Genomic DNA, 72,089 nt, shown 5'->3' on the forward strand with positions numbered 1-72,089 from the left:
TTGAATCCTCATAGTGTCAAAACATATGGTATCATATCACAAGAAGGGGTAGAAGAATAATAATAATGCTCGACCGAAACTTTCGAAAATTGAAACCATTCATATACAAATTATTCTAAAACATAAGCCCACTTACCTCAAACTTGATTAAAAACGTGAAGATGGATGGCTTGGTCGAAATCCTTGAATAATCATTGTATGTATTCATACAACATCTGGGCAGCACTTCGATACTTGTTAGAACTTTGGCTCGAAAATTTGACAGCACTTGGGAGAGAATTTCGAAAATAAAGAGTGATGGGCTGGTGTAAATTTTGAATGACATAGTTATGATATTTATAGGTGTTGAGGTGTAAATTTTACCATAATATTCGGTTGATATTTCTTCTATAATTTCGAGATGTTTCATATATATATATATATAATGTGGACTGTTTTCTTGTGCAGATTCATGACGTACCTAGATTGTATTGAACTTACTAACTTTCTTGTTGGGCAAAAGCTATCTTTCATGCAATATTTTCTTCCAAATTCGTTTGACATCTTAGCCTGAATTTCGAAATTATTGATTATTATGTACTGCATTTTTGAATTTAATGCATTTATTGGCTTGGAAATTTTGAATATCGTGTATTACTTAATATTTTTGAATTTATTATTATTTACAATAATACTGAAATTTGGAAAATACAATCATATACATGTCTATAATTAAATAAATAATTACATGTCCAAAAATCGTGGTTCTCATATCCCTCCCTCTTTATTGAAAGTTTCTTCCTTGAAACTTGAGTTGGCTTGATCTTCGAAAAGGTAGGGATATTTCATGCACATTTTCTCTTCCAGATCCCAAGTAGCTTATCGTTCTGTGTGGTTGGAGCATTGTACCTTGACGTAGGGAAAGATGGAAGAGAAAATGTGCATGAAATATTTGGTCCTTGGTATCCACAATCCCAATAGAGACCTCTTCATATTTTAGCTCTTCTCCCAAGTTACCTTCGATCATGAGCGGTTCAATTTCCAGAACATGGTTTGGGTCCGGGATGTATTTTCTTAGCTGGGACACGTGGAAGGCATTGTGAATCCTTGACATATCTGGTGGCAATGCTACTTCGTAAGCCAATGTATCCACTCTCTCCAGAATTTTGAATGGTCCTACATACTGAAGATTCAATTTCCAAATTTACTTAATCGAATGACTCCTTTCATGGGCAAGACCTTTATATAAGTTTTTCATTAACTGTGAATTTCATTAGGCTCCTTTTAAAATCGGACCAATTGTCGGTCTTGAGCACCCTTGAGTATGTCTTTGATGATGGCCATCTTGTCCACTATTGCTTGGATTAGTTCTGGCGTAGTTATGTTTTTCTCTCTTACTTTGTCCCAATATAGTGGTGATCGAAGCTTTCGTCAATACAGAGTTTCATATGGAGTCATTCTAGTACTGTTGTGATAATTGTTATTGTAAACGAACTCTATCAAGGGTTGATGTTAGCTTCGATTACTACTGAATTCTAGGGCACATGCCCTCACCATATCTTTAGGGTTTCAAGAGTTCTCTCTATTTGGCCCTCAGTTTGAGGGTGATAAGTCGTACTAAGAGTAATTTTTCATTTCCATGGCTTCTTGAATTCTCGTCAAAAAGCGTGAGACAAATCTTGGATCTCTGTCGGACAAGATGCTTGTTGGAACTCTGTGTAGCCGCATAACGTTATTCTTGTATAGAGTAGCAAACTTTTTAAGATTGTAATTCATGCGGACTACTAGGAACTGCACAGATTTTTTGAATCTATCTACGATTACTCATATCATGTCTTGAATTTGGAAAATCTATTACGAAATCCATGGAAATATGTTTTCATTTCCATTATGGGATTTATAACTGATGCATCAATCCTCATACTTAGGGATAAATTTTGTTACATCACTTTTCATTCTGTTCCATCAGAAACTTTCTTTCAAGTCCCTAAACATCTTTGTACTTCTGGTATGTACCGATAATTTGACTTATGCTCCTCTAACATCATTTCTTTTTGAAGATTGTCGATGTCTGTCATAAACAGTCGCCCTCTCATCCATAGGAATCTGGCTGGGTCTACTTTAAAATGTGTTGTCTTTCCGTCCTTTGCTTATTCTTTGAATTTTTCTAGTGTCATATCTCGGCTATAATTTAACTTGATTGCTTTTCGAAGGCATGGTTGCGAGGATAATGATTTTAGGGTTATCTGACCGATGTTTTTCCTACAATCAAGGTAGTTGATGCACAAAAAATGATGTTATGGGTTATCTTACATTTGTTTTTCTAACTTAAAGCATTAACTACATTGTTTTCATTTTCTGGATGATAGCTTATTGTTAATTCGTAATCTTATAATAGTTTAATCAATCGTCTCTACCTCATGTTCAACTATTTTTTTTTGTGAACAAATACTTTAGGCTTTGGTAGTCTGTGAATATTTCACAATTGGTACTGTAGAGGTAGTGTCTCCAAATTTTCAAAGTAAAGACCACTGCTGAAAACTCGAGATCATGAGTATTGTAGTTTTGCTCATGCGGCTTCAGTTGTCTTGATGCATAAGAAATTACTCTTCTTTCTTGCATGAGTACACATCGAATACCTTCCTTTGATGTGTCGTTTTAGATGTTAAAATCCTTGTTCTCAGTAGGCAATGCCAATACTGGTGTGATGCAAGCTTTTCCTTTAATATTTGAAAGCTCTTTTCAAATCCTTTGTTCCAGTTGAATTAGAGTTATTTTGTATGTGTTTCGTCAGTGGTATGGTTATTGAAGAAAAGACCTCGAGAAAATTTCGGTAATAACTTTCTAATCCAAGGAAGCTTTTAATTTTGATTGCATTCTTAGGTCTCGGCCAATCTATAATTGCCTATAATTTCTTTGAATCTACTGATACTCATGATTCCGATATCACATGACCTAAGAAAGTCACATTTCATAGCCATCATTCACATTTCTTGAATCTGGCATAAAGTTCTTTCTCCCTTAATATTTGTAGAGCTACACGGAGGTGCTTGTTGTGATCTTTATCACTAGGAGAATAGACAATGATATCATCAATGAATACCCCTATAAATTTGTCAATTAATTGTTCGAAAATTATATTCATGAGTTCCATGAAGAATTTAGAGCATTTACCAATCCAAATGGCATTACCGTGAACTCGTAATTTCCGTACCTTTTTTTGAAGGTTGTCTTCGGTGTGTCTTCTGCTCTGGCTTTTTGCTGATGATAGCATGTTCTCAGGTCGAGTTGGAGAAGACTATAGCTCCTTTAAGTTAATTAAAAAGATTTTCTATCATCGGAAGAAGCTATTTATTCTTAATTGTGATCTTATTGAGTTATCTATAATTTATACACAATCTCATACTTCCATCATTCTTCTTTACAAATAGGATTGGAGCTCCCCAAGAGGATGTAATTGTCTTAATCTTATTTTTGTCTAACAACTCTTGGAGTTGTTCTTTTAGCTCATTGAGTTTAGCTGGAGCCATTCGGTATGGCACCTTGGAGATTGGTGCAGCACCAGGTACCAAATTTATCTCGAACTCTACTTCATGGTCTGGGACCATTCCAGGTAGTCTTTGTGGAAAAGGCGTCCAAAAATTCTTGTTTACTGGAATATCTTCCAACTTCAGCCCAAATATTTCCTACACTTCGTTTGCCATTGCAAGGTAAATTTATTCGCCAGATTTTATGGTTTTTCAAGTTTGGAAGCAAAAAAAATGTATCATGTTTCTTGTCATTGCCATAGTACATTGGTTCGGGGGTTCGGAGTTTGACATTCTTACTTCACCAATCTACTATTGCATGACTCTTAGATAACCAATCCATCCATAAGATGTGCACTGAATCTATGTGAATTGATACTAATTTTATTCTAACTTGAAATTATCACGACTAGTATCTAAAAACTTAAAACACATATAGAATCTTGGAACTAACCTAATATAAATTTAGATAATATTGAAAAGTGAAAGAGTTGCATTTAATTTATATGAGAATCCATTTGAATTATGTTAGTTTCGAACAGAATTACGATTGATATTTGTTATTTTTGTTTCGTATAAGAGATGAACAACTATTGGATGATTGATGACAATTAGAGGTGTTTTTTTATCATGAACGGTTGGTGAACAAGAGCCGCAGTGCCAAGGATCAACCGCTGCAGCATTAAGGCTTCAAAGACCAAAACTAGCACCTAGACGCTACAGTACAAGCGCCGCGGCGCCGAGATCACCAAGCATCAAGCGCCTAGGCACTAGACCACCAGCGCCGCGGCGCTAACCCTCAACCCTACGGGCGCCTAGGCGCTGGACCACCAGCGCCGCGGCGCTAGTACTTGCAAAGACTCGACAAATGGGCTTTCGTTTACGGCCTATACGAAACATAAAAAGAAGAAAAGGGTTGCATATGAAGACACAGCCGTTTGGGGAGGAAAAACTTGAGAAGACGTAGAGAACATGTGGAGATGATCTGGAGCGCAAAGATCGATCACAAAGACAATGAACGAAGAATCTGGGGACAGAGACGCCACTTCTGATTTGTTATCAATCTTTCGCCCTTTTTTATTTATTTTGTTGAGATGTCTAGACTTTCGAACATGCGTTGTTTGTGTTTAGATTTCATTATGCACTAACTTTTCCATTCTAGATGATGACGTTGCTTTGTTGGCACGATGATTCTGACTCAGTTGTTTATATGATTGAATTTCCTTTGATTTAATTGTGCTTTTTAATTTTTATTCGACGTCTAAAACTTCGAACATGTTTTGCTTTTGTTTAGATTTCATTATTCACTAACTTTTCCATTCTAGATGATGATGTAGCTTTGTTGATATTATAATTTTGACTCAGTTGTTTATATGATTGAATTCCTTTCGGTTTGATTGTGTTCTCTGGTTTTTATTCGATTTCAATTTAGTGGCCTTGATTCTTATCTGATTAATTCTACAACTCGGGAGATGGACTAGGATTATAGATCATTAGAAACACATCGTTGAATGTTTATATCATTCGGAAGGCGTACAACTTTCACGAGGCCTAGGTAAGATCATCGCTGAATATATCATTTCAACTTAGATTTTTATTAGGAATGTTTGAATCGAAGTTTGAATGATATGATTTATTCGTCACTTGGGAAAGAGAGAATAAAAATATTAAGTGTTATTGGCTATTAAATGTTTGGAATTCATGAATATAAATGCAATCGAGAATGGTTATCATGGAAACTAAGTGAAATCACTCCTTTCAAATATTTTCTCTCATTGATATTTCTCAATTCGGTTATTAGATTAATATTTATTTGCAGTTAATTCGTTTTAAGCAGAGCAAATCATTAATTGATTCTTCTAGATAAAGTCGTGACTATTTTAATTACAAGCATTGGTATACTTTTATAAATACACTCCTCGTGGGAACGAGACTTTACTCTCTTATATTAAAACTTGACAACCGTGCACATGAGAGCAGAAAAATACCAAACACCTATTGACTTAAATCCTGAAAATTATAACATAGTTGTTATGAAGCAAAAATTTTATTCAACATTGTACAAAAGAAACTAACCCTCAAATAATTATCATTTTATTAAATCTTGCTTTCATCAAGACCATGAGCCTAACTCACTCTAACACAAAGGAGTTCATTGAATGTCTTTCTTCTTTAATCAATCTTAATTGCATAAAAAGGGTCAAAATTTATTGTGTTACACTTTCCTTGATATCCACAAATATCTCATAACTTACTTTATTTATATAAGGTCATATCCTGTTTTTTATCCTAAAATAATATTAATTTATTAACCTTGGGATATTATTTCTCACATTCATTTTAAAAAAGATATTCCAAGATCCTACATGTTTAAAGTTAGCACTTATCATTCTTAAGAACCCAAAATTAATGTTCACGCGGTTTACTATTGACACAAAAATCAACTTCTATATCGGAATGCCCAAAACTTATTATATAATTCTTATATTAGATTTTATCATATTAGGTTTTCCTAAAGAATTGCCATCCGCGAGTCAAATCTTTTATCTTAATTCGGAAGCTTAAGTCAACTTATCTTTGATAAGTATATTCCCAACAATGTAAACAAACGCTAATTGTCTCCGTAATACAATTCCATAAAAAATTCGACAAGCAGTACAAGAAAGGCGTTGGACGAGATTTTTCGAGAAATTTTACAAAAATATAAAGTTCAGAGATTGACATACGGATTGAAATAATATGTTGAAAGGATTCCAGAACAATTGACGGAATTTAATTCTGAGTTGTCTACCAAAAATTATGAGTTATACGAAACTTTTCTAAAACAACAAAAACGAATTCAAACTTGATTAAAACGTGAAGATGGGTGGCTTCGTTCGAAATCCTTGAAGAATTTCCGCCGGTATTCGGACATCGTCTCGGCAGCACTTCAATACTTGACAAAACTTTGGATCAAAAGTTTGACAGCACTTGAGAGATAATTTCAAAAATATTGAGTGATGGAATGATGAAAGTTTCGAATGGCATAAGTGTGGTATTTATAGGTGGTGATGTACAAATCTTACCATAATTTGATTGATATTTCTTCTATAATTTCGATATATTTCTTCCATACGTATTTCCTTCACAATTTTGAAAAATTGCTCCCCAATTATATACAATTTTCTAAATTATGTATTGGCTTTGATGGTTGAACATGTAGTGCTTTCTTATTCAGATTCACGACGTATATAGACTGTATTGAATTTACTAACTTTCTTGTTGAGCAAAAGCTACTTTGCATGTAATATTTTCTTCAAAATTTTATTGACATCTTAGCCTAAATTTTGAAATTATTGATTATCTTTTACTGAATTTTCAAATTTAATGCATTTATTGGCTTGATAATTTCGAATATCATGTATTATTTAATATTTTTGAATTTATTAGTATTTACAATAATACCGAAATTTCAAAAAATACAATTTTATATGTGTCTGATCAAGTAAATAGTTATATGCCCAAAAATCATGATTCGATTATGTAAATTGGTTTCAGCCAATTAACAAGATGATTTTTAGAAATTTTTTGAGAATAATAATGTCATGATAATGTTTGAATATATATGGTAGTGTAAATAATCTATATAATTCTTATTACTAAAAATATAAAGTTTGATAGGCCAAAATTTTCCAAATTTATTAAAGATTTCTTTTATGGGGAACTTTTTAAAAATATTCTACTATGTGCGCATTTTTTTTTATAAATAGTCATTTCCCATGTATGTCAATACACAGGGAAGTAGGGCTATTTTTTAAAAATATATACATAGTTTTGATATGATGTACATTCACATGTACACATATATGAGTATTGTTAAAGTGTTATTCGCCTATTGGATGTGATGAAACATATCAAAATTGTACATTCAATAGGTGAGTGTCACATCAAACGTACCTACATAAATATACACGATGGATGTACAATACAATTTCTTCTTCTTTATTTTATTTATGGTTGTAGCTTGTCTTATCATACTTTTCTCCACTTATTCGTTGTTCAACTAAGAACACTATATTCATTTGAAAAGTCTCGAGTTATACATGTTAATTATGGGGAGAAAAGAAAATTTCTTCATATAAATTCGCTAATTTTAATTTGGAAAAATTATTTTTTTTGTCTATTACTTTGCCCCATTTTTTGTTTTGACAAATGAACTCGTCAAAATATATGTTTGGTACACAAACTTTTAAATTTTGGATGTTTGTTTCAATTGCTAACGTTGCACCAGATATATCATCATTTTTCAATGTCTCATTAATATTTTTCAGTATCACGTCAATACTCAGATTAATAAGACAAAAAATTATCACTAACTTAATATATTTAAACAAAAAATAAAACAAGTTAATTGACCAAAAGGGTTATTTTACTTATTAATTCGTGTCCTCTAAATTTGGAAAAGTTCACTCCTGATGCAACAAATTTACTTATTTTACAATTTTAGTTGTTTTCATGAAGAAGTGTTGTCGTCATAGAGTCAAACACATCAACAATAACTAGTATCATGTCAGCAATATGTAACGTCATATCGTCATGGCGTCGAACACATCAACAATAACTAGTATCACGTCAGCAATATGTAACGTCATATAATTAGCACTTCGATCGAAAAAACAATAAGATTGCATAAGAAAAAATTATTGCACTAACTTAAACGTGACAAATTAGATGTGTAAAATCAAAATTGGCTTAACTTACTGAATCGTTTATATAATATATTCGACTTGGTCAGCCATCGTACACAATTAATTTATTCATTTCGAACCACTAGTCAAGTCAAGTTATATATTTTGTTATGGGCAACTTATCGTGCTCGTCTCAACTGCTCTTCTGGTTTGAAGAAAAATTTTGACTTGTGTGAAACAGTTAGTGTTTTGAATTATTGGGGTACTGTAATTAATGGCTCATCTCGAAACGTGGTGTTTAGATTGTTGTGTCATTTAAAATATTCAAGTTATACTGTTATCACATGTTATATTTTTTAATTAAGTACTAACAAGTGTTCGGTCTTACAATTGACATAAAAAGAGACAATATCATGCGTTTGATTCACATGGATTGAAAATACTATATTTATTGGGAAGAAGATTGTTGAGTGCAATAATTATCACTGCTAACAAAACAATCAAAATATATTGTTTGACTTGTCGTACGACTCAAAATATGCACATTTATTTCTATTTTTTTGTTTAAATATATAAATATGGATTTTTGAGATGGTGAGCACCCACCATATATATCTATGTGAGCACCACTGAAGATATGTCATATACACCAAGGCTGCGTTTGATACGTGTGATAGGATAAGTAAATGATTAATAATTAGAGTGATTAAAAAATGAGATAAGAGGATAAAAATGTAATTTGTGGTGTGTTGATAACTTATCCCACTTAATTTGTTAGATTAATAATCAAATAATTAATCATAAAATTAGGTCTTAAACCGGGTCAAAATGATTATTAATATATCTTAAAATTTTAACTAAACATTACATAAGTATGTGATTATTCATCTATCCTTATTTAATCACATCAACCAAACACACCCCAAGAGATGGATGTCACCTCAGTCGGTGCTCACATGAGTGTCCATATTGGGTTATCACAATATCAAAACTCTATAAATATGCTCGATAATAATATATGCATATTTGAATTGTGGAATTATATATGACCTTAAATCACGTGGGCATTTATGTGAGCATTATTATTGATTACAGAGGATGTGTTATGTACACCAATAAACAGACGTCACATCAGCCGATGCTCACATAAGTGCTCACATTGGGTGATCACAATATCAAAACTCTATAAGTATGATCGTTAACAATATATGCGAATTTGAATTGTGGAACTATAGATGACCTTAAATTATGTTTCCAAAAACATGACTCCATAGACTCACCTTCTCATCCTTGTTAGGAAACAAAGCAACAAAGCATCCCAAACTTTATTTAAAGTGTCGATTTGAGTCCATTTTTGAATGTCATTTTAGATAGAATTTGAAATTATCTAATTAGATAGTCAAAAGTCATACAATAATAGCTAGATGAATAGTCACTTGATAAAATAGAATTATAATATACATTCTAATCTATATTCCGTAATCGAATAATGATGAAAAACATTGGAACGATTAAAAATTGAAACGAAAAAGAAAGTGCTGTGATTTTTCACGGAATTAATAGTTCATGACACACGCGATGCTTGTTTCGAAAAAAATAGAAAACAAAGTATTTTTTTTTAAAAAAAAAGAAAATTAAAACGAAAGCTATCGATTTTGAAAATTATATGATTGGAGAGAAAACTGTATGAAAAAAAAAGAAAGAAGAAGAATACAAAGTTGGGTTCAATAAATTTAAAAAAAAAAAACGAAGTTAGCAAAAGAAAGAGTATTTTTGGAATGATAAAAAAACTTCACTGTTATATCAAAGCTAATGACTGCAAGGAGTTTAAATTTAATAATTTAAATATAATATATACGAGAATTTAAATTCGATCTGACCAAAGTTAAATAACAGTCTATAATTTTAATTTTTTACGAAAATTATATATAATAAAATAGAATAGTTGATTATGTTACCGACTTAGAGGCGCCACACGAACGCTAGTCAGAAAATGGGTCCTCAAATTCTGAAAATCATTACGCCCTATTTTTCAAAAAAACAAAACAAAACAAAAACACTTGGGCATTTGTATATGTGTGAGATTCGGGAAGATTATAATATGGTACCGAAAATAATGATATAATATTGAAAATTTGTTGATATGGTGTCAGACATTACTAAAACGTGATATAGATCTTCAACCGACCTGATTAATAAAATTTTTTTCATTTTATGCAAAAATTATTACTTTTCATTTTTAATATGAATCAGATTGACACGTCTTATGGAAATAAACGTATTATGAGACGATCTCACGAATCTTTATCCGTGAGACGGGTCAACCCTACTGATATTCACAAAAAAAAGTAATACTCTTAGCATAAAAAGTAAAACTTTTTCTTGGATGATCCAAATAAGATATCTGTATCACAAAATACGATCCGTGAGACCGTGTCACACAAGTTTTTGCCGTTTGGTTGGTCCATGCAATAAATTAACGATGAATATGAAAATTTGGGATGTGTGTGACATAATTGAACACGTATAGAGATTATACACGCAGAATCTGATGCCTTCAATATTAATAATTTGGCGGATTCATTGCTTGGTTTGCTGATCTATGTTCCCTCCAACATCTAACCAACCTCATTCATTGTGTAGGGAATTTGATTTAATTAACCAAACAATTTAATACGATATTGGCCCCTTGTTTTTGGCTTTATTCCACTCCTCTACTTCCCTTTCATTCAATGGGAAAATAGCTAGATTTGTCATGTAAATTTGAGGGTTTTTTTTTTTAAAATCTCATTTGGAGATTAGATAATCAGTCAGACTCAGACCGATCGATCTGATCCATACCAGCAACAAAAAGTAATATTTTTTAAAAAATAGTATTTTTCATTGTCGGATAAGAGATCTATTTCACAAAAATTGACATGTGAGATAATCTCATACGAATTTTTTGTAATCTCTGAAAATATTTGGAATTTTAGTAACATTGTTATTTGTATTTTCTTCTTGCCGTTATCTCAGAAGATTCTATGAATTTTGATACAAGCTTTGTTTTTTCTAATGATTTTCAAAGTTGAATTTTGTTTAGATAGGTCTAGAAATCCGAAATTTATATAGAAACTTGGGAATTTTCATCAAATTTCAAGTTATAAAAGAAGAATATAACCATAATTTTTTTCCAAGTCTGAATTTCGTATCTCGTCGTATCCTTGAAGAAAATAACAATTTCGGTAGGGATGACAATGGGTAGGGTATGGGTCGGATTTCATACATCCATCCTCATACCCATTTATTAAATTCATCTCCATACTCATTCCCATACCCATCGGGTATTGAATTTCATCATCATCCCCATACCCATCGGATTATCGGATACCCATACCCTATCCAAATACCCTATTATCATTACAATTGAATTTTTTCAAATTTAAATTGTTTCAATGAAGTTATGAATATTTAAAAATTTATTTAAATGAAAAATAAGAAGAATTATTAATGATAAAAATTTACAAAATAAACTTTGTAGAAAAAATAACAAAACATTAAAAATAGCCCAAGTTTAAAAAAAAAACCAAAACCCATAAAAAAACAAAGTCACGTACATTCCAAACTCCCAAAATTAATTGGTTAAAAAAACCCTAAAATGAATTGGGAAATATGCAAACAAAAAAGGAATACAATGAACCATAATCAAGAAATAAAGTATTTTTCAATTTTTGAAGTAAAACATGGAATAAACTTACCAGTGGAGAAGATAAGAAATTGAATGCAAAATAAAAGTGTGGTAAAACCTTGAAACGTAAAAGTGAAAGTAAAAGGGAAGAGAAAAGAAAAAGTACCGATTTACTTGGATTTGAGAAGATGAATCTTTAATATAAATAAATATAATTACTATATATATACATATATACATACATATATATATATATATATATATATATATATATATATATAAAAATTTAAACGGGTATTCGGGTCGGGTGTGGGTCGGATTATGTCAAACCGGCCTCCATACCCGAACCCGAAAATCCCCATACCCGATTATCCAATTATTTAATATGGTCTAAAAATCCCTCCATACCCTCTTCTATTCGGGTCGGGTATCGGATCCTCCAACGGATTCGGAGGAAATTGCCACCCCTAAATTTCGGTCATTTATATTGTTCTCTATTATTTGGTCATTTATGTAGTTTAAATTTTAAATCGTGAATTAAAATTTAGAGTGTGTTTCTTGTGAGACAATCTCACGAATCTTTATCTGTGTGACGGGTCAACTCTACCGATATTCACACAAAAAATAATACTCTCAGCATAAAAAGTAATATTTTTTCATGGATGACCCAAATAAGAGATCTGTCTCACAAAATATTACCCGTGAGATCGTTTCACATAAGTTTTTGCCTAATATTTATGAATAAATATTTCGAAAATAATATTCAGATTTTACAATTACTCTTGATTTGCCATTATTTAATTGAAGGAGAAGATAAAATGGAAATGGTTCCACGATGGGGCATTGTTATTAATATGTTCCCTTGTAGTCATGCTTAATTTTTGCATTGGGAAAACCACCAAAATTGCTGCTATTGGCAATGGATCAATTATTGAGGCATCATGCATATAATAATAATATACAAATTTCACTCCAAAGCAACGCTCTAGTAGGAGCTCTCTTATCCCTTTTTCCGGGGATATGAAGTAACTTTTTTTATTTTATAACATGCACTTGATTACATAACACCATCAAACTATATAATTTAATCCACAAAATCAAGTCGATCTAGTAAAAAATAATATTTTTAATATTAAAAATAATAATTTTTATGGATCGATTCAAATCGAATTACTCTCTCACAAAATTGACCTGTCATGTTGGTTAAGAGAAATTTTGGCAGTTCAATTTGGTGTTTAATTTAATATATGAAAAAATGAAATATATATATATAATAAATTTGGTCTGTACATAATTTTGATCATTAATCATAATTTCATTTTGAGACCGAGCTTGTAGTTCAATGGTCTCACTTCCTGTCGGATTAGCCGGTTCCCTAGGTTCGATCCCCTTCCATGCGAGTGTTGTAATAAAAAAAATCATAATTTCATTTTATTATAATAAAATGATTTTTTTTTACATATTTGGTATGATTTTTGTCCCATTGGTGACATCTCATCAAATATTGATATATCTTGTATTTTTCGATAAAAAAATCAAACAAAAAAAGAAAGAAAAAACAATAAGACTAAAATTTGATAATTTAGAGTAAAAAAATATACAAATTTATAAGATCAATTTTTTTAAATTCTTTAATAAAATGTGTGAAAGTTAAAAAAAAAAAGGTATACTTGTCGATACATGATTGGTGGAATCTTGATAACCCAGCCAGCGCATCCCATTGGTAAGTGTATGTGTATATCCGCATAAAGCCACACTCTCCACTTTCTTGATATTATTATTACAAACTCAAAAGACACCCAAGAAACCTCACCCAAGCACACCTCTTTCCCTCTCAATTCCCACAATATTGTTCAAGAATCATTCAGACAGCGTATAATAAATTAATTATCGACGTCGATAAAGCGTTGTATCGACAGAATTATCCATGGAAGTCGGCCTGAATCTCAAGGAAACCGAGCTGTGTCTCGGCCTGCCGGGCGGCGGTGGCGGCGAGAGTGATCCCATAAATATTAATGGGAAAAGAGGGTTTTATGAGACTGTTGATCTGAAACTCAAACTACAGTCGAATGAATCAGATCTTAAGGAGAACTTGAAAAGTACTGTAAAACTAGAGAAGGATGTGCTTTCTCCGAAGGATCTCACCAAGCCACCTGCCAAGTAAGAAATTAAAACAAACAACCACGTTTTATGCTTTAATAATGTATTAAAATAGATATTTTATAGCATATTTTAGTACTTTGTTACGATTTTATGCATTTCTTGGAGAATATTATTTATGCAATCCGACTTGAACTGGAGCACAGATAAATCACTTGCATGTTTTTTGCTGTATTTATCTTTGCATAGTATTTTCAAGCCTACATTTATATAGAAATAAGTGTACATATTTTCGAAAAATAAAGTTTATTTTTATAATTTTGGTGTCATCCAACCCCATGCTTCTTCAACATATGAAAATATACAGAAATAACATGATAGGGAATAATTCTATATGCAGGGCCCAAGTTGTGGGATGGCCACCAGTGCGATCCTTCCGCAAGAATATGATGGCTAATCAGAAAAGCAACAACGAGGAATCTTGTGAAAAGAAAGGGGGGGCGGCGTCCTTCGTGAAGGTTTCGATGGACGGAGCGCCGTACCTCCGTAAAGTGGACTTGAAAATGTACAAAAGCTATCAGGAACTCTCCGATGCATTGGCCAAAATGTTCAGTTCCTTCACCATGGGTATGTCAAATTAATCTTAGCATATTTCACCAGAGGTAGCATGGAATTTGATGTTATACATAAAAAATTATTTGTGGTTTAATATTTAGTATAAATTGAATATATATATATATATATATATATATATATATATATATATATATATATATAGGTAATTATGGGAGGCAAGGAATGATAGATTTTATGAATGAGAGGAAGTTGATGGATCTACTGAACAGCTCTGAATATGTTCCCTCATATGAAGATAAAGATGGGGACTGGATGCTCGTGGGTGATGTACCGTGGGAGTAAGTTTCTTTATATATATATATATATATATAGTCTTTGGTGATCAATTTTTAAAATAATTAAATTTATAATCTTTTAATTTAATTAAATTTTTTTTTTGTTCGTGTTAACGCTTGAAAAGTCCAATGAAAAACATAGATCAAATATAACACACACACACACATATATATATATATCTTGAACTTGAATTTGTGGGGAATTGTATTTATAATATATTCATAGTTCATATGAACTTGTTTTTTTTTTTTAATAAATATAATTTCATTATTACCGATGAGGATATATTATTTAGACAAATATTTGCGTGAGACGATCTCACGGGGTGTACTTTGTGAGACAGGTCTCTTATTTGGGTCATCAATGAAAAAATATTACTTTTTATGTTATGCGTATTTTTTTATTGTGAATATCGGTAGTGTTGACTTGTCTCACAGATAAAGATTCGTGAGACCGTCTCACATGGACTTACTCTGTTATTTTTTACACACATATGTATGTATAGGCTTATCATTCAAATTTATAATAATTTAATGATTGTGCAGGATGTTTGTTGATTCATGCAAGCGCCTTCGTATCATGAAGGGATCAGAAGCAATTGGTCTTGGTATGCTAATATTCTCCTACTTTTATATTTTAATTAATAATTTATTGCATAATTCATATCATAAATTCGGAACAAATATATGTGAAGATAATTACAAAAAATAATCGATTTACATTAAAAAAATATTATATCAAAATTTATTATTCAACTTATTTAAAAAAAGTTCCGAGTTTCATTTCATCCACTCCACTAGTCTTATCTAGTAGCTTTTAGATTTTGTGTCATCCAAAGAATTTTATCTTCAATTTAAATTAAACCTTCCCTTCCATTATATATGTGTTCAAAGATACATACCACTCGCAATAATTATTTTTCAATACATTTCAAAAATTCGGAATTAGTTTAGTTTTAAAAAAATCTAGATACTTAATCTTCGCGTGACAAAGATTTTGACGTATGATTTCCTTAATTTCGGTTTAATACAATGTCTTTATATGACATATATACTGACCAGTTCCTAAATAATATATTACATACATGTAGGAGTATTGAAAATGAACAAATAACGAATATTAGATGCAAGGCACACGCGTCGTGTATAACATAATAAATAAATATATTTTTTTTTTTGAATTTCAAAAAAAATTCATGAATATAGATGCATAACATATTAGGCTAGATTATTTTTTAAAAAAGTTTTTTTTTTTTATTTTTGGAATTCAAATTCAGCACCAAGAGCAGTGGAGAAATGCAAGAGCAGGTGCTGAAACTACTTGTTCAGCATGGTTTGATCGAGCACGAGTTTGGTTCGATGTTGTTTTTGTTTTTGTTTTTGTTTTTTTTTATATGTTGTTTTTGTTTTTCGGTACGTGTCCAAAAAACTTGTACTTTATTGTAGTAATTAAGTAAATAGTTTTGAGAATTGTGGAACGAACAAGAAACAATGCAGCACTGATCTATATTGTCTAGTTTGTTTTATTTAATTTCTTCCATTTTTCTTTTCTAAAAGCGCCTCTAATTTGATGTAAATTCACCCTCTTTAAGGGCAAATTTTACGTGATATATTCAATTAAAATTTAGTTATATATATATATATATATAATTAAATCGGTAGTTTGTACGAACGGAACTTATAATTTCGAATAAATGTGGAACAAATATGTTGTATTTATAGAGAGAGCATAGAAAATTGGGTTTATCTCTTGTGAGACGGTTTCATGAATCTTTATCTGTGAGATAGACCAATCTTACCGATATTCACAATAAAAAAATAATATCCTTAGCATAAAAATAATATTTTTTCATGGATGATCCAAATCAGAGATTCGTCTTATAAAATACATACGTTGGCTTAGAAAATTTTGTGAAAACTAAAGTAAAAAGTATTGATTTCCATTAATTATTTTGGTCACCAACTAGATCATTATTGGAGGGAACAAGGCCACGTGAATGTTAATGTGATTATTCCTTTCTTGCATTTTTTTAAAATTATTATTACTCATTTTTATTATTTAATTTTAATAAATTAAATAATTTAATTTAATTTAATAAATTAAAAAATTTAGATGGGCCCTTTGATGCGATGTGATATGATTTTAATTTTATAATGCGTTATGGTGGGGAGCATGCATGTGCATTATTTGTTTTCCAGATTCCTCGAGCTTCATTTGTTTTTACAAATTATTAATTTATTGGGTAGATTTTGTTTCTGGTTTTATTTATTTTTTTAGTGAAGTTATGTGTGGAGGAATATTTTTGGAAAATAAAAATTATAGTTATTTTCTGAACGAAAGTTTTCACTAATCAAATATAATGTGAATCGACAAAAAATTTCCCTATCTGGGTTTCGAAGAATTTACCTTTATTTCGTCGTTCGTCGGTGGATCTCTGGCTTCTTCTCTCCCGCGATTTTGTTTGTCGATAGCTGGGAAAGTAGCCACGATTTTATGGTAATATTATTATAAGATTCGGTTTGATTGTTTTTTTAAAATAAATTTTTTTAGAATTTTTCATATTTTGACGATTATTATCCAAATACCATTATTTTTTTTATTAATCATGATAGTTAAAAAATTTCCTAAAAGAGTAGTCAGACACATATATACATCGTCTTTTACTTTTCAAGAATTATGCATATTCTAATTATTGGTTAATGAGATCCTACCTATGTGGGTACTACCCTCATTTCATTTCAATGGGTAAGATCTTGCCACACATATATTTTCAAAAAAAAAAGTGGGTCCTATATATACATGGGCAAATCTTGGTCATTCATTCTATCATGGGGACAATACCCAAATGAAATAAACCCTAATTATTACTATTATCATCATTATTATGTCAACTGATAATCATATTACTAGTAAATATAAAATAAAAAGTAACTGGACCGCCACATATGCATCTTTCTTTATTTTTTATAAAACTAAATCAACATATATTTAAATATAAGTAAAATAATTATTTTAGAAAATAAAATGATTAAAACTTTTTTTAAGATATATTATAAAAATAAATAAATTTTAAAAAAATATAGTTTACCGATTCACCACAATTTTGAAAATGATGAAAACTCTAATGAGACGATCTCTTAGATCAATTTTGTGAGACAGTTCTTCGATCTGACTCAACTTACGAAAAATTATTATTTTTATATTAATTTATTTTAACCGTAAGTATGGACCTTTACAACTCGCCTTTCCAATAAATACTCATGAGACTGTTTCACTATTTGAAAATTATTTGTCTTGCAAATTAGCAAATTCAACATGTTTGGCATGTGTCCTTGTAGGACCGAGTGCTTACTGCTTTACCAAAATCTATAGCTAGTGGTAATTGTGCAACTCAAATCTTTTAAACCGTACAGCAGCTCAAGCACCATGGTTTGATCGTTCTACCAAGCAGGGACAATTATTGCACCCAACAATCTCCTTCCCAATAATTGCACTCCTTGCAATCAATGGGAATCGAACTCCTCTGATACCAATTGTAGGACCGAGTGTTTACCTCTTTACCAAAAGCTATAGCTAGTGGTAATGGTGCAACTCAAATCTTTTAAACCGCACAGCAGCTCAAACACCATGGTTCGATCGCTATATCTAGCAGGAACAATTATTGCACCCAATAGACCACACATCTCAATTTATTAAATAAATAAACACGACATTAAGTAAAAGAAAAACAAAAAAACAAAAAATAAAAAGTTGCAGTGTTGCAGCCTCCGCTATTGGTGGTGGTGTTTTGTAGTATTAATGCAAAACGCCACCACTTGCATTACTTTCGGAAAAAATATATATTTTTTAAATTATTATTAAAAAAACTCGGGGTTAGTGGTGTGCTGTCGTTGAGCCACCAAACTTAAATTCTTACTCTCTTAGTAAAACGATTTTAATAGTGAGTAGGATCGAATCCATAGGGAACAAGATGTTTATTTCTTTCGAGGAAAGACAATTAAAAAGAGGGATTTTTCGATAAAATGATATGAATTCTCGTACGAACGAAAAGCAAACACGATTAATCGGACCGTGCCCTCAATTTAATAACGTTAAAAGGATTCGTGTTGTGATGTCCCAATCTTTTGAATCAATTATGGCGTGATATTCGCCTTTAAACTATGAAAAGCTTAGCAACAAATAATCACAAAGAAAACAACCGAAACTCGAACGAACCTTCAAAGAACTCGCTCTTGACAATACGCATAAAAACGATCGACTAATGCCGCAAAGTAAAAACTTTGATAAGTTTGATTTTTGATACAAAACAAGAAGCTTTTGGGTTGTTTGAGAGAAACTCAAGAACCAATCAATTCAATCTTCAATAATCTCAAAAAAATGTTCAAAATTCGTCCAAAGATTGATTACAAATTCAAAAGATATCAAAAGATAAGTTCCCAAATTATATAATGCATAAAATAAGATACATATCTAGTTTTTCCGCGTTCCAAGCGCCTAGGCGCTGGGCTTTCAGCAGTGTAGCGCCTCTGCGCCAATATGTAGCGCTACAATTCTGGCGCCTAGGCGCTAGTCTTCATCATATTAGGTCCACCAACGTTACTCCACACTTAATAACATTTGTATGACCTCCAAAGTCACTTCCATGCATCATGAATCCTCCTACGCTCGGAACCTTATTTTCAAGCTCTCCCCGATTGCTTACGAGCCCATTCAGTGCTTCCTTGAATTACTCCATTCGTCCCCTCGTGATTGGTCCATTTGGCAACTCTAAAAGATCTCATGCCTTCTTTGGAGCTTGGCCTACCATAATCGCATCATAAAACCTAAATAAAATTCTAGAACTAGTTTAACATGTAAGAAGAAATAGCTAATCAAAAGGAATAATTAATGAAATGTAAAATTTAATATTACCAAGCTCTGATTCAAGGGGTTTCACTATTCAATTGTTTCACTGTTCATCAGCTAACATATTATTTATTCATGTAATTACAAGTAAGTAACATTAGAATTATAGGGATAGCCGCTAAAATCCTTTTGTTTTTCTAATTTAATTGACCAAATCCAGCATCCACTCAAAATTTATCAATAACCAACTGAGCACGATAGTGTTCCATAATAATTAAAAATGAAATTTTCGTTTTGTGAAAACAGTTAATCCTAAAATCTAATAACCGAGATAACTACAATTGATAGATCGATTTTCGTGATTTATTTAGACTAAATATATTATGGTAGCACAATACATTTAATATATCGCTACTCACGTTCCAATCATTCATGACAATTACAGATCATGAAATTCATCGATATCAGTAAAAATTATATATCGAATTAAATTGTAAATTAATCAACATACAATTTTCATATAAATAAATCATAAACCAACAAATATTTGAACAAACAAGAATATTAAATTGAAGTGAAAAAAGTCTCACAACGATAAATTGAAATAATAAAAATATCCATTGAATTAGAAATAAAAACTTAGCCTAGAGTTGTAAAGAGAATATGAGAAATTCTTGCGCTTTCTTCATGTTCTTCGTTGAAGAGAGAAAATAAAGAAGAGAGTGGAATTCTATTTCGATTGTTCAACTGTATGATGTCTTCTTTTGTACGTATAATGCTTATTGGTTTATGGAGAAAAGCCTACCAAAATTAAGGAAAACCTAATGTACACAAAATACTACCAAAGATATGATAGAGTTTTTATGAAATAAATTTCTATCTTATCTGTATTTCTCTCAATAATAAAAATCTACCAAAGATATGATAGAGTTTTTATGAAATAAAATTCTATCTTATCTGTATTTCTCTCAATAATAAAAATCTCTCTCCAATTATTTTTCACAAATAAAATATCATAATTAGGACTCTAAAACCTGATATTATCTTTACAGTTTGAAATTCAGACTCAGTTGTGCCGGCAGTTGAGGAGTAGTCACAAGACTTGATCACGCCTTGCGGAAAGTCCACTTCTGAAAAATTTCTACTTCAAGTCATCTACAAGGTTCATATTGACAACTTCAATTGTTATATAAAATGTTGGGTACAATAATTGTCCTTGCTTGGTAGAGCGATCGAACCGTGGTGCTTGAGCTGCTATACGGTTTAAAAGATTTGAGTTGTACCATTACCACTAGCTATAGCTTTTTGTAAAGCGGTAAGCACTCGGTCCTACAATTGGTATCAGAGCCAAGGTCACGGGTTCGATTCCCATTGATTGCAAGGAGTGCAATTATTGGGAGGGAGATTGTTGGGTGCAATAATTGTCCTTGTTTGGTAGAGCGATCGAACCGTGATGCTTGAGCTGCTGTGCGGTTTAAACGATTTGAGTTGCACCATTACCACTAGCTATAGCTTTTGGTAAAGCGGTAAGCACTATGTCCTACATAAAATCACCTTCTTTAGCCCATGTTTATCTCAATAGCAGAAAAATTTCTCATACAACAAAATAACACAAAAATGTATCAATTAATCACGTAGAAAGTGACAATGATGAGAAATATAACAATAAAAATATAAACTATTACGAGCCTATCAAAATCTCTCACACCTAAACCGTGTTTGTCCTCAAGCATAAAAGAGTTCAATTCATTATCTCATTTCTTTATCATTCTTCTGCTTTCTCTACTTATCCGTAAAAATTATCCTGCATCAGAACAATTTAATCGTTGAGCATCTAACATGCTAACATCATGAACAATTGCTTTTATCAGAATGTATAGAAATTAAAATGCATTGGACCCAAACAATCCTCACAAGATTTCCTCATTTCACTCTTAAGTGTCTGGATATGTATCAAAGAAACTTACATGTCAAAACACTGAAGATTTTTTACCATAAACTTGTAAATATATCACATCCTTCCACCAAATGAATGGATTAAAAGGCACAAACAATGACAGTAAATGAGTTGTACCGTGGCTAGAGATCAGGTCGGAAAAATGGCACAACAGGTTTATGAAACTAAAAAAAACATACACGCTTTTCACAAAAACAATTACAACTTATATTAACTTCTTCAATCTAATTATAACGTCAAAAAATGTAGAAGACTCATTTCATTTTCTTTGCTCAATTTTTTTTTTCTTTCTTCTTTTTCTCTTTTTATTTTTTGGATGCATCATAGTTTATGGAAGCTTTAACTATCTTTCTGTGACAATATGCAGTTATTTACTAATTGAATATTTTTTTGAAATATTATATAAAAGATTTACAAATGATAAAATCAAGGTACTAAATTAAAACAGAAAAAATATATAAATGGAAAATTAAAATTGAAGTTCACGTGTTGGTAATAAATATATCTTGCTATGTTATGCATACAACCTTTGCTCTTTACAATATACGACATCAGTACAAATATTTCAATACAATCTTAAAATATTAACTCAATCAACAATGGAGTAAACCCTGAATTACAAGTCTAAACCATCTAATCCATTCAACGAAACCGGCCCTAAACCATCACCTTTTAAAGTAGCTAGAACTCGAAAATCCCTCCACATATCCTCTATCCACCTCACAGCATAAATCATGAAACGAACCACAACACCATTCTCAATCTTGGATGAATCGTCACTCTGGTAAAGGTTTTCCCCCGAAACATAGTGGTAATCCGGCATCAACTGAGCTGACAAGTAAACTATGTTCATGGGTCCGCATTTTAGAAAGATACCATTATGTTGCACTGATCGAACGATCCCAGTCATTACTTCTCCCTGCACGGGTATGAAGGTCCGGCAGTGGAAATCCACCGGAAAAAGGACGTGCTGCGAAGAGAAATTAGTATCTTCTCGGCCTATGCTATGTAGTTTGGTTACTGCAAGAAAGTATCCATGTTCGGAGGCCTTAATATTAGATAGCTGCTTTAAAAGGCGATTTACAATAACACTTATTAGAACCTCTCTGTTTTTGTCCAAGTTGTTAACTGGAACCGCCACTTTTAAGGTAAATATCCCTTCATGCAGCATACTGGTGACCTACATGAACAGATACTATAAATGAATAAAATCGCCGGGCGGTAACGTATTAAATGAATAATATTAGTCGCCAACAAAGTTCGGATGCTTTGTTATATATAATCTTCCTATTCAAGTTGAAAAGCATAGATACAGACACGGGCAAAAAAACACTGCTTGAAATAGTCATATTAAAAACAATGTGAATTCACGCAAGAACGTCGCCAAATTTCAGACATTTAAAAAAGTCCAAAAGTAATGATCCACTTTAAAAGAGTGCCGATAGATATGTGCTCCCGAGTCAGTTGTTAATCAAGGGAAGGTAAATTTGTAGATTTGCAAGTGTAAAGCCAATATTCTACTGATGTACCTGCAACTGTAAATATCGTAATCGTATAACTCAAACATCTTAAAGTGTACAATGGATCAAGTATTAGCTGAGAGCTTTAACATAGCCTGAGGGAAGCAATTGTTATCCACGCAGGTCTAGCAATCCCTTCCTCAAAGACCATTGAAACTAGGACCTAACCAGTGATTTTGACTCAGGTTATCAACCATAAACCATATAAAGAACATTACAGATTGAATTACCAGCGCAAAACGAATCTTTTATACCGTATAAGAGCTCAAACGCAAAGTTTTCATCGCTGTCACACTGACACATGTTCGATAGTATTTATCATCACAACCTAATAATAAAGGCATGATCATTTTGGGATCGTTCGAATTTGACTAAGAAAACTCCAAAAGATCAACAGCCATAACTAGTTCAATTGACTCATTAGAAGATATCAACTGCCAGAGGCTTATGATTCAAAAATTTAGAAACAACCAACTTATTCTATGAAATATATATGGCTGATCTGAACCAGATTTGATAAGCAAAAATTCGAAACACTGCACTATTTCTTGTTCATCTTCCTAGGAATCAATTTTTATTTTATTTTAGTTTTACTGATTCATAAAACAGAAGAATTAAAATCCTCAATTTAGCCAATCACATAAACAGTGAAAACAAAATCAAAATTATATATGTATCCACACCAATATGAAACATAGTTCAATACTAAATCACAATTCACACGACCAAATCAAAGACAAATCAATACGGGGGATCCATATATTTTGTTGAGAAAGATGAATTCACATCTTGAATCCAAGATTTAATTGTAAATAATTGTTCAATAAAAAAACAAAATTGCATGCAATTCCTCATAAATCTACATGCCAATTGAGAAACAAGATAAAATTAAAGCCATAAAATGAAAAAAATCATCGAGATCTAAAATCTCAACGAAATCAGCATAAAAAATACTCGAAAGACGCATATTGAGCTACTCTCACACGTGTAAAATCTTACTCCGATGAGGAAGACGACTGTACCTGAAATTGAAATGCGGCTGAAATTCTGACAACAGACTCAGACTCAGACTCGTTAATCTTTTGAAGGGCATGTGGCTGCCCGACCCGTTAAAATTCAAATTTATGTCCACTCAAATAATTCCCAAAATTTAACGAGTTGAAACTATATTTTGCATAAATCGATCGGATCAAAAATCATTATATTATATAAAATAACAACATACTATAATAAATAATATATTTTAAATATCTTAAACATGTATATATAAATAATAATAAAAATATTTATTTAAATTTAAAATCTAAACAATATACATATAATCAAATGTAATTATATATATTTTTTAAAAAAACAAATTAATTAAAATAAAGTTTAATACTATTAAAATAATATTTTTAAAAAGTTCAAAATCAAAATAATCATATATATATATATATTAAATATGATTTCAGTTTCTGTCATACCAAATTTTTTCCAGCAATCCCTGATTCAAACAAAAATATTTATGTACTCCGTGGGCCCACAATTATTATTTCTGATTAAATTCGATACAAAACATTAAAAATTTAGAACATATATAAGATATTGCAGAACAAATTGTTTTAGATATGACAGAAAAGCTAAAATTTTGAGTATAAAATTGGAACAACTATATTAATATCAATATTTACTACATTTGTTTGTGTGCTCAAATATCATATATTAGTACCCGATTTGAAAGAGATTATATTGAAATATCATATATTAATATAACCTATGTAATGTTTTGTACAAATTTTCATCCTAAAAAACATGTCATTAATACTAAAATTTGGTATACATGATTGTGTACTCAAAAATCATATATTTGTGTCATATATGAAATATTAGTACTCAAATATCATATATTAATATTAGATTTTCAAGGTTTTGTACCAAATTTTCATCTGAAAAAGATGGGTTATTAATATCAAAATTTGTTATACATATTTGGGTACTCAAAAATCATATATTTCTGTCAGTTCTAAAATATTTATTTCTAAAATATCACATATTTTATCCGAATTTTCAATTTTTTGCATTGAATTTCATCCGAAAAAACTCATGTTGGCCTAAGGAGTGCATGAACATGTTTTAGAGCCTAGTACTGTAGAAAGATAATCGATCTGATATAGACTAATAACATATTTAACTATTAGGATGAGAATTTATTGATGATTTGCTATTTGAATAATTGTTTTATAAGCAATTATATAAAATTTATCAAGTTATATATATATATATATATATATATATATATATATATAAAATTTTAAACGGTTCATATCCGTATGGGTATAAGCTTTAATATTTATACCGGCCCAATATCCATTTTCACATATATTTTTGGTGTTTAGCATTCATAATATTTTGTGATTTAATGAGGCTGTTTTATTTAGTTTTTCAAATATTTAAAAAAAATTCTTACGATATTTTGCAAATTTTAAACGGTTCATATCCGTTTTTGCAAATTTTAAACGGTTCATATCCGTATGCTTACGATATTTTGCAAATTTGTAAAATAAAAAATTCCTACTCACTTTTTTTAAAAAATATTTGCAAACATTACCTAAACATAAAAATATAGACAAAAACTTGTGTGAGACGGTCTCACGGGTCATATGTGTGAGACAGATCTCTTATTTGGGTCATCCATGAAAAAATATTACTTTTTATGCTAAGAGTATTACTTTTTATTTTGAATATGGGTAGGGTTGATCCATCTCACAGATTAAAATCCGTGAGACGATCTCACATGAGACCACTCAAAAATATAAAGTCACTTCTATCATGTATAATATATAAAAATACATATTCATCTAAAAAAAAGTGGCCTGGTATATTTCGTAAAACAAGATTGATGAAACTTTAAAATGTTTTTATTATTATATTAATAAGTAAATATATGTTATTCTGACTATTATAACTAACCCCTTCCATCTTCTGCATTAATGGAAAATCGACCGATTGTTTTGAGTAGGGATGACAATTTAATTTTTCTCTAATCTGAGACCCGATCCGAATGGAGGAGGATTTGATGAGATTTTTTACTCGATTCAATAAATGAGTAATTGGGTATGAGAATTTTCAGGTATGATGATGGAGGCTGATCTTAAAGAATGCTACTGATATCCGATTCAAATACCAGGTTAAATATATATATATATATATATATATATATATATATAATTTTTCGACTATGGTGTTATTTTTAATATACTTTCGTTGGATGATATTAGTTGGATGAAATAAATAAAATTATTTGTATATAGTTGATGTTATTTTTGTTAGATAATGGTGTTAAGATAATTTGTTTATAATATTTTGTTATTTTTTCTATAATATTTAATTTGAATAATTTATTTCATATGGTAATGTTTTTGGGGTTGATGTAAGTACGACAATACATAATTAGTATGAAGATATTTTATAAATCGAAGGTTGTCCAATCTATTATTTGAACTACAATAACATAAAGTTGTATGTGAGCATCATTTTTAATTTGGTGCAAAACTAAAAGATAATATTACATAATATTCATAATTATGTTCGAGTCTTAAATAATTCGGAATAATTTTGAATTAATAAGGTACAATATGTGACATTAACAACACAAACGATTATGATTTTCATTGTTGAAAAACGAAAGTTGTCCACACCCGGCGGTGTTTATATTTGGTGAAAAACGTACAAGTCGTATATTGTTCATATTTGAATATAACCGATTTGTAATACGTCGCTTGTATTTGAACTTCACACTTAAAAGAGTACTAGTTACTCTGCACACGCGATGCATGTGTGTATAGTTTTTTTTATCATTATCGATGGATTAAAATGGAATTTGACAAATTATGGAGGGATTAAATTGATATTTGAGTTCTTGAAATTTAAAAAAAAAGTGTGTTTAAATTAAAATAAAAAACAAAAGTGTAATATTAGTATCATATAAGGGTAAAATTGGAAGAAAAAGTTGGTGTCCCCTAGGTGGTTACTATCATGCTCTCACCCTTAATAAAATAGAATAGAAAATAGAATAGATGTGTGATCATGTCGTCTGGTACAACACATGAACAATAATAGTACATATACTCCATAATTGAACATATATCGTTCGTCTTTCTGGGTGGAGAAATTGACTCTACTAAAATTGAATAATAGTCCAACGATGTTAATATTTGGTGCAAAAAACTTTATATTGTTCGTATTTGAATAAAACTAGATTGTAAGACAACGCTTGTATACGAAATTCAATCTTAAAAGAATATGCGTGATCATGTGGTTTTGTACAGTACATAAACAATACTAGTACATATGCTCCATAATTGAGCATGTGTTAGTTCATCTTTCAGGGTTAAAAAATTTGGGTCAATAAGATTAAACTTGTCAACTTAAAAATAATTTAGGTTCGAAGTGTTCCAGATTCAGAATAATTCAGAATTAATAGAGAACAATATCGGATATTCGCGACACAAATACATAGGGTTTTGGGTACGAAAAACTCATTTTGCGCATACGCCGACGATGTTATACTGACATGGGGCAATGACGACTGATGTCACAACATGTGATCTCATTGAATAGTGAACAATTCATTCCCTTTCTATATTTTTCAAAGTAGTCCACATGACATTAGACGAACAAAATCAATGAAATTGACAAATAATTCACATGACAATGAGAACTCATTAGAAAAATCATAAATTTTTACTTTGAACCTAATTTATTATAAGTTGAAAAGTTCAATCAAAGTGTCCCAAATTTTTAACCCTAAAGACGAACAACATATGAATAATTACAGAGCGCGCATATGTGCTGGTATTGTTCGTGTATTGTACCATACTACATGATCACGCATACCCTTTTAAGAGCGAAGTTCAGCATTCGTCGATTTCTCATCTCACAAAATATGATCTCATTGAATAATGAACGATGCGATCTTCTTATTCATTTGCAATCCTCCTCTCAGCATTCGTCAATGTCTTGTAACATCATTGGGCGTGTGCACAAAATTATTTTCTCGTACCTGAAAAAATTCTGAATTATTTTTAATTGACAAGTTCAATAGTAGTCGCTCAAAATTTTAACCCTGAAAAACAAACAATATATGCTCAATTATACATCATATTATATACTCGTATTGTTTATGTATTGTACCAAACTACATGATCAAGGAATCCTCTCTCACCATTCGTCGATGTCTCAATTTACATGATCATATGTATTCATATTGTTTATGTGTAGTCCATCGACGAATCATACTAGTAATCTGGTAGTGCAGTAAATTGTTTTTTCTTTAATTCTTTTCCTCATAGTGACCCAAATTTCTAACCTCAAACTAATTTGTACTATGAAAGTTCAACCATAGTAACCCAAATTTGTAACCTCAAACGTCGACCAATGTATGCTATATTTTGATGAATATCATGTACTCTTATTGTTTACGCGGGTATATCGAATCTTGTGTTCAACCCGGAAACATTAATATATACCATTAAGGGCCTCTCTCTCAAAACTGAAAGAGTTGAAATTATGCTCAATTTTGTAGACTATGTGCTTTAAGATTTTACTTGTGTAACATAAATTATGACCATACATACAACTTGGAAATAACATATTCAAAAACCTTGTTTTTACAAAATTGCTAATAATTATGTATTGTTGTATTTCCATTAACCACAAAAAAGCATAACAATATGATACATATTAATCGAACTTGTTTTTCATCAATCTATTTTCATCACATAATATATTCGCAGCATTTTGAATATCCATTCTTTTGTGTTAATATCGTCTATTAAATGAAAAAAATGGTATTTGCATCTCTTAAATAAATTTCCATTAATTTTCTGCAAATTTAGTTGTGCAGCAGATGAGCGTCCCGTTTATGATAGTGAAAGGAGTCGTGTATTCCAAATTCAATTAATATTTTGTTTTTGCATTTCTAGACTAATTTGTTTATTTAATTCCTTAGCTATAGATAATCCTATTTATGGGATTTATTCAACATAAATTGGGAACTTATCTATAAGATATACTATGTCAATCTTGTGTAGAGTTTGATTCTAATTAAACTCTTGTTTCCTTGTTTATAGGTAAGGAGCATCTATGAAGATCTAGGTCAATGAGTGATATATATATGACGATCGAATATTGAAAATGTGACGAGGTTGCTGCTGAATTTTGGACTTGAAGAGTTCCGCGTGAAGAGCTTAAGTGATCGTTACGATTTTGATGTTGCCGACATTCGAAGAACAACATTGACGCAGAGTGTTGATCGAAGAGTGGTTTCGTTTGGTTTTGAGCATTGCGTGTTTGAGTTTATGCATCTCGGTGTTAAGTTGTAATTTCTTTTGATGCTATTTAATTCCTTGGTGTGTCAAGGAATTTAGTTTTGATATTTTTCACTAGCATTGTTTGGTGTAAACGATTTACACATTTTCTAGTGAATTCTTTTTTCCATGAGGCATATCACAAGTATTCGTACTTGTGCATGATTCAATTCTGGTCTCTGATTATTTATTGCAATTATACCTGTTTATTAACAATTAATTTTCGCTGCTGTGTTGTGTTCCGGTGTTGACAACACCTTAGCACAACACCAAATTTTGATATAGACATTCTTGAATATTTTTTATGAGTTTATGAGTTACAGCACTTTCAGATAGTAACGTATGAATTTCGAAAAATTGATATAATGCAACCACAAAATACTTTAACAAGCAATTTCATAAAAAAAGTAAATTACCAAAACAAATTATGGGCAAAAAGGGATTTAACATACTCATTCTAGCATTTCAAATGAATAATTATTCCACTGAAGCAGACAAGCTTATAAACATAAATCATACAAAAAATTTTAGAACCTAAAATGGCAAAAACTTGTGTGAGACGGTCTCGCGGGTCGTATTTTGTGAACACTTCTACATATTGATGAGAAACACAAACATATTTATTCATGTCGTCCTTGAAGTAGTTTCAGAGTTTTATTGCCAAAGAAGTTGGAAGACCAGAAAGCTGCTCCAATAAAAATTGGAAAAACATTCTTCAAACATAAGTTTAAAAAAAGTCGATCCAACTCCTCCTGCAAATGGAGAACCAGACAGTGGCAGACACCCATAACCCAAAGACATATATATAAAGATCAAGAACGAAAAAAAGAAAAGATTTACAGTAAAAGAGCAGCAAAGCATCACTCAGAACTCCATGCAGCCTCAAAAAAACCAGAAACTTTCGAAAACATAATCAAATAAAACAAAGAATATAAACAAGAAAAGTAGCAACAGAATTGGCACCAAAAACCTACAAAATTGGGACCAAACGAGCGCAACGAGGATTTAAAATATGGGGACAAAAAAACAACAAAAACACAAACTCTTAATTACTTGCGAAAAAACACATTAGTCGTTTTATAAAATAAAATACAGATTTCATGAAAAAAATTCCAACATTTATTAAATTGCTTGTCTTTCTTCACTTTCGGCGATATCGAGTCCTCAGCAACGTCAGCCACTTCCTTCACTTTGGAATATTTTTTTCACCTCATCATCAGTGATGGCGTCTATATTACCAAGCATGTCGTCGGAGATCGATGTTTTCTCTTGTACAAGCTGAAGCCGTTTGAGCGAGGGAAAACAACTTCCTTCACAATATACTTTATTATTGATTATTTAGATATCTATATCTTTTACTATTTATTAAAGTCAAGCATCTAATACTAACCGAACGGTGTCTTGGTCTGTTTTATAAACTACCTATTTTACCCTTCACACACACCACGTTCATAGGGTTCCTTCCACCAAATCAGACTTTCTTCTTCACTCCCAAACCAAGAGCCGCACAAAATCAAAACGTGATTTCCCGTTTCTCCTCTTCTTCAATTCTTTTTCTCACTAAAAAAATCTGATCGAATTTTTTAGAACCTTCGAAGTCAATTATATGATCGTCAATGGCGGATCCACGAAGAGTGAATGATCGGTGATGGTAGACCGCCGCAACATACGGTTTGTTTGGATCTGAACTTGGATGATGTTCAAAGGAAACGGTTGTTATTGTGGATTATGGGCACGAGGAAGAGGGCAATGTCTGCTGAAGCTGAGGTATACATTTGTAAACGTACTGAAAGGTATTGAATTCTACTTTTTCTCCAATTTGGATTGAATGATCGGTGATTGTAGGATGGAGAAATAGTGGCGACTGGTCTGTTTTTCAGATTATACTAAAATTCCTGAAATGACACACACAATTGTCGTGTGAAGAACAACAAAAACACCAGCCCGTTGAATACATCGAAAATCCGATCAGTTTCTGGAAAATTTGGAACATGTATCTTATTTGGTTTGCCTTCATTTTTTAGCCAATATTGTTTTGAATTTGAGAATTTAGAGGATTCTTTATTGTTGATGTGTTGAAAGTAAAGTTTTTGCACCTTTTGTTCGGTTGAACTTTGAGATATCTGGTAAGAATGAGAACATGAATGCTCCAGTAACCGGTGAAGTTATAGAAAACTTTCGCCTCATTTGAATCTACCACGCTGCCTCCTAGAGAATTTAAGCAGAGATTTGGCACCATGGACAATCTTTTCCGAGCACGCCTTTTTGTCCCTGAAAACAACGGACGAAGAGGCCAAAGCAGTAGCCATTTCAGCGGCAAGATCCGAGCACCTATGGCATTCGGTTAACTGGTTAATCATAATCAATGTCTTTTGGGCGAGTCCCAACAGTAGTGATCATTCGGGAACGTTCGTCCCATGGGATCGCCTATATATACTTAATACTTCAAATCTTTTAGAATATCAAGGCCAATAAGTACTTTGTGCATTACCTGAGTCACAATTCTATCTATGGTATCAGCAGTGTTGTCAAAAGTCTTGAGGAAGTAATCAGTCCCCCACTTCATAACTCCTTCGATATGATCAAGTTCTTTATTGGATCTGTTTGAAGGAACACCTCAACTTAAAGGTGTCTCTTTTGCTGCGATTCCAATATAATTGTTAAGACTTTTACTTCCAGCTTGCTTATGTGCTCCACTTTTGGTCTGAGTGTGTTCTGGACATTGTTGTGAGAGGCATGAATTGACACACTCGGACAAATTATTATTGGAAAATGCAATTCAGGAAATTCGAATTTTTTGGTTACATCCTCTAATTTATCTACTACTCCACATGGTATGCCTATTATAATTTATGTAATAAAAACACCGTTTTCAGCTGACACCCAAACCAACATTCATGTTTTCTCATTAAGCTCCCATTTCCAAACATTTATCAGTTAATTTGTTCATCGAAAAAATTTAAAAAGTATCTATTCAAACACAAAAGTAGAGAAACCATGTGTATCATTTTCTTTTTGACTTTTTAAACATATTCAGAGCTGTTTATTTGGGTAAAAATATTTAAGAAAGGGAATGCACGAACAGAGATCAAAAAGAAAGATTATCACATTTTCACATCTCTAATTCATTAAATGTTAGTTTCGATTTCTCCCCTATGAATGTTAGTTTCAATTTTCCCCGTGGGAATGATTTCTAATTACTTTATTCTAATCAAGGTTTTATTTTTTGTACAATTATTTACTCTGTCATATTTTTTCATATTCATTATTCAGTGTTCTTATATTTTTTTATAAGCACCGTCAATTTATTCTCATCCAATTAGCTGCATTTCATCTACGTATGGTTGCTTCTGAATTCAACAAAACAATAAGAGTTTTTCTCAAAAACCCATTTTAAGTAATTATATTTCCACCAACTTACCCTTTTCTCCCTTCCCTCAATATGCCAGATCTCGAAAATTGTGGTTAATGGGTTCTCATGGCTTTCTTTCTTACAAGCTACAAATATTTAATGTAAAGTTGGGTTCTTTATAAAGATGATGTTCTTGGTGGTGTTTTTTTTGTAGTTTAGCTGATTTTCAAATATTATACGTTATTTTTTTAGGAGAATCTTATGTATGGTTGCTTCTGAATTCAAAAGAACAATAAGAGTTTTTTTCAAAGACCCATGTTAAGTAATTGTATTTCCACCAACTTGCCTTTTTCTCCCTTCCCTCAATATGCCAGATCTCGAAAATTGTTTTTTCTTTCTTTTGTTACATTTTTAGCTTAAATTGATGAAAGTCCTAATTATTTTGTCTTTCAAGATATTGTATGTGAATGATTTATTGTAATTTTTTTCAAAAAAAACATTATGTACAAATAGTAAAAGATAATCGTAAAATACATGCTACATGTTTCAACGTTAGAATTTGGGGGGTGCTGATAAATTCCATTATCTCTGTTCAACCACATTCGGCTATATGTGGCACCATGTATTATGTCCATGTATTTCCATGCCCATGATTCTCTATTTCTCATCTTCTATCTTATCACGTCTCCCGCATAACCATTTTTGGCATGGGTACTAAACTTTCTATATTTGTTGAATCAACTTTAAATAGTACTTGGGTAGTGCCTAATGGATTAACATATTATTTATGATTTTTTGTTTGTTGGTTTAAGTTGAATTTTTTGTTAAATATGAATTGCCTTTGTGTTTTTTTATCAAAAGCTGAAGGATACTGGTTGTGAACAAAGTATTTGAAGAAATGGCGTACTCAATTCAAGAAACATGATTTTCAAAGACATACTCAATTCAAGAAACATGATTGTGAGTAAGTCAAGTATATTTTTTCTATCTTTTTTAAAAAAACATTATTAGTTACAATAATCATTAAGTACATGCTACATGTTTCAACGTTAGAATTTGGGGGATGTTAATAAATTTCATTATCTCTGTTCAACCACGTTCAGCTATATGTGAAATCATGTATTATGCCCATGTTTTTATCTCTGCCCATGACTATCTATTTCTCATCATCTATCTTATCACTCCTCCCGAATAACCATTTTCGGCATTACTACTATACTTTCTATGATTTTTTGATTGTTGGTTTAAGTTGAATTTTTTTGCTTATTATGAATTGCCTTTGTGTTTTTTTCTCAAAAGTTGAAAGATATTGGTTGCAGACAAAGTATTTGTATAAATGACGTACTCAATTCAACGGATCAGATCTATTCGCCCCCATCTTCATCTGGTTTGTTTTTAACAATGAATTAGTTTATGGTCTATGATTTATTATGTTACTTTATATTAGTGATCATATCAAATTCGTTTGTTCGTTTTGATCTTGCAGGTGAGATAATATATTTTTTACGAGCTTCAAGATCTTATGAAGTAATCTCTCACATATTCTTAACAGTTTTACTAAATCATTATATTTGAGCTTCTTAAACATTGTTTTATTATAATTTTTACAGACAAATTTACATTTTGGTTGGTAGATTTTAAACTCAAATTTGAAAGATCTAGCAGAGTTCTGATGTCAAAATATGAACTTTTAATGATATTCTCATATTTTTAAGACAATTTTTTGACTATTTGTCTATTTATTTTATGTTAAGTTCGCATTAGATGATATTAAGGCTTCAAAAAATATGATTTTTTTTTATGATCAACACTTATATCATGTGAGGTAACAAATTGATTTTGGCATATTTATTTAAGCTTTAGAATCCCTTGCTTTTTATGGATCAAGTACAAATTTTTTGACAGTCATGGTGTTGTAAACTCATGAAGGTTTAATATATCTGTCTTATATATTCATAACACACGCAACGCGTGTGAAGACCGTGCAATATGGGAGGCACCAGTCTTGGGGGAAATCCTTGCAACCCAAAAATCACTCTCCAATTGCACTTAAAGAAGCCAACAATCACTCCATTGCAGCGTGAGTCTCGGACGTGAACTTACACCGAGAAAAGGCCACGTTCAACTTGGAAGAGGAAAGTGTAACCACCCTTTGACTAAGCAATCAGCAAAAATCTTGGAGTAATAGGAGCTTACCTTGGAGCTGATCATTCAAGCCTATATATATATATATATAGGTGAACCGAAGTGATACATTCTGAAAGCTCCATCCCCGTACCTACAGATTTCGAAAATATAGCTGCTGGGAAAACAGCTTTCTCGATTCAATTTCCTGGCCAAATTCGAAGTCTTGTAGTAGTGTTTCGATGTCCAATTGCTGTCATTGTTAATACCCCGGCCGTAACCGAGTTCCTGCTCATTCTTTCGAGCCCAGTTGCTGCCCGAAGTTGGTCCAAGAATAGCCGAAGAGCTTGATCAAGCAAGCTATCCAAAAACCCGAGAATTCCGCAACGGTTCGAAACAGATTTGCTGCCTTTTTTTTTTCCAGACCACGATCCTGTCCATTTTCGAAGGTGACAGCAGCCGAATTCAGCCAAGATCGAAGCATTACAGCAGCCTAATTCGAAGCTTTGCCGCAACCTTGTTCGAAATCTTTTCGGTCCAGTTACTAGGTAAATTTCTGTCCATTTTCTAAGCTATTCAGTAGCCTCTTTCGGTCTAGAAATTCCAGCAACATTTCAAGTAAACGGTTGTCTCATGCTATCACAGTTCGAACCAAAAATTTAGATCCTAAGTTCCAGCAGCCGTAGAGCCAATTCCAGTAGCTGTTGGAGGTGTATTGGTCCAAGTCGCAATTAGATTTACCAAGTTTTGTACAAGTTCGAGCGGAGTTCTTTTAGCACACCTTCTAACATTTCAGTCCCAACGATAACAGTAAGTGGGTTTTCTCCTTTGTTTTGTTTTTTTGATATTATTAAATAAAAATTGCACACTTATATTTATTTAAGTGGCCCTTGATATTTATACCCTTTTAATAAATATGGTTCACTTATTTGATTATTTTAAAGTAGACTTTTGAATATATTAATTATTATATAAGGATTTGGCTCACCTATTTTTTTTTAAGTGAGCATAATATATTTTGAAATAAATTAAATATGACTTTAAAAAATTCAATCGGCATAATTTATTCGTTTTCATTTGGTATAAAATCCCCCTAAATTATTCGTTGTTCGATATCAGCTATAATATTTGAAAGCATGTTGAATTATCTGAAATGCACTGTAATGATTTGATTTAGAAATGGTAAAGAAAATTCCGAACTTTGATATGTTCTGTTTAGGCCCTGATGCGGTGGGTTATAATAACCGTTCCTTTGGTCTCGCCCCTTAGAGGAGTAACATATAGGGGACTGATCAGTAAAACCATAGAAAATGAGATGATTTTCAGTGCTATATTCTTATTTTGTTTATTCGTATGTATATCCTCGATATTTGTTATGCACGATCGGCCCTCATTTACTGAATATTTCCCAAAATGCTCACCCCTTACATTCCCACTCAGATAAGAACGAGGAACAAATCGAGGATGAAGAGCAAGACTACTTTTGGGGATGGTGATGGAGCAAACCCAATTCGAGATCAGTCGAATTTATTCTGCCTTTTAATTTTATTATCATGTATTTCGCTTTGTAAAGACGATTACTTTTTATGAAAAAAACTGGTTATTGCAATTTACTACGAGGCTTGTTGTTTTGCAATTATGTGATTGTGAGACAACGCCGGTGTCGACTAACCCTGTTTCTGAAATGTTTCATTTTAAATATCAGATTATATGAAATACTGAAAATGTGTAACATGTCACCACTAAGATTTTCCAATAATTGTTTATAATAACTTGATCATATAAAAACCTAACCAGGACTATTAAGCCAACTCAACATACTGTAGGCTTGTGGTAGAGCAATCAAATGTGGCCTGTCAAGAGTAGCTGGGAGGGAAAAAATGACTAGTTACCTAATATGCACCCCGGGAATAAAATGAGAGACCAAAAGTTTAAAACAAAGAACATGACAACGTAGGTTGATGAGATAGTATTTATTTTGTAAATAGAAATATCAAAGGTGGTGGTTCCTTTGAAGCCAAAGGCATGAGCCTGCAAAGTATGCTAGACCAGACTAGTAAATATTAAAATGACTACTATTAGATGACAGACGACAAACTTGCTCCATGTAAGTGCCATTCACTTGCAAGACGAGAGACATTATGTTTCTGCTTTTTAGAAAAGAGAAATCATGCTCGCATCTCAACGGATTGAATTGCCAAGGTAAGTGAATAACTACATATCCTGATAACACCATTTTGCTTACACCTGGAATTTTGTGGACATTCATAGCATTAGAGCAATAGCAGATTTTGTCACAAATATTCATGCTATGCCTCATTCCCAAGTACAACTTGTTCTTTGAGATTCTATTATATAAAAGCCCAAAAGCACCACAATCTAAAGCACAACAAAACCAGGACATAATTTTTTATTTTTTTAAAAGAAACTAGAGTAATTAACATCGATAAAGTTCTAATGTAAAGTAAAAATGGCTCACAGCCTTGCGAAGTTTCTTGATCAAAGCCATCGGTTTCCTCTTCAAACCCCTCTGAAACCTACAATAAAGTTACATATATAAGAAAGGGTATGTACCCCAAAATCAAAACGGTCCAGAATTTCACATGATAGGATAGTACTTGCAGTAGAAAACGGGTATCTCATTCATGAAACCATGAGTGTCATGCCCCGGATCATTGTTGCAAGCTAAACCTACTTCAAATTCCAATTCTAACATTATGTATAGTTCATGAACCAGACACGAAAATGGCACGAGCCGAGGTGTCTGAGTAGTTTTATGCAAAGCTTATAGACTTGCCAACCAGACATATATTATAACCTCAAGGTCAAAATAGCCAGCCGCTTGAACGTGAGCTCGAGCAAGATTCATGATTCTGAATTGGGTAGGCTGGAGTTCATTCTTTTAGTAAATCCAAAACTCGAGAAGTATACATTCGATTGCTACTGCGCGTTAATCAACTACCAAACAAAATCCCAACCGAACTAGATTGCAGAAACATAGCACATACACACACCACAAAGTAACACAAGTCACATCGAAAATACGTACCTTCTACGAGCACGAGCACTGTAAAGCTTCTCGAGTTCATCAGTGGACATGTCAAGAAGAGCAACGAGGTCGACTCCCCTAAAGCTGAACTTCTTGAACGTTCTCTTCTTCGGCTGCCCCGCCGCCACCTCCGTTTCAACATCCGCCTGCAGAAACACAAATATAATCATAAAACGCACAACCGAAGGATTCTGCGCGTATTAACGATAGAGGTTGAAATGTACCATGGTTGCTCGGGGAAATTCTTCGCTGAGGCTCTCCGAAGTTTGAAGCAACGCCGCTAGGGTTTCGATGGAAATTTGATAACAGTGATTTTAAATAGTGGACCGATGAGCAAACGGCAAATGATGGTAATGGGCTAACATCAAATATGATAGTTTAGGCTGCCTATGAGTATAAATCAGCCCAAACATTATTTATTTTTATTTTTAAACTTTTTTTTTTGGTTCTAATATATATAAAAAAATTAAATAAAATAAGAACAATAGATATTTTAAAATTTATAGTTTGTGTTGTGAAAAAGTAAAAATTTATGGTAAAAAGTAAAAATCTCAAACTCTCAAAATTTACCAAACTACACACTTTATAATATTTTTCTCTCTACTCAATTGTGATTTTCTTCACAAATGAGAGATCTATTTATAGGAAATCTTTACAAATAATCCAAAAATAAAATACATCATTACCTACATCATCACACACTAATTTTCAATATTTACAACTCTTATTTTCAACATTCAAATATTCAACATTCAAATATTCAATACACACATTTTAAATATTATTTTCCAATACTCCCCCTTGTGATGATGATCATGATACGATGATGTCTTCATTACGTGTTTTTGTACTTCCTCGTTAAAAACCTTACTTGGAAAAACCCATTGGGATAAAAACCATAGTAAGGGAAAAAGAGTGCAGTCACGTAAACTCTCCCTGATGTTGACATGAACAATTCTTCACAAATTTCGTAGATTGCGCATCCCAATATTATATATGTGCTTTCTGAATATTGACGTAGGAAGTGCCTTTGTGAAGAGATCTGATGAGTTTTCACTTGATTGAATGTGACGTACATCAATACATCTATTCTTCTCAAGCTCCTTGGTGAATGCGAAGAACTTAGGAGGAATATGTTTAGTTCTGTCGCTTTTTATGTATCCTTCTTTCATTTGAGCAACACATGCAGCATTATCTTCATATAGTATCACAGGCTTCTCATCAGATGATAATCCGCATGAAATTTGGATATGTTGGGTCATTGATTTTAACCACACACATTCACGACTTGCTTCATGTAGTGCAATAATCTCAGCATGATTTGATGAAGTTGTTACGAATGTTTGTTTCTGAGAACGCCAAGATATTGCAGTGCCTCCACGAGTAAATACATATCCAGTTTGGGAACGTGCCTTGTGTGGATCAGATAAGTATCCAGCATCAGCATAACCAATTATACTTGGATTAGCATCTTTTGAATACAAAAGTCCCAAGTCTGTCGTTCCTCGTAGATAACGGAATATATGTTTAATTCCGTTCCAGTGTCTCTTTGTTGGATATGTGCTAAATCTTGCCAACAGATTCACGGCAAAAGATATATCAGGCCTTGTACAATTTGTAAGGTACATAAGGGCACCGATGGTACTTAGATATGGTACTTCTAGACCAAGAATATCTTCATCATCTTCACATGGACGGAATGGATCATTTTCTATGTTTAATGATCTAACAACCATTGGAGTACTTAAAGGATTTGCTTTATCCATATTAAAACGTTTAAGGATCTTTTCTGTATAATTTGTCTGGTGAACAAACATTCCACATTCTTTTTGTTCAATTTGTAAACCCAGACAATACTTGGTTTTTCCAAGATCCTTCATTTCAAATTCTTCCTTCAAGTATGACACAACTTCTTGAATTTCTTTATTCGTTCCAATGATGTTTAAATCATCAACATATACAGCAATAATTACGCATCCGTATGTTGTTTTCTTAATGAAAACACAAGGGCATATTGAATTATTTACATATCCCTTTTTCATCAAGTGATCACTTAGTCGATTATACCACATTCGACCTGATTGTTTTAACCCATATAATTATCTTTGTAATTTCACAGAATAACATTCCCTGGGTTTTGAACTTTGTGCTTCAGGCATCTTAAATCCTTCAGGGATTTTCATATATATATTACTATCAAGTGATCCATATAAGTAAGCTGTAACAACATCCATAAGACACATTTCTAAATTTTCAGATACCGCCAAGCTAATCAAATACCGAAACGTAATTGCATCCATCACAGGAGAATACGTTTCTTCATAATCAATTCCAGGCCTTTGAGAAAAACCTTGTGCAACAAGTCGAGCTTTATATCTTACTATTTCATTTTTCTCATTTCGCTTTCGAATAAAAACCCATTTGTATCCAACAGGTTTTACACCTTCAGGTGTAAGGACTATAGGTCCAAAAACATTACGTTTATTTAGCGAATTTAATTCAACCTGGATGGCATCTTTCCATTTTATCCAATCCTGCCGATTTTTACATTCACCAAAAGATTTTGGTTCATGATCTTCGTTATCATTTATGATGTCGATTGCCACATTATAAGAAAATATATCATCAATTTCATCTATATCTTTTCGGTTCCATATTTTTCCAGTATTAATATAATTCATAGAGATTTCATGATTCTCGTCAGTTTGTGGTTCTGACAGAACATTTTCATCATCATGTGTTTCTTCAGGAACACCATTCTCTATTTTGTGATCATCATGTGTTTCTTCAGAAACGTCATTCTTTATTTTGTGATCATCGTGTTTCTCTATGAATTTTCTTTTTCGAGGATTTTTATCCTTGGAACCGACTGGCCTTCCACGCTTCAGGCGTTTAATGACATCATGAGTATCTTCCATTTGTTTCTTTGGAATTTCAATTCGAGCAGGGGCATTTGCAGCATGTATATATGATTTAGTTACCCTTTTTGTGTCTACAAATGCATCTGGTATTTGATTTGCTATTCTTTGCAAGTGTACAATTTGTTGTACATCTTTTTCACATTGTTTTGTTCTTGGATCCAGATGTAACAATGATGATACATACCATGTAATTTCCTTTTCGGTATGTTTCTGTTCTCCCCCTAAGATTGGGAAGATTTCCTCATTAAAATGACAATCAGCAAAACGTGCTGTGAACACGTCGCCTGTCTGAGGTTCAAGATATCGAATGATTGATGGAATATCATAACCGATATAAATTCCAACCTTTCTTTGAGGTCCCATTTTCTTTCGTTGCGGTGGTGCAATAGGCACATACACCATACATCCAAAAATTCTCAGATGAGAAATGTCTGGTTCTTTACCAAATGCAAGCTGCAATGGGGAGTATTTATGATATGCACTTGGTCTGATGCGAATTAATGAAGCAGCGTGTAAAATTGCATGTCCCCATATAGAAATAGGGAGCTTTGTTTTCATAATCATTGGTCTAGCAATCATTTGCAGACGTTTAATCAATGATTCAGCCAATCCATTCTATGTATGTACATGAGCAACAGGATGCTCAACAATGATTCCCATAGACATACAATAATCATTGAAAGTTTGGGAAGTAAATTCACCAGCATTATCAAGTCTAATTTTCTTGATTGTATAATCGGGAAATTGATTCCTCAATTTTATTATTTGAGCAAGTAATCTTGCAAATGCAACATTTCGAGTTGATAATAAACATATATGTGACCATCTGCTGGAGGCATCAATCAATACCATAAAGTATCTGAATGGACCACATGGTGGATGGATTGGTCCACAAATATCACCCTGAATACGTTCAAGAAACATTGGTGATTCAGTTTGGATTTTGACTGGTGATGGTCTTATAATAAGTTTTCCAAGAGAACATGCTTTACATTGAAACTTATTATTCTGAAAAATCTTCTGGTCTTTCAGTGGATGACCATGTGTATTTTCTATAATTCTTCGCATCATTGTTGAACCAGGATGTCCCAATCGATCATGCCAATTGGTTAATATCGAAGAATTATCAACTACCATGTTTGATTCAATGGGACTTATATGTGTATAATGCAATCCAGTAGGGAGCATTGGTAGTTTTTCAATCACATATTTCTTTCCTGATTTATATGTGATAAAACACATATATTTCTCATTCCCTTCATTCATTGTTTGAGAATCATACCCATGGGAATATATATCATTAAAACTCAACAAATTTCTTTTCGATTGTGGTGAATATAAAGCATCATTGATCAAAAATTTTGTACCATTAGGTAACAAAAATTGTGCTTTACCACATCCTTTAATCAAGTCTACAGGACCTGATATTGTATTCACCGTTGTTTTTGTTGGTTTTAGTTCCAAGAAATATCTTTTATCTCGGAGGATAGTGTGCGTTATACCACTATCGGGTATGCAAACTTCAGCTTTGCTCATAGCATTTTCCATATTTGAACTTCAAAAAAATATGCAATGAAATAAATTACTTGCAATATATATTTAAATATAACACAAATCATAATTATACAATAAAACATTATTCTATGAATACATGAAAAATAGATTATTGTACATTTATATTCTACCATTATATTGTTCATTTTCAGAGAAATCGTTGAGAAAATCTGCAGCATCAATATTGTTCATTTCTATCCCACCAACATATTGATAATTTCCAGAGAAATCATTCATAAAATCACCAGCATCAAAATGAATTGAATCACTCAAACGGTCACTGCGTTCAGTGAAATTGGTCTCCTTTTCTTTCCCCTTTAATGATTCTTTATAAAGTTTACAAAGGTGCTCAGGGGCTCGACAAACTTTGGACCAATGTCCTGGAGTACCACATCTGTAACAAGAACTTTCATATCTTTTTGAGTGCTTCTCATTAACACTTGTATTCTCATGATGCCTTTTCTGTGGATGGTTTGGGACGTTCTTTTGAGATGAGTTATAAAAATAACTATCTCGATTATTTTCAAAACCACGGCCTTGACCACGACCACGGCCAATTCCACGTCCACGTCCACGTCCACGACCTCGACCTCGACCAAAACCTTGTCTTTGAATTTGATTTTGGTTTCCAGGTTTAAATTCATTTTTACTTACAGCATTTACTTCTGGAAATGCTGTTGATCCAGTGGGTCGGGACTGATGATTTCTCATTAATAGCTCGTTGTTTTTTTCCGCCACAAGAAGACAGGCGATGAGTTCAGAATATCTCGCGAATCCACGTACTCTATATTGTTGCTGTAGAGTAATATTTGATGCATGAAACGTGGAAAATGTTTTTTCAAGCATCTCAGATTCTGTGACCTCATGTCCACAAAATTTTAATTGCGAGATTATTCTATACATCGCCGAATTGTAATCACTGACTTTTTTAAAGTCTTGGAATCTCAATGTATTCCATTCATCCCGGGCGGTCGGAAGTATAACTTCTCTTATATGTTCGAATCTTTCTTTTAATCCCTTCCACAAAGCCATGAGATTTTTTTCAGTCAGATATTCACATTTCAATCCATCGTCGAGATGTCGACGCAAAAATATCATGGCTCTTGCCTTTTCTTGTGACGTGCATATGTCATTTTCTTTAATGGTCTCGCTTAGACCCAATGACTCAAGATGCATATCTACATCTAGAGTCCATGGCATATAATTCTTTCCCGTGATGTCGAGCGCAACAAATTCGAGCTTTGTTAAATTTGACATGGTGGTACTAAAAAAATTACGATGTATTTTATTAGTTAATAATTATTGCAATACAAAGTAACGGATAAACAACAAGTACAAGTATTTGTAAAAATAAAGAAAACGCACGAGGAGGATATTCTCCGATAAATACAAGACTCGTGAGTATGACAACCAAAATAATTAAAAATATCCTTGAGAAAGTCATCTTCTTTTTTCTTCGAAAAATTTGATGATGAATAATTTTTAGAGAAGAAGAGAAAGTTGGAGTGATGGAATGTGTTTGTGAGATCATATTTATAGGGCAAAAACTAGCCGTTTTTTACCATTTATGACCGTTGGGGTACAAAAAAAAAATAAAGGTATGTATTTGTATAATTTTATGGTAATAATATGATATATATAATATAAGACATGTTTAAATAATTATGTATATCATATCATAATATTATAATGAGTGTCATAATTTATTTTGTTTAAAAACCTTATAGGCTTTTATACTTGTCGTATTCCTTACCGAGAGTGTGGGATGTCGTCTTAACATCCTCCCAGGATTTATAACAAGTTTATGAAAAATTTATTTTTATTATTTTTAATAATAACATTATATTGTATATTAAATAAATACACAATAAATAAATAACAGTAAAATAAATATAATTATTTTTGTTAACTTTTTCTTCTGTTTGGAGCTTGGAAAAGTATGTAGGACTTTTAGAGCTTCGTGCTGATAACGTGTTGTGAAAAAGTAAAAATTTATGGTAAAAAGTAAAAATCTCAAACTCTCAAAATTTACCAAACTACACACTTTATAATATTTTTCTCTCTACTCAATTGTGATTTTCTTCACAAATGAAAGATCTATTTATAGGAAATCTTTACAAATAATCCAAAAATAAAATACATCATTACCTACATCATCACACACTAATTTTCAATATTTACAACTCTTATTTTCAACATTCAAATATTCAACATTCAAATATTCAATACACACATTTTAAATATTATTTTCCAATAGTTTGATGATTTAAAATTGAAAACTCAAATTTATAAATTAAAAAAGATTTCAAATTTTGAACCAAAATCCTATTTTTTCTTGTATCTCATAATGGACTTTCCAAATCAATATATGGATGTTATTTGATTTTTTATTTTTTTATTTTTTTTGAAACATGATTTTTTATTCTTAAAAATACAAGATTGTTATAATTATTCGGTGTTGTTAGAGCAAAATTCTGTCGTCCCAAATAAAGTTAGGCCCAATAGGCTAAAGTCCATTAAGTCGGAAAAATTTAGTGGTTTGACAGATCGGTCAGCACATGATTGATGAAGTTTAGACACATCACTTGTCGTGGAATATGAGTGAAACTTTTAGAGGAATGAATAAGGATGACAATGAGACAAGACGAGGGCGGATTTGTCATCATCATACCCGCTCCAATCCTTTTTCGGTTTTGGAAAATCCCTGAACCTGAAGCCCCGGGGATCAATTTCTCAATCCCGTCCCCATCCTTATTTCAAAAATATTAATGAGGAAAGACAAGGATGGGTTCAGGATTTTCTCAAACCGAAACTTATTTTTTTTATATTTATATATTATTATTGATTATAATTATAATATTAATATCAATAATAATAATAATAATATTATTATTATTAATATTTTTAAAATAATAATATTATTAATATTTTTAAAATAATAATATTATTATATTATTAATACTAATAATATTATTATTTTATTATTGATATTACTTTCGGGATGGGTTTGGGGATGAGGATGGTAATCTAATACCCACCTCGAACTACTTCGAGGATTTTTTAAAATCCCCAAACCCGAACCCAAACACAAAAAAATCGGGAATCCTCATCCTCGTTTCAAGTTTTTCCTGCGGGACCCTAAACCCGTGGAGAAAGTTGTCATACCTAGGAATGAACAAAAAAATGGAACATAATTATCAAAAAACTCTCAACAATTTCGGCAACCAACTCAAAATTACAGTAAGAAGTTCTCTGTAAATTTAATGAATTTTAGCTTAATTATGACGCATGTTTCGAGTAGATTTTTCTTTGTTTCCTTCAAGTTTTATTATATTCCTTCGGTTTTCCAATTCTAGTAGTAAAAAATGTTATCCCAATTCATAAAAGCATAATTAAATTTGATGTTGTTCGTGGATTTCTTCCACAAATTTCATCAGATTTTTTGTTTAAATTATTAGATTTGTGGCTATTGTGTGAGTTAAAGCTAACAACCAAATCAAGATTCACAACTCTTGATCGTAGAAGTCAGATTATTCAAAAAAATCATTTGACACAATTTTGTGCCTGGTACGCCCTCGTAAATTTTATGTGCATGGCAAGCTCGGTGGGACCTAATGAGTCCAAAGCTTACTGAGAAACATAAAGAAATTCCTCAATCAAAAGGGAAGAACCATCATTCACTGGAAGAAGAAATTAATGCTGGCGGAAGATAAGTCGAGCAACTAGTACAAAAGTTTGAAGAAAATGTTGTGAAAGAAGAAGTGGGTTGAATTTTTTGTTGATCAAGAAGTTCTCGTTAGTATCGTTATGTCTATGGAGAAAAAAAATACATAGTGAACTCAAAGAAACGATAAATATCTTTATTGCTGTCATGATGGATTTTTATGGCCTAAATGAGAGAGTGTAGGAGGTCTCCGAAAGAGGAGAATAAATTATCAGTGGATGACAAAATCAAAGATAGCAATTTGTGGATCAAGGACAAGGATCGAGAAGTTCTTAAGTAGGAGAAGCTCGTCGCTTGGTGGAATCACCGATTTTTGTGTCTACTGGGGAAGGTAAGTATTCTCCTCTACACAAGAGGGGGGATGAGTCATGGACGAGGTTCCAAAGCTGCAATAATTGTAAACAAATGGTCAGTCAAGTTTTTATTGTGACTTTTCCTAATATGCAACCGGGGATGTATGAGGATAGATGAATGCGAGGAATATGAATACCAAATTTGGAGATTAATGCTCGGGGCAGGGTATCCCCCACACGTGTTAAGGCAGAATTCGATCTTAGATTTTGAAACTGTGTAATGTTGTTCGAGAGTTACAAGGTCTAGGGGTGAGGCCAATCAAACGAAAAAAAAAATTCACAAACCATATCTTGATGTTGTTGCTGAGCACAATGAAGATTTTTATTGCTTACCTTCACTAATATCAGCAACAGAATGTGTGATCATGTCTGATTTTCATTGCTGAAAAACAGAAGTTGTACACACCCGATGATGTAATGAAAAGATTTTAACAAACCATATCTTGATATTGTTGCTGAGTACAATGAAGGTTTTTTCATCCAATGAATATCTTCAAGCGTGCACAACTTCCCTTTTTTAGCAATGAAAATCAGACATGATCACACAAAACAAAAAAAACCTTCATTGTACTAAGCGACAGATGATATATTGATGTATTATTAAATTATCGCTAAATTCAAAGTAGCAACTCTTTTGTGACGTCTAAAATCGTTGCAAATTGACACGTGATAATTATGATGAATTTGAAATACATTCAAGATGAGTGTCATTTCAATTCATCATTGAAAATTTTCCCAAATCAAATACTTATTTCCAAATCAAATCCTCGAATCCAAACCTAACCTGATGGACTATAATTCATTATGTTTTCTAAATTTTTTAAAGCTCAGTTCAAATAAAAAATTTTGGAAAAGAAATTTAGAATTTGATGTGAAAAAGACACAATATATAATATATTTTACTATTTATTAAATCTAGGCATCTTAGAATAACTAAATGGTGTCTTGGTCTGCTTTTGAAACTACCTAAAATACCCTCACTCAATCTCTGCACGTTTTCTAAAGTTTCAACTAAATCAATTTATCTTATTCTCTCCCAACTCCCAAACGAATAGAGATACTAAAACTCCATTCCCCTTTCTTTATTTTTGAGATCTAGGATAAATCTCTTTCTAAACCATAAAACTTCTTGACAATAAACAAAGCACAAGGTCAAAAAATCTCAAATATTGGCATATTTTTGCGTAACCATGTGTTCAGCCACGATCAGCTATATGTGGCACTTTCGAGAGGAGTCTCTCAAAATTCTACAAAATTTTTGGTAAAAGACGGGAATTTAGAGTGTCAATATGGTGTATTCACACGAAATGTGGTTTTCAAAGAGGTATTGTTATCTAATAGAGAATGATAAAGTGTAAGTAAGTCAACTCTCTTTATTGTAAATTTGTTAAAAATACATTATGTACAAATATTTACGATAATCGTTAAATACATGTTATATGTTTCAATGTTAGAATTTGGGAGATGCTAATAAATTCAATTATCTGTTTTCAACAGTCAGCTATATGTGACACCCTGTTTTCTATCCATGCTTTTATCTCTATCAATGTTTATCTATTTCTCATCATCTATCTTATCACGTCTCCCAAATAACCTTTTTTTGGCATGGATATCACAATTTCTATATTTATTGAATCAATTTTAAAAAGTACTCGGTTAGTGTCTAATAGATAAACATATTATTTATGATTTTCTGTTTGTTGGTTTAAGTTTAATTTTTTTGTTGGTTTTGACTTTGTGTTTTTTTTCTCAAAAGCTAAAGGATACTGGTTGCAAACAAATTATTTGTAGAAATGACATACTCAATTCAATGGATCAGATCTACTCGCTCCCATCTTCATCTGGTTTGTTTTTAACAATGAATAAGTTTATGGTATATGATTTATTATGTTGCTTTATATTAGTAATCATATCAAATTCGTTTGTTTGTTTTGATATTGCAGGTGATAATGTATTTATTACGAGCTTCATGGTCTTATGATCTAATCTCTCACATATTGTCAACAGAGTCACTAAATCATTATTTTAAGGCTTCTTAAATATTGTTTTATTATAATCTTTACAGACAAATTTACATTTTGGTTTGTAGATTAAACTAAATTGTTTCAAGATCGAGCAGAGTTTCGATCTCAAAATCTGAACTTTTATATGGCACATTTGCATCTTTACTGATCTGACATAATTGAATCTTTGCTGCATATGTATTTAAACCTGACGATTCATCCATGGAAAACGCGGATGATGGAGGCAGAAATCCAACTAATAGTCTCCATAAATAGCCAATGCCTCGGGTTTTTAAAATTCTTAGTATCACAGTAACAAACTTGACCTTAGCATGTATTAAAAAACTTATTATTTCCATTGTTCTATCTACTTAAATTGTTGATTTCTATTTCAACTTAAGCAAAACATAATATGTGTCTTCCGGAAATGATTTAATTCTATCGCTATTGCTAGAATTTGTATTGTTCATCTTTGTGAAGTAGTTTACTTACAATATTTTGGTCTTTTAGACAAATAAAAGAAGTTTGTCAATTTCTACTTTATTTTCCATGTATTTAGCGAAAACCTTGCAGTAGTTTACATTTGGTTATGTCATTTCAATTTTTTATAGCACACTTTAATAGATTGTTCTATTTCTTTTGTATATTTATGTTGTACTTGGGTATGATTCAATATAATGAATATTTTATTATTACGTTGGAACAGAGAGTGTCTAACTTATGCATACAATGCCTAAAGATAAATACCGTTTTAATTGTTTTTGTTCAATTTATTAGCTGAATTAATTAGGAGACAAATTTGGGGTTTTTATATTCAATAAATTTTAGTTCGATGATATTATGATATTTTTTGGAAAATCATTTGACTATTTGTTTACTTCTTTTACGTTGAAATTTTGTTGAGGATCGGGTTGAGTTTAGAAGGGGGGTTGAATAAACTCAATGGCCAACTTATTAAATTCTTTCGAATGATGTGCTAAAATCCTGTTAGAGATTTTAACGATTCTTGTTCAAGTATAAAGACCAGCAGATCACAAGATAATGTGCGGAAAACGATCTGTTGGTTAGTGGGTGAAAAATAATAAAGCCGAAAAGCAGTAGATAGCACAAGGTTTGTTTCTGGAAGTTCGAAGATGAATCTTCTACGTCTCCCCTTCTTCTGTTTCCAGAAAGTATCACTAAAAGACTTTGGATATTACAGTACAACTCTTGTACACACCCACTTCAGAAGGACTTACACCTTTGCCTACTGAAACTCTTAGTTACTCGACTCAAAAAGAACGTGATACAAAAGGTTCTGAGAAGACTCTTTTCAGATTACAAGCTCTTCCTGATAAAGTATAAGTGTTGTAAAAGATTGTGAAGAGTGTAAGAATCAGTAGCACAAGATGATCTTCAAAAGATCAGATATTTGCTATGAAGCGTGTGCTACTTTTCTTTGTGTTGAACTCAAAGTTATCGAGGAATTTCGAGGTTGTCTCGTTGATCCTTGAAAAGATATTATGCGTAGAGTTCTCTTCCTGTAAGGGTTTGTTCCATGTATATATAAGCGACTGAGTTCAACGTTTATGATCAGAAGATGTCTTCAGATTTCTGATAGAGTCAGCTTTATTACCAAAAAAAGGTTCCTGCAGAAAAGCTATAAAACAATCAGTCCTGTTTTATACTAAACTCGGTAAAGTGAATTAAATGACTCCGTATAGTATTTAATGCTGCAATTAATACTAGTACTTGGTAACTTTAACGGTAACATTTAAAGTAGTCACGTTAGGCAACATCTTCTACTGATTCTGTTTTTCTATCCTTTCTACTGCTTTTGTTTTACTAGACCAGTAGCTTCTGATTTTATTTTTGTCTACTGTTTTCTTAAAGAGTGCTGCTGGTCTGCTGGTTTTTATTTTCTTCGCCACAATTAATTCATGTCTACCAATTTCCCCCTTTGTGGTGATGCCAAAACCTAAACAGTAGGAAAGCGTTAAATAACAGATAATCAGTTAGCAAAAGAATAATATCAATGAAATTAACACAGTAAATTGTCAATCAGTTCCAATGTCCCTGTAAATGACTTCTTCATCTTGAGGATCCTGAAATCTTCTATCTGAAGGTTCAGCTTCTGATTGCCTTAGTTCTGCTTCAGATGGATCTCTTCGTTTTTCTTCCCCCTTTTTGGCATCAGCGGCAATCACATGGGCCATAAGATCATTCATTCTTCCAGACAAATTTTGAATGCCATTGGTTAACATCTCCAGATACGGAGCTTGAGTAGAGATACGATCATTGAGAGTAGTGAGAGATTGAGTTTGAGAATCAATCTTGGCATCCATTACTTCCATGGAGGTGGAAAATGATCGAATGAGATCATCATGCTCGGTGAGTCTATTTAGTATATCAGTTTGAGCAAGCACGATGTGACTATAATTTTTCGATACAGCTTGTCTGAAAACAATGGTTTCAGCATGCATTTTCTCCACGGATTCCGCCGTTTTATATATATTTTTTTGCTCATTCGTTCTTTGAATAACCGAGCACCACAAAATTCTGATATGCTTTCACAGGACATCCACTTGACTAAATCAGACAGGTTATTGAGTTCCCTTTGCAGAACGTCAATCTGAAACTCCAGATTGAATGATTCTGATTCAGGTGAGGGGGTTCGCGCAAGCATGCGTTGCTTCATTTCAGCAGTGCGAGTGTTCGTGAGAATTTGAACAAGATCAGTGACAATCAGTGCAGTAGAGACTTGATTGGTGGTGAGGGAAGTGGTGTCCATCACAGCAGTAGAAGGACCAGGATCAGCAGAGGTTTCATCTGGAATAGCAGAGACGTTTGGTTCGGCAGCAATTATGGTAGGAACAATCTCTTCATCAGGAGCAACCAAGTTGGAGACCAAGTTCTCTTCTGTTGGAGCAACGGCAGTAGGTGAAGCTGATTGTTCTGCAGTTATGGGTTCAGATTGATGGTTCAGAAGAACTTTCATTTCAGCTTGATGAGTAGCAGAAAATTTCTCTAGATTTGGCAAAAGAGATACAGCATCTGATTCTGCCATATGTTGTTCTGCGGTTGGAGAGGGTGATTGTGGCAATGAAGTAGCTGGAACTGCTTCCTGAGTAGTAGGGGACGTGGGAACAATTGACTCAATGACTTCTTCAACGGAAGCCAGTTCATGCACAGACAAAAGAGATGATGACTGAAGAGGCCTTGTTGGTGATGCAGGAGTACTGAGAACAGAAGCTTTTGGTGAAGCTGTAGTCCGTTCCTCAACTGTCTGGATCTGTGGAAAGTCTGGAACAAGGCCGACTTGATATTCAATTGGCTTGCCAAAGCCCTTTTCTTGATCAAGAAGTTGCTCACTCATCTGTTTCAATTTGTCAGTTAGAATCAGAATGACGTTTTGATCCTGAACAGCAGTAGGAATTGTAGGATCAAAATTTGATTTAAGAATTTTCAGAACCGATTCCAACTTCTGACATTTCAGCTGTTCGAGGATGTAGCTTCTTCTACGCAAGGCCTCGATTACATTTTCTGTTTTGGCAAGCTTGAAGACCCTCTTCTCAGCGTTCATTATTTTCCCATAGGATCCTTTCTTCTTGAAGTAAGCAAAAGAATGAAAAATTCGGACCTTGTGCCACTCGTCAAAGAAATTCATGTCATCATTGGCAGAGCTTTCTATTTCTGCCAAATGAAGATCAACACCTGTGGTCACAGTTGTCCTGAGTCCAAAAAGTTGTGGTTCTTCAATCATCTTTCCTTTGCCTTTGTCGGTTGATGAAATAGGCAAAATGGGTCGAAATGCAGAAGACCCCCTTGTTGGTTCTTTAATCACTATTCCAAACATTGGTCTGAAAGTAGAAGCAGCAGATGTTGCTGGAACAGATGCAGCAGCTTGCACTGAAGTAGGAGCATTAGATCGTGCAGATGGAACCACTTCTGGAAACACCTGTCTGATTGGCACTTTCTCAATTTCAGAAATTGCTGCTGTTTTCTTGATTTTAAGAACAGTCCGTGCTTTCTTTTTGATTGGATTTGGTAGGGATGGTTGAACATCAGCAGCAGACTCTTTTGATACTGTTTTATCAGAATCAGTAGAGACGATAACTTTTTTCCTTTTAATCTTTCGTTGAGGTTTCTGAGTCTCAGAAAGAGTCTCTCCAATCTCCTTTTTCAAGGCAACAAATTCAGCCACGGTTGGCTTGGGCCTTAAAGCGAGTACATTCTCAGCATCAATCATTGTTACCGAAACAACATCCTGTTCACTTGTAAAAGCGAAACCAGCATCCTTGAGCATTGTGCTGATCTGAACAGCAAATCCAGAACTTTTCTTGATGATCATGTCTTTCATGGTTCTGAAAATATGAAATGACTCCAATCCACTTTAGTTCCCTTAGTGATGGCAGCCATCAATTGAACTTTCTCCTTTGTTAACTTGTCGAACGTGCCAGCTTTGACTAATATAGCCTTCGCCACAATATCAGCTAGAATTTGATATTCCATTTTGAGTAACTTTTTGTGGCAAGAAGGAGACAATTCTTCTCCAGTAGCTGAGAAAGTGCTAAGAGCAATAGACATTTCTAGCTTGGAAATATCAGATAGTTCAGAAGTACCTGAAAGTGGGAGGAGAAAAGTCGCGCCCAATAGTGCGGCATCAATGGAGATGGATGCATCTCCTTGAGAGTGGACGATCTTTCCTTCATGCACAGTTGCCTTAGCGTAGAAATCCAGAAGAGCATTTTTGTATATCACAGCTGGTGCTTCCAAGAAGTTTCGAAGTCCTGATTTCTCAAGGTCTTGAAACATTTTAACAAGATTCTTGTCTTTGACATTGAGAACTGAAGCAAAGTTGACTTGATATGCATTAAGAGTGTATGCTCCGGCCATTTCTCTACGATGAAATGATCAGATAAAATTTGCAGTAGATAGAAGATGATTAAGAGAAAGCAGTAGCTGAGTAGCAACAGTTTTGAAACAGTAAAAGTGAAAAATGAGAAGGTGATATTTTAAAATGAATGTACAGCCGTCAAGTAAACATAAGGACACGTGTCAGTATGTTTATGGTTGAATGTTTGAAAAGACTTGCAAAGTTTGTCAGAGACGCGAATGATTTAAAAATTTGAAATAGGCGGGCTGTCCAGACGGTTACTAAAAATAATCAAAAGAAGATTTGTCGTTTTATGATAACGTCTGCTGGAAGTTTCAGAGTGCTGAAATATTTGAGCACTGTGACAAAACCAGCAGACTTGTTGTTTTATCGAAAAGACAAATACTCTATCTGTTTTCTGAAAAAGGTATAAAAATCTTAGTCTGACTAAGATACTGTTCCCCCTCGGTAAATGCAACTAATAAGTGGATATTAAACACCAAACGACTTTTGGCAATCTTTCAATCTGAACCGTTGAAAATGAACAGTCGCAAGTGGATATTAAACACCAAAAGACTTTTGGCAATCTTTCAATCTGAACCGTTGAAAATGAACAGTCGCAAGAGTCTTTGTGTCTTCCGAAGATTACTATAAATGCCTGCACAACTTAAACGAAGTTAAACATTCATAATCTAAAATGAAAGCTCAAGTTAAAGAAGAGTTAGAGTCTGATCCAGGAGCCGAAGCAAAAATGTTCAGAAGGAAGTTTGAAGATGTCATTCTTTACGTAATGATCCTTGGATCAAACTCCTGGAGTTGTAATGTCAACAATCAAAAAGATTTGTTGCTTCCATTTAGTCGGAGATGTAGCATCGATCTTTTCCAGAGGCTTTCTAATGCAATAAGAGAGTGCTGGTTGATCGATGAAGCTGATGCCCTGTAAAGTATCTGATTATACATTATTGCTAACAAGACCCAAGCTTGCTAGATTCTTACTAGACCCAAGCTTGCTGGAATCTTTTCGAAACAGACCATCCTTTTCCTGCTGAAGATACTACGATCTGCTGATATTACTGAATGCAAAAAGTTTAATGTAAAGCTTCTTGTTAAAGAGCATTTGTTGATCTACTGCTTTTACTTCTGCATCGTTTAATGTACTGGAATGGTTTCTAATAAAATTTCAGTTTAAGTACTTGATATTCCCTTCTGCTTTCCTGCAAATAACTTACTGTTGGCTAAATAAGATAAATAACTGATGAATAGTGAATAAAATTCAGAAGAAAAGAAGTCGTCGTGATAGCTTCTACTGAAAGATAAAATAAGTCTTGTTTTGTTAATGAGACAAAATACCTTTTGCTTCTGACACAGAATCACAGAATATCAGAATAAAGTTTTTCCAAAATTAGTCCAATATATGGTAACAAATCCGATGAGAGCTAGATATGGGATGTTTCATATATCTACTGTAGTCAAGACTTTCTCGAGCTTTGGTTCCTGGTTTTCATCTATAAATATGAACATGTGTTAAACCAAATAGTCATTCTTAAGAAAAAAAATGGCAAGAGATAATAGTCCTGATTTGATATGTTGAGATTGTTCTCGACGGAACCAGTAGTAGGTTCTTGAGTGTCTTCTGCTGGTATTGGCAGATCTAATGTCTGTACTTCTAGTTCCACTATCGGAATGTCTGGTTCTGGATTTTGAAGATCCTTGATGTTTTCTTCTATATCATCTTCACTGTCCAGTTCCAAGTGGATCCTGTCTAACAGCAGAGTAATCAAGAAATAGTCCAGCATCTGATTTTGAGTCAAATGCAGTTAAGTGATTTTTGCCATTATTTAGTACAAAACATTTGCAACCAAACACATGAAAATAAGATACGTTGGGTTTATTCCCTTTCTATATTTCATACAGAGTTTGATTGTGCCTTTTGTTGACCATAGTTCTGTTTTGCGTGTAACAAGCAGTGTTAATTGCTTCAGCCCAGAAGCGCTGAGTGATGTCTGCATCTGCTAGCATTGTTCTAGCTGCTTCTTTTAGAGTTCTATTTCTCCTCTCAGCTACTCCGTTTTGTTGAGGTGTTCTGGCAGCTGAATATTCATGATGAATCCCCTGTTCATCCAAATATAACTCAAGATTTTTGTTAGTGAACTCAGTACCCCGATCACTTCTGATTTTAATGATGGAAGAAGATTTTTTCATTTTGAATCCTTTTCAGAAGCTTGATCAGGAGGCTACTGGTTTGATCTTTTCCTGCGAGAAATATTACCCAAGTGAATCTAGAAAAATCATCAATAACAACAAGAGTATATTTCATTCCCCCTAAGCTCATGATAGGGATTGGACCAAATAGATCCATATGCAGTAATTCCAGACATCTTGAAGTTGACTTGCTATCTTTGTTCTTGAAACTAGATCTTATCTGTTTCCCAAGCTGACAAGCAGAACAAACATGATTTTTAACAAAATTAATATCAGATAGGCCATCAACTATATTATGCTTTTTGAGATGATTGATTGACTTGAAATTCAGATGATTCAATTTCTTGTGTCATAGCCAGTGTTTATTACTAAGCGAGGCAACTAAGCATGTTGGAGTGTTGACATGATTTGAGTTCCAAGAGACTCTGTAGGTGTTGCCTTCTCTCTTTCCAGTTAATACAGTAGTTTCAGCAGAATCTCTAACTACACATGAGTGCTTCTGAAAAGTTACAGAATAACCATTATCACATAGTTGACTAATGCTAATTAGATTGTAACAAAGGTTGTCAACTAATAACACATCATTAATGGTTATGTTACCATGAATAATCTTACCTTTACCCACGGTTTTACCTTTTGAGTTGTCTCCAAAAGTTATCTTTGGTCCAGTGCAACTCATTATCTCGGAGAGTAGGTTTTTCTGTCCATTCATGTGTCTGGAACATCCACTGTCCAGATACCATGTAGAGTTACTGATTTCTGTTTTCTTCTGCTGTTCCCGCAAACACAAATTTTAAGTATCTGGTACCCAAATCTATTTGGGTCCAAGCCTTATCAGTCCTTTGGGGACCCACATTTGTACAATTTTTGTACTTCGGGTATCCATGGAAGTGTGTGAAACAAAGGGTCTGTTGTTTTTAACATTGTGCATCCTAGTATGTTGTTCTTCCCTTCTGTTTTTGTTGTCCATCCTGTATCTCTTCTGAACAGGTTTAGAATTATAGTACTGGTAGTTTTTAACCTTCATAGGAGGTTGTCTTCCTGAGTTGAATCCACTCATGATTCTAGAACTCTGGTCAACTTTTTCCTTAGGTTTAACATAACCCAGACCATAATGCATCCTTTTGTTCATCTGGTTTACATTCCTTTCTACTGAAACAGTAGGTACTTCTGGTTTCTGTAACACACTGGATTTCACAAAGTGAATATACTTCCCTTTGCACATATCCAGTTTTGGCTTAGTATTTGTTTCAGAGGTGCCTTCATTATTACAAAATCCGAAACCACTTATGTCTCCAGATTGTTTTTGTAACTCTTGCATCTTTTCTAGTGAAATAGAAGACTTGTTCCAAGCATTTACCAGTAGTGATAACTTCTGGTTTTCAGAAAGCATCTTCTGGTAATCTGCTTTTGCTCTTTCATTCTCCATTTTTAATTTACTCATCTCAACTTGTAAATCATTACAGCTGTCTACTTGCAAGCAAGTTAACTTACTGTTCTGATCCTTTAAGTTCTGATTTTCGATCTTAACTTCTTCGAATGATTGAGAAAGTCTAGAATACTCTTCTACCATGTCATGTAATGCATTAACTAGATCAGTTCGTGTGAATTCGTTAGAATCAAAATCAAATACCTCTCCAGATGTCGAGGTTGAATCAGTGTTTGCCATGAGACATTTAACTTCTTCTGCATCACTGTCACTGGAATGACTTTCTGAATCAGATGACTCAGAACTGGAGTCCGCCCATTTGGATTTGCTTTCTTCAGCAATCATTGCTTTTCGATCTCTTCTGGACTTTTTGTCATTCCTCTTGTGATCCTTTCTCTTCTGGTCATCCTTCTTTGGTTTAGGACAATCAGCAATGAAGTGACCTATTTTTCCGCAGTTAAAGCATCCCGTATCACCAGATGGTGAATCTTTCTTGAAGTTGCGATTGGGACCCTGATAAGTTCGATGGTTCTTTTTCATGAACCTGGAGAATTTCTTTACAAACAAGGACATAGCATCACTACTGATTTGTTCAGCAGTCTTCTCCAATGTACTGCCAATGATCACAGTAGGTAATGCTTGAGGTACAGCTGTAGCAGCAGTAGAAGAGGTAGTAGCAGTTGCAGTAGCAGCAAGAGCCTTGGTAGGTAGACTTGAGGGCTCTTCTCCACTTCTTACCTCCAGTTCGAACTCGTATGCTTTCAGGTCTGCAAATAAGTCGTGAAGTTCCAACTTGTTTAGATCTTTGGACACTCTCATAGCCATTGTTTTTACATCCCATTCTCTGGGTAAGGCTCTCATCACCTTGAGAGCTATTTCTCTGTTGCTATGCTCTTTACCCAGAGCTGTTAGCTCATTTACCAAGCTACTGAATCTTTCATCGAACTCATTTAGAGTTTCACCAGCTTTCATTTTTAGATTTTTGAACTTTTGCATTGCTATAGACAGTTTGTTTTCTTTCGTTTGCTCATTTCCCTCACATATCTGGATGAGCTTTTCCCAAATATCTTTTGCAGTAGAACACATTTTAATCTTGCTAAAGGTATTCTTGTCGAGAGTTTTATATAATATATCCTTTGCAACATTATCAAGGTTGGCCTTCTTCTTATCTTCGCTGGTCCATTCACTTCTTGATTTTTCAACCATCTGCGGTGCATCCTCAGTAACAGCAACAGCTGTGTTAGGCTTTAATATTTTCAATGGACCATCTGTGATGACATACCACATGTCATCATCTTGTGCTGCAAGATGAGCTTGCATTCTAATCTTCCAATCATCAAAATCTTCCTTAGAGAACATAGGGATCTTGCTAAAGTGTGCCATCTGTTGTAGTTTTTCACGAACAAGAATAACCTACTCTGATACCACTTGTTGAGGATCGGGTTGAGTTTAGAAGGGGGGGTTGAATAAACTCAATGGCCAACTTATTAAATTCTTTCGAATGATGTGATAAAATCCTGTTAGAGATTTTAACGATTCTTGTTCAAGTATAAAGACCAGCAGATCACAAGATAATGTGCGGAAAACGATCTGTTGGTTAGTGGGTGAAAAATAATAAACCCGAAAAGCAGTAGATAGCACAAGGTTTGTTTCTGGAAGTTCGAAGATGAATCTTCTACGTCTCCCCTTCTTCTGTTTCCAGAAAGTATCACTAAAAGACTTTGGATATTACAGTACAACTCTTGTACACACCCACTTCAGAAGGACTTACACCTTTGCCTACTGAAACTCTTAGTTACTCGACTCAAAAAGAACGTGATACAAAAGGTTCTGAAAAGACTCTTTTCAGATTACAAGCTCTTCCTGATAAAGTATAAGTGTTGTAAAAGATTGTGAAGAGTCTAAGAATCAGTAGCACAAGATGATCTTCAAAAGATCAGATATTTACTATGAAGCGTGTGCTACTTTTCTTTATGTTGAACTCAAAGTTATCGAGGAATTTCGAGGTTATCTCGTTGATCCTTGAAAAGATATTATGTGTAGAGTTCTCTTCCTGTAAGGGTTTGTTCCATGTATATATAAGCGACTTATGATCAGAAGATGTTTTCAGATTTCTGATAGAGTCAGCTTTATTACCAAAAAAAGGTTCCTGCAGAAAGCTATAAAACAATCAGTACTGTTTTATACTAAACTCGGTAAAGTGAATTAAATGACTCCGTATAGTATTTAATGCTGCAATTAATACTAGTACTTGGTAACTTTAACGGTAACATTTATAGTAGTCACGTTAGGCAACATCTTCTACTGATTCTGTTTTTCTATCCTTTCTACTGCTTTTGTTTTATTAGACCAGTAGCTTCTGATTTTCTTTTTGTCTACTGTTTTCTTAAAGAGTGCTGCTGGTCTGCTGGTTTTTATTTTCATCGCCACAATTAATTCATGTTTATCAAATTTATCATTATTTCACATGAGATCATATTGTGGCTTCAAAAGAATATTATTTTTTATGATCAAAACCTATATCATGCAAGGTAACAAATTGAGTTTGACAGCTTTATTTAAGCTTTGGACTCCACTATCTTTCATGATTCAAGTACAAAATGTTTCGGTGTCTTGGTGTTGTAATATAATGAATATTTAATATATTAGCTCAATATATACATCACACACGCAACGCTTGTGCCTCGTTGGCTTGTTTAAGTGATAGTATAGACTTTTTTTTTGTTTTTTTATTTGGTCACTTGATATTATATGTTATTTGATATTTTTATTTTAATTTTACATCTTTTCTTTTACAAAAAATATATCATCGATAAAATAAATGAACAGATCTTATGGTTTAAGAGGACATAATTTTTTAAATTTGTCTCCGACCCAAGAAATATCATGTAAGGAAATGCCTAACTTCTTGTTTTTGTCATGCAAGTCTATTTGAGCTCCAACATCTTTGATTGTGCAAGACTGGCTTAGCCATGTGGGAGTTCTGCTTACTTTCTATCTACTCAATGTCGGCAAAAATTAAATGAGGTGGGGACAACATGTTTTGAAAAAAACGTGGGCTTTGGCATATTTGACGGGTTGGCAGAAATTTTGTGGAAATTTCAGAAGACGCGTTTTATACGCGTCTTCGCACTGACATAGGCTCTATAAATAGAGCTCCCCCTTCATTCTGAAATCATCACTTCTTCGAGTTTTCTCTCATCTTATAAGCATCTGAGTGCTTAGTTCTATAATATTTCTGAGGTGTTTTGTTCTCTTGTATTAAGAGATTGTGTGTTCTCTTTGGAAACACAGTGAGTGAGTTGTACACCACAAAATATTATAGTGAAATTCTTTTCATCTTGCCCGTGGTTTTTACCGTAATAATTTTTAGGGGTTTTCCACATAAATCTCGGTGTTCAGTTTATTCTTTATTTTCGGGTTTTATTATCTCAAATTCCGCACGTGGGACCAACAAGTGGTATCAGAGCCTTGGTTTAAAATTTCTTAAAATTCTGAGTATGCTATGTGGTTGCAGCCTAGACTGATCTTCCACATCAGAAAATATTTTTTGAGATTTTTTATTTAAGGCGGGATTATTTTTTCCAGTCTACTAAAATTGTTGTAGACATAATGGCGGACAGGCACGAGATAGCAAAGTTCAACGGAAGCAATTTTATGCTGTGGAAAATAAAGATACAAGCAGTTTTAAGAAAGGAGAATTGTTCGACGGCTATTGGAGATAGACCGGTGGAAATTACGGATGATAGAAAGTGGAATGATATGAATGATAATGCTGTTGCCAATTTACACTTGGCTATAGCAGGCGAAGTATTGTCAAGTATCTCTGAGATAAAAGCAGCAAAAGTTATCTGTGATACTCTGACAAAGATGTACGAGGTCAAGTCGCTACACAACGTGATTTTTCTAAAGAGAAGGCTTTATACTCTTCGGATGACGGAATCTTCATCGATGACCGACCATATCAATACACTAAATACTCTATTTGCCCAACTCACTTCCATGGGGCATAAAATAGGGGAAAATGAACGTGCGGAGCTTCTACTTCAAAGTATACCAGATTCATATGATCAACTTATCATCAACATAACCAACAATATTCTTATGGGCTTTCTAAGATTCGACGATGTCTTAACTGCGGCTCTCGGAGAAGAAAGTCGGCGCAAGAATAAAGAAGATAGGTTGGTAACCTCGAAGCAGGCAGAGGCTTTACCGATGGTAAGAGGAAGATTCATGGACCGTGACTCCAGTGGGAGCCAAATGAGAGGTAGATCAAAGTCAAGAAGTAAGAAGAAAAATATTTACTGCTTTAAATGTGGCGGTAAATGACACTTCAAGAAAGAGTGTATGAGTATCGATAAAAGTTCTCAAGGAAATGTGGCCAGTACTTCAGGCAGTGGTGAAATATTATTCAGCGAAGCAGCAACAGTTGCAGAAGGCAGGCACAAATTTTGTGACACGTGGATTATGGATTCAGGAGCGACGTGGCACATGACGTCTCGGAGAGAATGGTTTGATCATTATGAACCAATCTCAGGAGGATCTGTATTCATGGGAAATGATCATGCCTTGGAAATCGCTGGGGTCGGTACATTTGGGTTTGTCCCGAAAACCAGATCTAAAACGCAACGAAAATTTAAAATTTTTAGATCTATGATATTTCAGGGACGATCGATTGCCTTTGATTCATATTTAGTATATATATGTAAATAAAATAAATACACGAATAGAGTTTACCACACGATCTAGATCGTGGTGACGACAATCTTGTCCAAATCTGACTGCATGACTTGACTTTGCCGCTATTATGAATCGCCAAAATCCGGTCCACCAACTGTATATATCTTCCTCAAAATAGTTGGCACTAGACAACTATCCGATTTTCTCCAAACAAATCAAGAAGCACGAAAATCAAAATAAAAATTTATTTCATCAACCAGCCGAGAGCGAAGCTGAGAGAGAAGCAAGAATTATTTTATATATTTTAACTCTTCTTCAATCACACCTCTATTTAATTACACGGCTCATTTAATGAATCAATGTCCTACTATCATTTTTAAAACATTATCATTTCAACACTTCCGTAGAACAATTGAATTGCATATTCCATTTTTATTTCTTAGTCCCCACATTATAAATGCATTGTCCAATCCATATTAAAATGTATCACGTGGACACCTCTTATTCCATTCATTGAAATGCCCACTTATATATATATACATATATATATATATATATATATAATATACATGTATACTTATATATGTCATAATATATATAATATACATGTTCCAATATAAAATCATATATATATAATAATAATTCAACAAATCCAATTTTTCGAAAATATAAATTTTATTCGATTTTTCGTGCTTACTTATTATCACTATTATAACCCTTGAAATTTAATCATATTAAATTTATTATTATTAAATCCAACTCTTTGAATTTAATTATTTTTGTTAGGGTAGATAACAATGAGTATTTGTGTGACCCTCAATGGTTCAGGAATACAACTAGCTGTGAGTTCACAACTTCTTTGTGATTCAGAAAAATATTTGTTCTTATTCGAGCTTACCCTAATTAGCTCCATTATTTTCATCAACCCATTGATCAAGAATGTCAGAACCCAACTCTGATTGCACTCATCGGATCACGGTAAGAGCGTCTAGTAGCATCACCCCATGATCCCCTAGGTATCACTGATAGTGCCTGCAAGAACCTTATGTTATGGTTAATGTACAGTATGTTCCATTCAACCAAATATATCCCGATCGAATCTGCAACCATTGGTATATCGAAAATTGCCAATTAATTCGATAACAATGTGATATATCTCTGATTAATAATAATAGAAATTGGATGTGCAACTAGAGAACCACCTTCCCTAAAACACATTTATTGCTCTGGCCAGAGACTTCTTGCACTATTAACTTATCAGATTACATAGGATATCTTCACCTGTAGGTGATCGGTGAATCCCCAACTACAATATATTGGCTCCTACGTATTTCGAAACTACACCCAACCTCGCCACCTTATGACCCTCAGTGGAATCGGTAAACAAGTCAAAGTGCATGCTAATACGCAGAGCCTCCATATTGTCCCGGGTCAAAGGATTAATGGTGTACAACCATAACCATGGACTATTACACTCGATAAGTGATAACCACTTGGAAAGTCTGAGGGAGGATTGTTCAGTGCATCATCACATGATCACCCATCTATATGAATGGACCTATCCATGCCCTTGTCAATGAAACATAACGTTTTCATCACAGATGCTAGTCTCAAGCTCGAGCGACCTTTATCCTTGTTTTAGGCGGCTGAATCAACTAGGAACCGATTTAGAATATACAGTACACTTCCTAATGAGTTTCATGATCTTACGTTAAAAGGCAGACCTCATGGTACTTATTATATATTCAAGGACTTTATCTATTCAACTTGCATGGGTATACAAATAAAGTAAATGTCATAATATGATTAAAATCATAAAATATTATTAAAATAAAGATTATTGTACATTAGAGTCAATAAAATCTTAGCCACAAGTTGGCTTGTCGGGCAAAATTAAAATGTTTGATGGAACCATTCGCACCATACAAGAGGTACGACATGTGAAAGGACTGACGAAAAATCTTTTGTCCTTGGGGCAATTGGATGACATCAGGTGCAAAATTCATATTGAGAACGAGATAATGAAATTGTGAAGGGTGCGCTTGTGGTTATGAAGACGGAAAAAATTGCTGCAAATCTGTATGTACTTTTGGGAGAAACACACAAAGAGCCAGAACTAGCTGTTGCATCAATTGGTTCAGGAGAAGAATTAACAGTGTTATGGCATAGAAAGCTCGAGCATATGTTAGAACGAGGATTGAAAATTCTTTCAGAACGGAAGCTGCTGCCGGGACTTACAAAAGTGTCACTACCCTTTTGTGAGCACTGTGTTACCAGTAAACAACACAGATTAAAATTTGGCACTTCTACTGTCAGGAGCAAAAGCATATTGGAGCTGATTCATTCAGATGTTTGGCAAGCACCGGTTGTATCCCTAGGAGGAGCGAGTTACTTTGTCTCGTTCATTGATGATTTCTCTAGGAGATGTTGGGTGTATCCAATCAAGAAGAAATCAGATGTTTTCCAAGTTTTCAAAGATTTCAAAGCGTGGGTTGAACTTGATTCTGAAATGAAAATCAAGTGTTTGAGGACTGACAATGGAGGAGAATATACCATTGACAAATTTGATGCATATTGTCAAAATGAGGGCATCAAGAGACAGTTCACGACGGCTTACACACCTCAACAAAATGGAGTGGCGGAGCGGATGAACAGGACATTGTTTGATAGAACAAGAGCTATGTTGAGGACTGCAGGTCTAGAAAAGTCATTTTGGGCAGAAGCAGTCAAAACCGCTTGTTATATTATCAATCGTTCTCCTTCAGTGGCGATTGATCTGAAGACTCCGATGGAGATGTGGACTAGGAAGCCGACAGATTATTCTCATTTGCATATATTTGGAAGTTCTGTGTACGTTCTTTACAATGAGCAAGAAAGATCGAAGTTGGATTCGAAATCCAGAAAATGTATCTTCTTAGGTTATGCTGATGGAGTAAAGGGGTTTCGCTTGTGGGATCCTACTGTTCACAAGCTTGTCATCAGTAGAGATTTTATCTTCGAGGAAGATAAAGTAAAGGGAGACAAAGGTACATTGAATTCAAAAACTACTATTTTTCAGATGGAAAATAAGACATACGAAGGTAAAGTTTCTTGTGAAGCAGTACCAGAGCACAAAGAACAAGAACATGTTGAGTCTGAGGTTTCCAATGTGAGGCAGTCAACTCGAGACAGAAGACCACCAGGTTGGCTTTCAGATTATGTCCCTGAAAGCAATATTGCATATTGTCTATTATTAGAGGATGGTGAGCCATCGAGTTTTCACGAGGCTACTCAAAGCTCGGATGTATCTTTGTGAATGATAGCAATGCAAGAAGAATTGGAGGCATTGGCCAAGAATAAAATTTGGGATCTTGTTACACTACAACGAGGGAGGAAATTCATTGGAAACAGATGGGTCTATAAAATCAAGCGTGATGGCAATAACCAAGTGGAGCGGTATCGTGCTAGATTTGTGGTAAAAAGATATGCTCAGAAAGAAGGCATTGATTTCAATGAGATATTTTCTCCTGTGGTTCGGCTTACAACAGTCAGAGTAGTGTTGACATTGTGTGCGGTGTTTGACCTACATCTAGAACAGCTAGATGTAAAAACGACGTTTCTTCATGGAGATCTTGAAGAAGAAATCTTTATGCTCCAGCCAGAAGGTTTTGCGGAAAAAGGCAAAGAGAACTTGGTTTGCAGGTTGAACAAATCTCTGTACAGTCTCAAACAGGCGCCGAGGTGTTGGGACAAGATATTTGACTCCTATATCATGAGCCTTGGATATAACAGACTAAGTGCAGACTCTTGTACATATTTCAAGAGGTCCGGTGATGATTATATCATTTTGCTGTTGTATGTGGACGACATGTTGGTAGCAGGCCCCAACAAAGATCAAGTCCAAGGATTGAAGGCACAGTTGGCTAGGGAATTTGATATGAAGGACTTGGGACCAGCAAACAAGATTCTAGGGATGCAAGTTCACCGAGACAGAAGTAACAGAAATATTTGGCTTTCCTAGAAAACATATTTGAAGAAAATCTTGCAACGCTTCAACATGCAAGATAGTAAGCCAATTTCGACCCCTCTTCCTGTTAACTTCAAGTTATCCTCCGAGATGTGTCCTAGCAGTGAAGCAGAGAGGATGAAGATGTCTCGAATAGCATATGCATCAGCAGTGGGAAGTTTGATGTTCGCCATGATATGTACAAGACCGGACATTGCTCAAGCAGTGGGAGCAGTTAGTCGGTATATAGCGAATCCTGGACGAGAGCATTGGAGCACTGTTAAGAGGATCCTTCGATACATTAAGGGTACCTCAAATGCTACATTATGTTATGGAGGATCATATTTTACACTCATGGGCTATGTCGATTCAAATTATGCAGGTGATCCTGACAAGAGAAAATCTACTACTGGTTATGTGTTTACACTTGCGGGGGGAGCAGTAAGCTGGGTTTCAAAACTGCAGACAGTTGTGTCGTTATCTACAACAGAGGCAGAATACATGGCAGCTACTCAAGCTTGCAAGGAGGCAATATGGATCAAAAGGTTATTGGAGAAGATCGGGCACAAACAAGAGAATGTTCATTTGTTTTGTGACAGTCAAAGTGCCTTGCACATTGCAAGGAATCCAGCCTTTCATTCCAAGACTAAACATATTGGAGTCCAATTTCACTTTGTGCGGGAAGTAGTAGAAGAAGCAAGTGTGGATATGCAGAAGATCCATATAAAAGATAACATAGCTGATTTTCTGACCAAGCCAGTGAACATTGATAAGTTTGAGTGGTGTAGATTCTCAAGTGGTCTAGCGGAAACGTAAGCAGCATGAAATGGCAAGATTGAAAGGATGTGTGGACATGTGTTTGGTTCTCAATCAAATCTCCAATTAGGAGAAATGTCGGCAAAAATTAAATGAGGTGGAGACAACATGTTTTGAAAAAAAAACGTAGGCGTCATATTTGACGGGTTGACATAAATTTCGTGGAAATTTCAGAAGACGCGTTTTATACGCGTCTTCACACTGACATAGGCTCTATAAATAGAGCCCTTCTTCATTCTGAAATCATCCCTTCTTCGAGTTTTCTCTCATCTTATAAGCATCTGAATGCTTAGTTCTATAATATTTGTGAGGTATTTTGTTCTCCTGTATTAAGAGAGTGTGTGTTCTCTTTGGAAACACAGTGAGTGAGTTGTACACCACAAATATTATAATGTAATTCTTTTCATCTTGTCTGTGGTTTTTAGCCTAATAATTTTTAGGGGTTTTCTACATAAATCTCGGTGTTCAGTTTATTCTTTATTTTCAGGTTCTATTATCTCAAATTTCGCACGTGAGACCAACACTCAACACTATATTTTCGGGGTACAATATTTCCGATCACTCACCGTACGACTTCTCGATACATTCCCGACTGCCTGTACTTTTTCTTGCTGTTGGAACAAAAACCCGTGACTTTTCGCATATATTGAACATCATTTGATGACAATAGAATTGAAAAACCATTAATTTTGTGGTTCTTTTGTTTGTATGCTTTTATAATTTTTAGTCAAGTCGTTAAAAAGCATTTTGAACAGGCAAAAAGAAAACCATCTTGTATTTCATGATCCCCCGACTAATCATAACATATTAGACTTGCCCCCATCTCTTTCTTTCGAAACTTGATTTAAGACACAATCTCCAAAAAATATACCAAATATATCTTTGTAATTTGGTCAGACCTTCCCACGATTGTCAGGAACCAAACCAGAACTATCTCTAAAAAACTGTTCAAAACAGGAAGATGAACCTTAGACTTACGGTTCGGTTGTTCCTAATTAAAGTAAGAATTTATAATGAATTTCTAAAATGTTAAAACTTTCACTTTGTAACAATAGTAAAAGCACTAACTAATATATATTATGATGACAGTTTTATGGCATTCATAAGATGGTATTATAATATATATATATATATATATATATATTTTTTTTTTAACTTTTTAATGAATAAAAAAGCCATGTATTCTTTACTAACCACCACAAGTAAAGTAAGATTCAACCTGTAAAAGATGAAAAACGATGTCTTGACTTGTTCCAAGATATTTTGCTTGTAGTCGTGTTTTCACATCAACACTTTACTGGTTTTGTAGACGAATTTGGGGCTCTTTCTATGCTACACCGACAATGTTGGTATCGTTATATTTTTATACAAGATGTTCGCGTGACAACTGAATTCGAAACGAATAAGGTAAGACCGATCAGTACTATTTGTTTTGAACTCATAAGTTCACGCAAACATCTTGTATAAAATGCATCGAGATGAGCACTTCCGATATGACATAGACCAAACCCGAATTTGGTTAGTACATAAACATACATGAAATATGGTACTTCTGAGAAAACGTTTTCCCCTATATGAAACTTGTATTCACATTCATTTTGCATTTAAAAATATGTATAAGATTATTTTCCAACTTCAATTCTTGCATTCTTTACTCACTAAGTATTGTAACCAATAATAGTGAAATTATGCAACAAATGTAAACTAAGAGAACATACAGAATGTAAATCAAACACTACGGATAAAGGAAATAATTCATTCACTATATCGAAATTGAGCACACGGGATCCTGCGGAATCATAGACCACACATCATGGGCCGTGCTGCGAATTTTTCGGGTCCGGATTCAGGTCATAAACTATAACAAATTCCTGCAAAAACTAGTACTTGTAATAACATATATAGAATTTGCACGAATGTTTACAGGTAGTCAGGAGTTAAGTGTATAATGTATCATATTAATAACAAGAAGTTTGGAGAAACAACAACCAAGTATGAGATAATGATGAAAGCTTAATTTAAGATACATTAATCAAGAAAACACACCTTATGAATCATGATACATTCATCAACTTGCAGCCAAAAGTCGAGGATATATATACATATAAGTCACCTTGGCCAGTAGAAAAGTTTGTCGAGTTGAGGGGAATGAAGCCTGGTCCGAGAACATTCGATTGAATATATATGTATATGGGCGCGTATACGCGAGTTTATTCATCGAAGAATGGTCTCAAACCAGACAACATTCCCCTTAACATTTCATCACATAGCATGAAGCAATCTCAATTGAATTGAAAGAAAAGGGGTGGGGTGGATATAGTTTGTCTATTGGTAATTTGTTTTGGCCAAGAACTGATTTTTCAGGGCTTTTTATGCATACATGAGAGGTAGAATGTCTTTTTGAATAGTAGTTACACTTTTTCTAACTTTATCATACTTTTTTCACACTCAAAACCTCATTGAGTTAAGAATTTGGAAAAGAAACCACATTGACAACCAATATATACGATATATGAGACAATTGTTAGGGCCGAAATCAAGGAGCTTAACCCACTTCTAGACAATTTCAAAACGAACTTTACGAGTAAATTAGTTACCCAATTGGGTGATACCCAACAATCAACATATTTATTTTAGGTTTCAGATTTTTATGTAGTTAATAATTAAAAAAATATTACTGAAAAAAAATAAGGAAATACTCAAAAAATTTAATTCGAATCGGATCTTCATTTACTGAATTCATTGTAAAATTTTAGATTATCATATGTAGTTTTCTAGTTTCTTTCAAAATTTCCAACTTTTATCTTATCTTAGTTGTAAATTTATGTGCATTTTTGATCATAATGACAAAGTTAATTATATTGTCATTTGTTGGATTTCCAATTTAACTTTAATCACTTTTACAAATTAGTTTCTTAGGTTTTGACGTCTAACTGTGAAGATTAGAACTAATGGTTAAATTAGAGCTCAGATAGGTTGTTTAGAAGTTAGTTTTTCTGCAAGTTTTCAAGATATTGGAATATATCACTGTAACGATAAATTAGTACGGATGACTTAAAAAATATAATGAATATGTTATTTTATGAATAATATATATTCCCAAATCTATGCAGATGAAACGCAACATCAGCACATCACGAGTACTAGTCTTGCGCAAGTCAATTTCATTTTTTTAACGAAATATAACATTCATTACATGATAAAAAAGGTTGTTCAAGTATAAATACACTGGGCATTCTCAGGAGATACTATACAGAGAGAAAAATAGTAAAATCACACAAACTAAATAAATGTATATATATCTAGGATATCACTAATTCCTGAAATAAACATGAAAACGTGGATTTTGATTTTCTTGATAATTCTATCCACGTGAATATCTTCCTCTTCAAACAAGACTTTGTTCTTGAAGTTCCATATGTGATAAACCGCAGCAGCTAGTGCCGCACATCGCATCTTTGATATTGTAGAGTTGCATCTATAGACCGTTCCGAACGCTTGAAGAACTGCTGAAGGTGATCCCATGAGTTTCTTCATGTCTAACCACTCACGGACAGCATTCCAAATGCATTTCGACACTGAGCAACTGAAGTACATGTGTAAGATGGATTCATTCTCGGCATGACAGAGTACACAAGATTAATCATTCACAAAATTCAATCAATCTCGAGTAAGCAATTTATGGTGTGCTGGTAACCAAAGCATAAAACGTTGCTTTGGGAGGATACTAGATTTCCTCAAAAGTGGTTTCCAAAGCCACCCACCTCTGGTGCCCGTAAAGAATTTATATGCCGAAGATAAGCTGTGTTTACCACTAAACCATCCCTCCAAACAACTAATAGCTGCATCGACCGAGCCATTAACTCGGACAAGCTCATCACGAATGGATATGATTTGCTTGATTAGTGGCGATTCATTCTTGTTCCATCCCCAATACCACACACTCTCAAACCTATTGTAAGTGTGGTTGACCCATTTTATCCAAAAGCTATACGTCTTCAAGTGAATTTTCCAAAGTATTTTGGAAATTAGAGATGTGTTCTACGCTCAAAGGTTCTTCAGTCCCATACATCCGTCCTCGAAAGGGTTAAAAATTGTATCCCAAGCGACGGTCGGATGTTTTGTTGGCCACACAAATTTACGACACAAGGATTGAATAACATTGATAACACAGATAAGGATGGGGAAAATAGTCAACCAAAACATTCTATCCCCTGAATAACTTACCTGATGAGATCTATTTTACAAGCATAGAAAAAATATTGGCGAGGCCAAGAGCTAATCTTCGCTGCAACTGCGTCAACAAGAATATTGTACTAAGAAGATCTCAATTGCCTAGTTGCTAGTGGGATTCCACGGTGACGAAAGGGAGAGTACCAGGTGCAAAACCAACGATGCCTAGAATATGTTGTCTCATATAATCATCAATGCTGGCCATATAGATGCTAGATTTGAGGAAGTTAACCCTCAATCCAGACATATCTCCAAATTCGTTCAAACACATCATAAGTAGAGAAACACTACGAACATCACCACGAGACAATAATAGCAAATCATCCGCACAAGAAAGGTGAGTGATATGAAGACTACCGCATTTCGGGTCAAACCTAAAGTTAGATAACCTAGACATGCAAAATAGAGATCTGGACAATACTCGAGACATTGAGAGAATAAGAATGGCGATAGTGGATCCCTTTGCCGAAGTCATCTCTTACCAACAAAGAATCTTTGGTATGTTCCGTTAAGTGCTATAAAATACGAGGTGTTAGAGACACATTCCATTATTCATCAAATAAACCTGTTTGGGAGATTCAAAGCAGTAAGCACATCGAGCAGAAACTCCCAATCCACCGTGTCATAAGCTTTTTGCAAATCCACTTTCAGAATACATCGAAGAGACCGTCTCTTCCTATCATATTTACGAAACATTTATTGTGTCAAGTGAATGTTATCCACAATCGATCGACCAAGAATAAACGCAGTTTGAGCCCCATCAATGAGATTTCCAATGAATTTCTGTAGCCTATTAACGAGGATTTTAGAAATGATTTTGTAGAATACCGTACAACACGAGATAGATCGATAGTCTATAACGAATTAAACATGTTGTTTTTGGAATAAAGGCAATGATAGAGTGATTCTACTGCTTCAGCATACAGCCATTACGAAAGAATTCGTGTACTGCATCAAATACATCATCACAAATAATATCCCAAGAACGTTTGAAGAAGAAAGAACCCAACCCATCTGATCCCGGGGACTTTTCGTTGTCTATGTCAAAAAAGGCCTCTCGAATTTCTTCCAGATTTACCTCAGCTGTCAAATTGCTCCATTCATCAATAGGAACACAAGGGCCTACCAGGATTGTATCTGCATTCAAGGTCGATCTATTCTCTTTCTGTCCCAATAGCCATTTATAATAATCAACAAAACACCGTGCAATGCCATTAGATTCAGTCAAAGTAATGTCATCTGTTTTTTTGATAGATACAATGGAATTTCTCTTATTATGTCTCTT

At 33.5% G+C, this 72,089-nt stretch overlaps 3 protein-coding genes and 1 long non-coding RNA gene across 12 annotated transcripts; 2 read left to right on the plus strand and 2 right to left on the minus strand.

Annotated features, from left to right (window-relative positions):
* Positions 1 to 13,598: 13,598 nt before the first annotated feature.
* On the plus strand, positions 13,599 to 16,398 carry LOC142551262 (auxin-responsive protein IAA14-like). 2 transcript variants are annotated; one of them, XM_075660397.1, is made up of 5 exons: positions 13,599 to 14,000; positions 14,341 to 14,567; positions 14,719 to 14,854; positions 15,398 to 15,540; positions 15,806 to 15,855. In XM_075660397.1, the coding sequence occupies exons 1-5, from the start codon at positions 13,768 to 13,770 to the stop codon at positions 15,838 to 15,840; spliced, it is 774 nt and encodes a 257-aa protein (XP_075516512.1). In that variant the 5' UTR covers positions 13,599 to 13,767; the 3' UTR covers positions 15,841 to 15,855. The 2 variants fall into 2 exon arrangements, with proteins under 2 accessions (XP_075516512.1, XP_075516513.1); XM_075660398.1 differs by lacking the exon at positions 15,806 to 15,855 and adding an exon at positions 16,129 to 16,398 and having other exon boundaries at positions 13,600 to 14,000; positions 15,398 to 15,459.
* A 5,712-nt stretch (positions 16,399 to 22,110) lies between these two features.
* On the minus strand, positions 22,111 to 24,304 carry LOC142551264 (DNA-directed RNA polymerase V subunit 7-like). Of its 3 annotated transcripts, none has more exons than XM_075660400.1 (2): positions 24,197 to 24,304; positions 22,111 to 22,834 (listed from the first exon to the last, which is right to left on the minus strand). In XM_075660400.1, the coding sequence occupies exon 2, from the start codon at positions 22,823 to 22,825 to the stop codon at positions 22,271 to 22,273; it is 555 nt and encodes a 184-aa protein (XP_075516515.1). In that variant the 5' UTR covers positions 22,826 to 22,834; positions 24,197 to 24,304; the 3' UTR covers positions 22,111 to 22,270. The 3 variants fall into 3 exon arrangements, with proteins under 3 accessions (XP_075516515.1, XP_075516514.1, XP_075516516.1); XM_075660399.1 differs by having other exon boundaries at positions 24,174 to 24,295; XM_075660401.1 differs by having other exon boundaries at positions 24,158 to 24,239.
* Positions 24,305 to 30,616: 6,312 nt separating this feature from the next.
* Positions 30,617 to 36,566, plus strand: LOC142551265 (uncharacterized). 6 transcript variants are annotated; one of them, XR_012821555.1, is made up of 6 exons: positions 30,617 to 31,317; positions 33,738 to 33,840; positions 34,176 to 34,263; positions 34,806 to 35,548; positions 35,646 to 35,810; positions 36,441 to 36,566. It is a non-coding gene; the product is annotated as an uncharacterized LOC142551265 (long non-coding RNA). The 6 variants fall into 6 exon arrangements; XR_012821556.1 differs by having other exon boundaries at positions 33,738 to 33,836; XR_012821552.1 differs by having other exon boundaries at positions 30,618 to 31,317; positions 34,196 to 34,263.
* Positions 36,567 to 37,380: 814 nt separating this feature from the next.
* LOC142550866 (small ribosomal subunit protein uS19) lies at positions 37,381 to 38,412 on the minus strand. Its single transcript, XM_075659909.1, has 3 exons — positions 38,274 to 38,412; positions 38,050 to 38,195; positions 37,381 to 37,537 (listed from the first exon to the last, which is right to left on the minus strand). Exons 1-3 carry the CDS (start codon positions 38,274 to 38,276, stop codon positions 37,438 to 37,440), a joined length of 249 nt encoding a protein of 82 aa, XP_075516024.1. The 5' UTR covers positions 38,277 to 38,412; the 3' UTR covers positions 37,381 to 37,437.
* Positions 38,413 to 72,089: the final 33,677 nt, after the last annotated feature.

Source organism: Primulina tabacum, chromosome 7, assembly GCF_025594145.1.
Source record: "Primulina tabacum isolate GXHZ01 chromosome 7, ASM2559414v2, whole genome shotgun sequence".
Lineage (NCBI taxonomy): Eukaryota > Viridiplantae > Streptophyta > Magnoliopsida > Lamiales > Gesneriaceae > Primulina > Primulina tabacum.

Coding starts and splice junctions, on each gene's coding strand:
- LOC142550866 (XM_075659909.1), bottom strand. Junction 37,538..38,049: donor AGTGCTCGTGCTCGTAGAAG/GTACGTATTTTC, acceptor ACTTTATTGTAG/GTTTCAGAGGGGTTTGAAGA.
- LOC142551264 (XM_075660400.1), bottom strand. CDS start 22,825: ATGCTGCATGAAGGGATATTTACCTTAAAAGTGGCGGTTCCAGTTAAC.
- LOC142551262 (XM_075660397.1), top strand. CDS start 13,768: ATGGAAGTCGGCCTGAATCTCAAGGAAACCGAGCTGTGTCTCGGCCTG. Junction 14,568..14,718: donor GTTCAGTTCCTTCACCATGG/GTATGTCAAATT, acceptor ATATATATATAG/GTAATTATGGGAGGCAAGGA. Junction 14,855..15,397: donor GTGGGTGATGTACCGTGGGA/GTAAGTTTCTTT, acceptor ATGATTGTGCAG/GATGTTTGTTGATTCATGCA.